Genomic DNA, 72,089 nt, shown 5'->3' with positions numbered 1-72,089 from the left:
GCCACGCCGCAGCGACAACTCGCATTGCCAACCCAGGTGGGAGACGACAGTACAACAGTGAGACGGATGTTACGCCGAGAAAAGGAGAAGAGATAGAGAAAAGAGAGAGAGATGAAACGACGTCCGCCCTTAGACGACCCGACGCCCTGCGTATCCCCGAACGGCCATTGAAGCCACGATCGGATGCAACGCCCCGAGCAGACAGATGGAAGCGAGGTGCTTTTTCCGCCCATCTTCGTCGCCGCGATGGTAAAAAGGAAGAAAAAAGAATGTTACGTCTAAGTCGAAGAGACAGTTTTCGCCCGCCAGGAGGACAGACTGTCATAGCCACGAGTATCGTCGGGACGCCGCAACGAGGACCGTTGACATCAGCGAGGACCACGCCGCCATTGAGTCGGTATAGTATCCTCCAGTTATTTCTTTATGTGTGAGAGTGAACATTTGTCCACCTACGTCGCCACTGGTTCGTCATAACACAAAGCGAGATGAAATCGAACAATGTTGCCTGCAATTATTAATTATTTTGGCTAATCAAATCGAAAGTACTATAAATCTTCAAAAATTAAGAACCTATTTCGCTCATCCTTCGAAATTCTATAAATGTAAAAGACCTACTATTTGTTATTGTTTTCCTATTCTCGCGCCGAGTATTTATATAATTAATTATTTGACTTTTACCGTGCTCTTTGATATATATAGGTATTAGAAAACTAGGTACTAAATAATATAGAAAACTTAATCATTTTTAATATATCCTAGTTTATATTACAATCGATTGTATTATCAGCGTGTACTTGTAATCAAGTTAATTTCCTCTTGTAATTTATTTAGTGTATACTTATTCTATAGTAGTGCCTCAACAAGTGTAATGTCAATTATTATTTACTTTTGTAACTATGACGCCTAGCTAATCGCGTCTCATACGTGAAAGAGTGCTGGCCGCGCGTATTTACATTGAAAGCAAGCCTAAGGGGCTAATAGAAATCTCAAATATTCGAAGGTACACGGGAAATAAACCAAAGAGGCGGTTAGATATTTTATCATGTAATGCTATATTGTGTTCACCCCTGCAGTGTGTGAGTGTGAGTGCATGATGGAATGAGAGCGAGGGGATATGTACAAGTAATGTGTTATATTATCATTGTTGTGTTTATTTTTGCCGAATACACGTATATATTCGTTATCCTACAGGTGTTCTTGATTCATTTATATATATGTATGGATGTATATCCTCGTATGGTCGATATTTTTGGTTTTAGTCCTGAGTTTGAAGCTGTATAGCTTGTCTCCATTGACCAGAAGGGTTATAGTTTTCTATTATTACAATTATTATTATTATAGCTATAAATGAATAACGGCACCACTTTATGCACGACGTGGCTTACCGCCGGAGGTGTAAATAACCGACCCGGTGACATGAACCTGGAATTAAACCGTTAGCTGGTGGTAGGAATCGTGTTTCCTTAACCGGAGACGCGAACCAAGGACCGACGACCGTCCAATCGGGCGGCCGCGGAACCCTGAACCTACGGACCAGCGGTAGAGTTGTTTGGCACCTCGAACTGGGGACTTCGGTCTCCAGGACGAATGGTCAAACCCGTTACAACCAGGCATGAGTGTCCCTTCATCAATTTCATCAAATCATCATGCATCCTCATTGGCCTAAATAAGACAGATAGAAATATTTATTTAATAAGTAGTCACAATGAAGTTGCACTTCTAGTCATCATGTTCGGTGGCCGAGTACGTAAGTAAACTTTCCGGCCTGGACATAGTCGTTCTTTGTGAGTGCCCCTTCATCAGTTTTGTCTAGGGACGTGAAGATTTCGTTTTATTTTCCCCTAAATTTCGATGTTATTTTTCACTGCAATTCGGTGTTTACTTTTCGCGGTTTAGGACAAATTTCGGTGTTACTAGGGACGTTCAATATATAAGTTTCCCTGTGCTATAAAATATTGTATAAAGCAATGTCATTAAAAGGAAGCACATGGTTAACAAGCGCCATCCTTCGTCTACAAGGAACAACAATAGATTCGTTATCAGACGTGAAGGCGCATGCGCTCAAGGGCGAAAAGTAAATGCTTGTTCGGATAACGCGGCTCGCGTCATAAGGAGTTCAGAAACATGGATGCTAAGTGCGTTCTGCTTATGGACTTTTTTGGAGCGAGGAATAACAATGAATGCTGACCGTTATTGTCAAACATTGGATAAACTGAAAAACGCAATTCGACCTAAGCGACCAGTCTCCTGTCAACTGGTGTCATTCTTCTTGACGATAACGCTCGCCCCCACTCAGCAGTGCAAACAACACAAAATTGAAGAATTGGGGTGGGAACGGCTGCCCCACCGTATTATTTTAAAATCGGTGTTATTTTTGCATGTATTTTTACTGTTCATGCTATGCCTAAGATTTTCATATTGTTTCAATTTTGAAAAATTGAGGCAAATTTTGGTTTTAATGTAAAGAAAATATGACTTGCCTTTGTGAGAAATGACCAAATCTCTTCCATTTGGAAAACTATTTCACATCATCAGCCACTAAATATGAAATGCTTATTGAATGACAACCAAATCTTTGAACACAATCATGCACATTAAATTTCCCTAACAATGCCATAAAATCCATCTGCAACCTCAAAATACCGTTTTTTGTACACAAACTTACACACACACACACCCTCCCCGCCCCCCGATACACATGTGCTTCTCCCCAAAATTTTCCCGTTCCTACGAAATTTCACTTCTGGGAAGATCCACCCCCCCACCCCGAGCGAATTCTATTTCAGGACACTGTCAGTCATGCCTGCGCCAAACTGCAATAAATGATCTTCACATTTTTTTTCTGAATCAAGCTAGACTAAAAATGACAAATCTAATAACGTTTCAAGTTTTTTGAACAGGAGAACTTTATCCCCAGTTTCGTATATTGCTATTTTGCTGCCTTTCCCGCGTTAAAGTGTAAAATTCGGTGTTATTCTGAAAACTGGCATGATTCGCGTTATTTCGTGATTCGAAAACACCGAAAACATGCCTCCTTTACCTATCCAAATACATTTTAAACACTTTAATTTGCTTTCCTCAACTTTTCGGTGTTATCGTTAAAACGAAAACTTCACGTCCCTAGTTTTATCTAATCATTCTCGAAGTCGCGATTAGCCACAAAGCGGCAGAAAATTAGCGACGCTAAATAACAAAAATACAAAAAAAAAAAAGAATAACAATAGGGAGCAGACTATTTCGTCTGTTATTCTTTCAGTAAACTTAATTCTAAATCAAATTTTATATAACTCGTAGCTTATATTAATGTTGCACCCACACCCGCCCTTTCCACCATACACACACAAGGACTGTGGTTCTTGGTACATCTTGCACAATATTATATTTTCCTCTATAGTTGTAGCAGACAACGAGCGTTTGTCGAGGTCCAATTTTACACTAATGTAAACTGCTTGCATACCCAAACAATTATTGTTTAAACAATAATGTTTAAACAACTCCAGACTGTTCTTGTCTAGGGCGCTTGCAGGGTTACAATTGCAAACCACGCTCTCAACTTCGCATCAAGAGTCTTTATGTCACGGTCAAATCAGCCGATGGAGGTCAAGAGAACCGAAAAACAACATCCAGGCAGCCACACAGAAAGCAACAGGTGCACCGTTCCTCTGTGCGCAAGGGTCCGCCCAAATTATCCGCTTTCACATCGTCTCTTGTTTCCAACGGAGGGGTCAGGACGATCTGTGACCCTCCGAAGGGACTTCGGTGACTGGGAAGACCTTGAAGGAGCCAGAGAGACGTGACGTCGTTAACCTTCTTGCGCTAATGGTATGAAAAATGACGAAAGATTATCTGGGACTGCCCAAGGCATAGGCTAACAACACCAACTGTGGATTCTTTTCTTGGATAAACGTCTGCAGGCTTTTCAGTTGCAGATCTGCCTACATTTTTTGATTGAATTTCGTTATTTTACGTCGCTTTTCCGCCACTTTGGGATAATCGCGATGATGATTGATGACATGATGAAATTCATGACTAGACATTCACAAAAAACACCCATGCCCAGGCCGGGATTCGAATCCGAGATCACTGACCTCATAGCGCGCCTACTAGCCACTCCGCCACAGAGGTGGGCTGTCTACTTTGTGTTGACTAAAATGCATTTTGATGAGTCATCAGTTCGGTTATTTGCACCAATCCCATCTCGTATTACCCCATGCGAAATTTACAATGAAGTATTGAAGAGGTTACGTCAGTGACGACACCAGAGGGTGGACACCCTTCGATTGGCCACTGCACCTCCCAATAAAAAAGGGGGGAAACTTAAATAAACGCAATAAAAAAAATACAGTATGACCTCAATGGCAGAATAGTTAACACAACGCACTACGACGACCAGGGTCTAATCCCGGTCTGACTACACGTGTTCTTTGAAAGTATCCCTTCATCAATTTCATGTCATCATTCATCCTCATCTTCAGAATTAGCCTAAAGTGGCAGAAAAGCGAAGTAAAAATAAACCAAACAAATCAAGTATTTTTGTATGGTATTTAGGGGTATTATAAACACAGCTCCCACTTAAAAATACCCCCCTTCTGCCTCCCTACTGTTTTTTTCTGATGTCGTTTCCGACTTCCCTGTTGCATTCTCGGTAAGTGCACCTTTCGGTACTCCGGATCAGAATGGCAACATATTGTCATTAAAATAACAATAGTAATAAACGTGTGCTGTTTTAGATATAGTCCTAAAAAGGGGCAATTTTTTTTTAAAATCGTGCCGGCCTTTGTGGTGGAGCGGTCAACGTAACGTTCAACGAAGTCAGTGGACCAGGTTGAAACCCTGACAATAGATATATCATTGTGTTTGCCATCATCCACTTCATTCATCTTCATCGTTGCGACTGGCCCAAGAGGCAGCAAAACAACGTAACTGAATAGGAAGCACACTTTCAGCAACATTTGACGTGCTGCTGTTACAATTATAACCAGTAACATAGAATTCAGGTATTTTGGAGTTTAGAGTATCGGCAAGGTTGCCATAAATACTATATATACTGTACAGTCATGGACACACATGGGTTATAACAATTTCATTGAAAGTTGATGGGATTGTTATAACCCCAAAGTGTCCGTGACTGTACTTGAGAATTATTTTTAAGGGAGGGGAGCAGAAAGTCCTCCCCCCCCCCAAGAATCAACGCCTATGGTTTTATAGTTATAGCTTACCGTCTTATCTAATTACATTCTAATGTTGCATAACCTTTATATATGAATGGCTTATTGCAGAAAGGGGCCTGAGTCACATTTTTTTAGGTATCGGAGTTATTGGTATTTTTGATTTTCCTAGTTGCAGACACATCTTTTTGTGCAGAAAGGACGTCAGTCACACGAGGCTATAGCCACGAAAATGCACAGTGAATAGTGTACTTTAATGCAGAAAGGTACCTGAGTCACTGACTCGGGTCCTTTTCTGCAATAAACTTAGCCGTATTTATACGTTGTATACGAACTGTGTACGCTAATCTGTAATGCAGCTCGGGGCGGTAAAAATACTGTCAAACGTATTGACACCAGTAACATTATTGGTTTCGCAACGTGGTGGCCTCATGTCTACAAAAAAATGTGGCATCTGTGAAAACTACCATGTGTTCCTACAAGAATAGGCAGTATTTTCAGATTTCCAAGTATCATTACTTCGAATAGTGTGTTGAACATAAGGGTACTGTCTGTCAAGGTCTCCTAATTCATCAAAGGTTTGACGTCTCACACCTTCTATCTGTCCAAAGGTGCAAGAATTGTAATTCCTACGTCACGTACGTTCCCTGTTGCACGTATGCTGATCAAGCTTACTAAATTGAAGGACATACGAACTTCCTTGTCGATGTACCAGACGACGTCAAAGGATTTTATGAAGATATTCTTCAGTGGCCCACTACACGCGCCAATGAAACAGACTCAGATGTAGAGTAACACATGCATGTATGAGCTCGTACATTATTGTACTTCAAACACCGACAATAAAGTCCAGAAAGTGCAGTACACTGTCATTTATTGATGAATCTACAATTTTCTGTGGCATATATAACATAACCTAACCTAGCTTATGTGGCAACGACAAACGGGCGTTTGTAGCATATTTCTTGTCTTATTTCTCACAGTTTCCACTTTTATTGCAGAAAGGTACCGGAGTCACAACTTTTCCATCTCCACTCTCTCTAGCAGCATACTGCAGGGGGGCGCATTGAGGGTTGCAAAATTAACTATTCATTATGCTGAATATTTGAGCCAACAGCGGTACATTTCTTTCTTACACTATCAATATTATACGATTTCTCTTGTTTTTCTTAGAAATGTGCAAAAGTGACCCAGGTCCCTTTCTGCAATAAGCCATTCATATGTGTATATAACGACATTTTCCTGACGGGAAACTAATTTGAATTTAATTTTTTTTGTGTGCGTCAGCACTGAGGCTATTTTGCACCCGTCACACTATCCGGGGTCCAGCCCCTTATCATAACAAAAATAGAAGCGTGTCTGAAAACTAAAATTTCCTTGGTTAAAAACTGAGGATAAAAAGGGCGCTCAGCACAAATAAGGACAATACAAAGGACGACACAGAATGAATGGCCATGGGGCCAGTCGCAATTTAAAGCTGTAGACCTTAGGCAAGAAAGAATAGAAGTGGATAAATTCCCTTCCCCTTGCACTTTACTTTAAACAGCTCATCTGTAGACTCAGTTTCAACTCTGTTTTCTTGGTTTTTCATTAACTCTTGGTAAGTCCAATCGCAAATAAGTGTGGGCAAGGGGGACAGTTGCCCCTCCAAATACTCTCACTAGAAATTTAGTATAGAAAATCGTATTACCGTTATTAAACAATATTATTCTTGTTACAAAATAATGTATTGTCAAGCCGACGAAAGTTCCAAGCAACCACGGCGGGTTTATTTCCTATGTAATTGGACTATCTCACTTCGTTCTCCAGCAAATTACTTCTTATTAAGACTCGCACATTTTATTTGCTAGCATTGTTATGTTACACATATGCGGTCGCAGAATAACTTGGTCACACATCGGAAATGTAGTTGTTTTGAATTACCCTCGCTCCATTAATTATTTTTCTTGGTTATCAACACGCCCATTAGCTTCACTAATCCTCATTCATAATTTAAGGCCGAAATCGCACGTAACTGAATTTCCTTCTGGAATGCTCTTGTTGGCGCTGGACTGGTCTCAGGCTAGAAATGACGGCTGCCGTGTTGGCTGCCAAAATGATTTTGCGATTAGAGTATGTTCCAATTGCAACTTGCTTCTCTGCTCGATGCCGTGCTAACAACCAATCAGAGCGAACGTTTGGTCATGTGAAGATAGTCTGTGAGTTTGGCAAGTGAAATCGGTTGTTGTCTGTGGTTTTGGAGTGTGTTGGTTGTGCGCTTTTTTGGTTTGTTGCTCTATAAAAAAGAAGTAGCAAAAATGAAGTGTATTCGTCATATTTATGGATTTATCCATAGAAATGATATTTGTACCCGACAAATGCAATTAAACCGATAATGAAAGTCTTTATTATTACCAATGTTTTAAATGTTTGACATATTTAGTTTAATCGGGTCTCCCTGATGGCGTAGTGGTAACGTCGTCGCCTTGTAACCAAGGGGCCCCGAGTTCGATACCCGTTAGAGGTCCATCTCCATGGTGGTCGGATCCCATTGTAGATCCAGTCGCGATTAGCTTATCTGTGGATAAAGTGGACTAAAAAACAACAACTCAATTCAACAACATTGAATAACAGTCTTCCTTATGAATGAATACTCCGAATCTTGTTTAAATATATACCCGTGTTCATTAAAAATACACGTTGAGTATACCTTAATTACCATTTAAACTTTCCAGCCAATTTCTAGCCCATACTTTTATTTTTATTCTTAAACCTTTAGTTTTTGCAATTGCAAGGAAAAATATTTCGAGTAGCTGTTCTCCTACAACATTTTCCTTCCTTCCTCAAGTCGCTTGTCCAACTTTTAGCTAGTCTGCTCTGCGCAATGCCTTGTGGGAATAAAAGCCTATCAACAAGTACGGCAACGAGTATAGTTTGAAGCGAAAACACCACTAGTCCGAGTCAAATCAGCAATCTAGGATTAAAATATAGCCTCTTGTGATTCAGCCTTTGCTCTGCCACGATTCATTTGTCTCGTGGTTTCTCCTTCACACGCAAAGCTGCTTAGAGCAGAGACCAAAATGATATCCTTGCTCCATCGGCAACCAGCAAAGCTTGATCGGAGATGGTGCTCAAAGCTCAAGGTCTCGCTTCAATGACCTTATTTCAACTTAACAATCACCTTTCCCTTCTGTCCCGAGCTCCCCCTCGCCCCTCCTCCCCCAAAACAGAGCCTCTTTCCTAATTCCACTTGATCTTGAATTTTTTTCGTGCATGGACATCCCTCTCTCCAGCGTGTCTCTCAATCCCGCTATAAAAGACCGTCCGAGGCGACTCCAGGACAAATCAAGTCAAAGACTCGTGTGGAACAGTTCAGTTCGCCAAGACAATCATCATGTACAAGCTGGTAAGTCCCGTTCTCACTTTCATACGTTACTAAATAAGATCCTTGTAATCAAGGAGCTCCATGTTCTGTTCTGGGTACAGACGCACTGCACAGTGGTTCAGAGTCGTTGTTAATATGGGGTGTAAAGGTTGATCTTTTCTTAAGGCACTCAAAAGTCAACATCACTTCCACGTACACTCTGGTAACTGCAATGCTACTGGCGAAGAGGATCTGGCGCCTGACTCACGACCACTTCGTGTTGTGTCCATATATTTTTGTGATTGTCCCTTCATGGATTTCATCTTATCACCATTCATCCCCATCGTCGCGATTAGCCGATATCGGAAGAAATGCGACGTTAAATAAACCAAATCAATCAGTCATGGAAAATCATGGGAAGTCCATATAAATTTTTGTAAGGGATGTCAGAACGTCCATATAAAATTGAATAATATATTGAATATAATTCAATTATTATTAATGGTAATAATAATAATATGTTGTTCGAGACCCTCTTCCACTCGTTAAGCAAAGGAGTAAATATCTAGAACAACTATTTTGCTCTGTTTTGCCGCCGGCTTCCGTGGCGGAGTGGTTAGCACAGAGAGCTACGACGCCTAGGGGTCCCGGGTTCGAGTACTGGCCTGGACATGGATGTTCTTTTTGAATGTCCCTTCACCATATCATCACTCATCCTCATGTTCGCCTTTCGCCAAAAGTGGAAGAAAAGCTAAGTAAAGTAACCAAATCAAAACAAATCAAATTCTCTGTTTTGCACTTTTGTTTGAAATACATAGCTGTTCTATTACGTTACTAACTTGTACACATCTCATTCAAGAAAATCTTTGAAAGATTACGTAGCGCGATTTCTCAAGCTAAATTCTAGGTTTTTTTTTTTTTTGTAATCTCCTGAAACTGTTCATTTTTTGATTCTGAAATCATGAAGTTGTGACCTATTTCGGGATATTGCACGAAACTTTTCGAGTTTCGTTATTTTATTGCTATGACAATTATCTGAACTGAATTTCTGTTGTCTGCTATCAAAATAATAGATTCTTGGTTTTCCTAATTTGAAAAGCAATGTGCCAATTGTAATAGAGTTGTCTGTCCTGTTACTCCTCTTCCTCCCTCGTTCCATGCCCAGTCTTGATTTTCATAACTGAGCCTAAGGACTTAAAATCAAGCAAACAAACAGTATCTAGGAAAACTAACATTCCTCAACAGACCTCAAACACATTAGGTTACCATTCGGGGATCCTCCAAAACTCATCGATTCAAAGAAATTCATGGGTTGAAGATGAACAGTTTGCTTGGGGGAACCGTTCCAAATACCTGTTCGTAAAGTTCAGTTCCTTGAACATGTACTGAAAGTGTAAATATTGAATGTCAAGCTGATCAACTTTTCTCTGCAATCGTAAATTAATATCAGTGACGCAAAAACCGCCAGCGAAAAATTGTACAAGATTCCAAACTCATCTTAAATCATCCTAAAGGATATGAACATTTCTGCAATCTTGGTTAGAATTCCTCATCGTTGGTCGCCAGCAAAGCCTTAAAACTTCTTTTTGTTGTTGTTGCTGCTGATGTTTTGGTTATGTTACGTACCTTTTAATCTGTTTAGCCTGATCGCGCTGATAAGGAAGAATGGTGAACTGATGGAATTAAGGATCAGACCGACACACACGTGCTTTGCTCAGGAATCGAACCTAGTACCTTTGGTTTTGCTTTGCGTTTGGTTAAACAGCCTGGCATATGCGTGATTTCAGTGTTTGAGAACGGCGAAAATACTAGTGATGATTAAAATAAACAAGTAGTTTTTGTAGTTTTTATTATGTTCGTTCTGGTAAATAAATGACCTTGCCCTGGAATGAACGAAATAATGCCAAAATTAATGGAAATTAGTTTTAAGAGTATGTACAGCTCGACCGGTTCTGTTTCTGAATGCGGTGAGATTGAACTTAACGAAATTGTTATGCATTGCCTGCATTTCAACATTGCATTACCATGCCAGAAGTGTTAAAAAGATATTGAAAAAAAATATTTGTGGGAATTAACAATACACGTTTGATTAAGGTCTTTGGGGGTCTTACTAAATTTTGTAGGTTGACAAAATTAATGCATTGAGATAGATTGTTTTGTTTTATTTTACTTTGCTTTTTTGCCACTTTTTGATAATCACGAAGATGAGGATAAATGGTAATACAGAAATGGATGAAGGGACAAACACGCACAGGCAGAACACATGTCCCACAGAGTGTTATTCTGGTTATGACTCCAGACGTCAGAGCCTCGTTAGTCTGCAGCTATGCAGTTCAGGGTCAATGAAGAGGGTTCTTTTTCTGTTACCAAAAGAGTTTGGTTCTGAATAACAATCATTTGTTTGTTGCCTACTTAAACTGTTACCAGAAACTATTTCTTGGTAGTTCTAAACACATTTTTTTCTCTGTGTAAGTTGGAAACTAAGCTTCATTGTTGCTGTATTGTTACAGATCGTCCTCTCTGCCTTGCTGGCCGTCGCCTCCGCTGGATATCTGGGAGCCCCAGCCGTCGCAACGTACGCCGCCGCCCCAGTCGTCAAGGCCGCCCCCTTGGCCTACGCCGCCCCAGTCGCCTACGCTGCACCGGTCGTCAAGGCCGCCCCAGTCGCCTACGCCGCCGCACCGGTTTTTAAGGCCGCCCCCGTCGCCTACGCCGCACCAGCCTTCGCCGCACCTGCCTTCGCAGCCCCTGTCGTCAAGACCTACGCAGCCGCTCCCATCGTCGCCGCACCGGCATACAAGGCTTTCATCCACTGAGAGACGGACGAATGGAGTCTCCTTTTTATTTAAGCATCGCTCCGAAAAGTACAACAGGCCGAAAGAAGCAATGTAAATTGTAAATTGTAATAAAGCGCTATACAACATAATACGACCTATACGTTATCCCTTTTCTCTTCTGGTAAAATATGTGCAAATGGGACTTCTATCGCCTTCAGAGCAACCACAATTCTTTCAGATCGAAGTGCACGAGATTTCAGAAAGGTTTCTGGTTCAGATTCAGTAGCGGCGTTTAGCAGGGGCAGGGTGGCAGTTGCCCTCCCACTTTTTGCCTCCGCAAATCTTGTCTAACAAGAAAAAATAAACTGTCTTTGCCGCCCTCCCTAGTTTTGACACCCAATCGCCGCCACTGTACAGATGTGCCAGTCCTTTGAAGTCAATGACAATTACCTTGTTCAAAAAGGAAATAAGTTATACAGTAAACCGATTTTTCTGAATTAACAAAAAAAAAGTTTGGTTATGCTTTTAGATAACAGCAAACAAAGGATTTGGTATAGCTTTTACTAAATTTGGTAATTTTGAATAAATGGTTTAGTAACTGTATTTTTGTCGGCTATTTAAACAAGTATTTGGTTCCAAACTAACTTTTCTCTCTGCGTACAGTTACTCTTTCGTAATGTGACCCCAGCCTCCTCGATGACATAGTGGTAACGTCATCGCCATGTAATCAAGGGGTCCCGGGTTCGATACTCGGTGGAGGCACATACTGGTTCGTATCCCACCGTAAACTGTAGGTCCAGTCTCCATTAACATTTCTGTTAATAAAGTCAAATCAAATCAAATTTTAACTCCTCCATAGTCGGGGCTTTATCCAGAATTTTCCAGCTGTGGGGTTTGCAATTAGGGGGTGTAGTGGTACATTTAAAGCTAAAATGTCGATAATTTGGGCCATTGTGAAACATTTTAAGGGGTGTTGAGGCGTGAGGAGAACTCACTGGCTACAGTAAACCGTAACCTAAGAAGTAACTGTGAGTTTCTTTTGTAGTTACGTTATTCGGAATAAATGAACTCGTTGAACATGCATCCATTAAATTGTAAGTGATATTTTTTTTTTTTGCTGATGATATAAAAAAATTAACATTCAACATTTATTAGTTTAGTTTTGAGAATATAGAAGCAAGAATATTTAACGTAATCCCGTACCCTTTAAAAAATTACATTACGCAATAAATTTGCTTGTACACTGTGGCGTCACATACAACATTGTATATTTCTCAAAGTTGAGTGATAAATCACATTGAACAGCCCTATGAAGCTTGTCACTATCCTCACGATTCTGGAACATGTCAATGAAATATTTTATATCACTTGAACTTTAATACTAACACAATATATAAAGTTTATTTTATCATGTTCACATTTTTTCAGTTCTGTGTTATTACGAACAGAACTCAAATATGAACCAAGTTAACCTAAGAGAAATTATTACATTAGATAACGCAGGAAGTAAGTTTCATGTAGTTTTGTATAAATTCTAATTACTGGGTATTTCAATAAATTTGATATAATTTCGAAATCTAATAACGTTATCAGTTCTCGTGCAAACGATATGAGAATTTAACAGTGTGTGTAGACACATCTAGAAAGTCAATGTGTAATGTGGTATGTTTCTGTCTTTACTGGTATAGACATGCCATTCTCTGGAAAATAAAATAAATTTTGTTTGTTAGAGTATGCTCGAACACAGTCGAACAAGACTGTGCACCTAGCATTTGTGAGGGAATTTGCCAAGAAATGCACATGGCACAAAAAGTTCAAGCTGCCTGTGGAGAGGACAAAATGATCTGGACGTCCACCAGTATCGGACGAGATGGCCAGGCGGGGTCGGGACACATTTGGGTCCATAAGAAGAGCAAGGCAGGAAAACTAGATTCCTCCCAGGACAGTTTGGCGTGTTGCAAAGAAACTCTTGCGAATGTACCTGCAGGCTGCAGCTCGTCCAGGCCTAAAAGACAGACAACAGGCGAATGCGCAAGTAATTCTGTGTCGATATGTCGTTCAGCACACCTGACCCCTTGTGATTTTTTTATTCTGGGGCTATGTGAAGGGACTTGTCTGTGTCCCCCTCTCTTCCTAGAAGCCTAAGAGGATCTCCACCAGAGAATCACCGCCGCACGGGAGACTTTTAACGCAGACATGCTGCAGCGTCTTTGGACTATCGACTTGACGTGTGCCGTGCCACAGGCTTATATTGAACACTTGTGAACAATCATTTGTGACATCCGCATACCTTTGAATTTCTTATTCAATTTTTTATTCATAAATCTTATTGAGTTGAGCATTACACCTGTGTAGTTTCCTTTACCGTGGTATGTAGTTACTGAGATATTTGCATCTGTAATGGTATCAATTTTTTTGAAACCCACTGTATTTCTGTTATTTATTTGGGGGATAAACATGAAGGCATAAATATACTCCATTATCTCATTCTCAATAAATACACCTGTTTTTGCTCAGTGATATGATGGCTTCGCGGAGAATACATTTATTTGTAATAGTCAGGAAGAATCACTTAACACGTATTAATAAGTTCCAAAACTATAATTATTATCGATTTTGCGCGTAAAAAGGTTGTTGTAGTTGTGTGGTGTATATGTGTGTGTATAAGTTTAATTGGTAACCCCAAACCAAAAGAATGTAGCCTTTACTAAATTTGGTTATTCTATTTAGTTATTTGGTAATTTGTAATCTTTGTGCAGAGTAACGCTCGCAAATTATCTACACATGAAACTCTGCTTATCCATGTAGGCACTGCATGCCAGAGACAAATGTTCCAGTCCCGGCCGCTTAAAAATCTGAGCAAATCAATGAAAAGCGGGAATATTGATTTTTTCTTAATTAAATAGATTTCTTTAGTTTAACACCTTTTAAAGTTATGAAATTGTATGGATGCAATGAGTTTATTGTTTCACTTTTGATTTTAGCATGTCCGTTTGGTTTTAAACTTGAATTTTGTGGATCATCCGTAACAAGCCCGTGACACAGTATTTCTTGTTTAACATCGAATTTAAGAATATTTTTAAAAATAAAAACGTTAAAGATTTACTTTAGTTCTTTGTGCATAATACAATATACATTTCAATGAATAAGGTTAATTCAGGGAGCAGAGTTTTTTATTTCAAGGTTTCCACCTACAAAGATAGTTCACAAATTTAGAAACACCCTTAAAAGACTATTTCTTTCAATTTATCTAATAAGGTTAATATAATTAAGCCTTGTTTCCAAATTAAAAGCACTAAAGTTGCTGACCAAGGCAGTTTATTAAGATTTAAAAACACTTTACAAGTAAGGTTTCTAACCTCTACCAGGGTCTTCCTCAGACAAAGAACTAGACTAAAATGATGAAATACACAAACATCATTTTAGTTTAGTTGTTAGTCTGAGGAAGACCCTGATAGAGAGTAGAAACCTTACTTGTAAAGTGTTTTTAAATATTAACAAACTGCCTTGGTCAGCAACTTTAGTGTATCTAATAAGATTTTATTTTAGTTCATGTAAGTTTGTCTGCAAGAAGTTATTGATGTACTATTTCTGTTTCTGTTACAACATGCTACACTCTTTTCGTGTCGTGGGTATAAATACTTATATATATATGATCTTTCGTTATATGTACATTAATTCCAATAACGTCATCTGACCTATTTCACGTTATGCCTTATATATCTTTTCTTTCCTTATCTCCTGGGTTTTTGTCATTACTCTTCTTTTGAAATATCATATCGTAAACCCAACGGCTCATTACTTCTAACTGGGGGTTGCATAGTTCCCCCCCCCCACCTTCTTGTCTTCTTCGTTCCAATATATATTCCTTTCCGGCTCGCTTTTCCCGCTCCTTTGGCATTATACAGCACCACAAGCTATACTTATAGAAGGATTAGGGGCGTCTAAACTGACCTTAGCACTACCTCCTATGTAACGACCAAAAGGGGATAGCCCAGGATCGCTAACAGCAAGCGCCTTCCTATGGCCCAGTGCGTCTAATAAATGAGCGCAACCATAAGTGTTTCGGGGCGCCTAATTGGACACAGCGCCACCGAGGGACAGACAACCAAAAAAACTGACGTTCTTCTCGTCAGAGGTATTAAATCAAAATTTTGATAACTAGGATCAAAATGGATACATTTCTGAATTCATTGGCTCACTTATTAACTTTCCTAATTGTTTCATTTTTGAGCATATTCCTAATTTATCTTACTTGGCTATTTACAACATTTTATTCACTCCTTCTATAATTTTTATACTCTTCCTTTATATATTTTGCATTTACTATAATATATATAATCACTCTTCTCCGCTCCAATTTTCTACAATAAACTCTGCTCCTATTTATATTGCACGCTGCCATCTATCGTCGCTCTCGGGAAACATTTCTTCCTTGCATCTCTCATTGTGTCGTCGGAAATGGTACCTGACAAACTGGGAAAGAAAAGTAAGTCACTCTAACTGTACAGTTCAAAAATGAAGGGAAAATGAACAACCGTGACAAATGGATTGACTGTTCTACGTAATATACCTCCTGTGTGTGTGTGTCAAATTATAAGGTAATATACAGCTCCACGCTCAGAGAGTGTAGACAAACGTCGACCTCATCAGTGTTTCAAAGGCAACCTACCCCGTTTTCGGTCTCACTGACAAGAGACAATTTCACACATGTAATCCGAAGTAGATTACTACGCCCGTGGCGTAGTTCTGATCTGTTTCCCGTAAAGGGAGTTTCAATCTGCGGCGCTACAAAGGCTAATGACTTTAAAAAAAAACAACTGCTTCTACGTTTTCGAGAAATCCATTTATTTGATTGAGCCAGTACGTAGTTCGAAATAGAATTCCCCTATAATCGTAATATGATCATAAATTACACATAATTTTTGCTGTTTTGTGTAATACAAAACTCTGATATATGTTAGTGCAATAAATGATTGTGTTAAACCACAGACATATGAATCTGTGGTTGAACAAATAGGGCAATTCAGAAACGGTTAATCTAGATGATTTGAAATGTTTGTTACGTGGACGTAGCATTTGTAACGATCAATATTGCTTTATTTAAAACGAAAAGGAATGTTGCTACTCATTTCGATGTCCGTATTATTGAAATACGTGGGTCGTTCAAGTCAATCGGGGACTTTTTTTTTTTAAGAAATAGAAGAACAAATTTCAAAGTGTGGTAACTGGATTTATTTTTCCACATAACCTCCTGCTACAGTTATACACGTATCCCGGCGTTTAACTAACGCCTGGAATGATTCGGCATAGAGAGATTTATCATTACGGCGGAACCATTGTAGGACAGCATTCTTCACTTCATCATCAGTGTTGAAATGTTTTCCTGCAAGGAATTCCTTCAGGGGTCCAAACAGGTGAAAATCACTTGGCTCTAAGTCAGGACTATAGGGGGTGGGGGTGGTAATATCCACCAGCCGATTTCCTGGAATGTTTGGAATGTGCGTTGAGCGGTATGCGGTCGTGCATTGTCTTGCAAAAAAGAGAACACCCTTTGTGATGATACCCGGACGTTTCTTCCGTAAACTCTTATGCACATCACGCAGAACACGTCAGTAATACTCACTGTTGATAGTGACACCATGGGGTAAAAGATCAACGTGAATAATCCCCTGTTTATCCAAAAAGGCACATTCCACGCGCTACATGTTCCCAGGAATGACTGCCGTGGGCTGTGATCCACCACGACCGGGATCGTCAGTAATAAAGATACGGCCATCTTTGAAGCGCTTACACCATTCAAATGTCTTACTGCGACAGAGTGTCTCATGACCGTACTGAGCCTGAAGTCTTCTGTAAATTTCAGCAGGTTTTCTGTCCTCGTTCACTAAAAACTTCATCACAACACGCTGTTCCATGTAGACGTTCACACTGTTGTCCGCCATCTTGAATAACGGTCTATGCAGAAGCGTGGGACATGAGCGCCGCCTACCAGTAACAGCACACAGTTGCCAGTTCCTACTGCATACAAAACCTCCAGCCTAGGCGTCTATTTAAACCTGGAAGAAATAAAAGTCCCCGATTGACTTGAACGCCCCTCGTATGTAGGAGATTATGAAATCAGGAGTATAAAGATGAAGTATTTACTTTTTAACTAACATCTGCTTCAGTAATATATAGAATTAAGCGTCAGATGTCTAAATGTAGTGAAATAAATATTACGCCGTTTAATGAAGTTTTACGACTTCCTCTCAATTTTGCTATTTCACAAATATGTTGTAGATAAATGCACTAAAATGTAAACAGTAGTATATGTGCTCATTACTGTTGAAATATTTTGGTAGAAAACAGAAAGATCTTTTTGATTACTGTAGTTAATGAACTATAAAACTGGGCGTTTGTCGCACACCAGCAATTAAGAAAGTTTGCCGCAGATTAGACAACAAAGATGAAAGGAACTGGAAATGTAAAAACAAATATGTATGCAAGGTTTTAAAATGAAAGTTTACGATTAAATTAATAACGATTCGTACCCTAGCACAATTCATTTAACCCATTTGCTTTAATTTCCAATTTCTTAGCCAGTAGATTTACAGAAATTGTCTGTTATTTATCTTATCGAAATATTGAATGATTGATTTTGTTTATTTTACTTCACTTGTCTGCCATTTGTGGCTAATCGCGAAGTGGGTGATGATATGATGAAATTATGAATGGACATTTACAAAGAGCCAGCCCAAGGTTCGAACTGGCACTCTGGCATCGTAGTGCGCTGCGCTAACCAATTAGCTACAGAGGTCGGCGGAAGTAATACATTTTTAATGATAGATCTTTTTACATTTAAATTGCTTATTATCACACCTTGTTTTCACAAATTTTAAGCACTCTTTGCCTGCTTGGGAGGTTTTTGTGCCTAGAAATTCGGAATCTAGTGGCAATTTCTAGAGCTTAGTACGCCCCTATTACGTATCGTGAACGCAACTCCGCTTTGTTTTTCATGTAAGTTAATCGCGACGATGATGATGAAACGCCTCGTTTTTCTGCCACTTTTGGCTAATCGCGACGACGAGGATGAGTGATGATATGATGAAAGTGATGAATACCTGCAAAGAACACACAGGCCGGGATTCGAATCAGGGGGCCCTGGCGTCGTAGCGAGCCAGACTTGAAGAACGAATTCGCAGGTCGTATCTGACCACTACACCAAGAAGCCTGGCTAGAAATATTGATGAAAAAGCATCAAGCGCTTTCTACTGGAACATGCTTGATCACTCCTCCAGCCATGGAAGTTGAAGTAAGATGATTTCTTTGTCCGGAAACTCGGCCAAGGCTAAGTGACCGCTGTTAACAAGTGGATGGAAAATCAGAGCACTCGAGACAGTTTTTTGTCCTGGATGCAAGAGCGTCCTTTTTCCTTGCACACTCGCCTCCTTCCCTTGATGCAAGGTCTCCCTGGAGGCCAAGGTCCCTGCTCCACCCGCTACTCAGCCTCTATATGATGACCAGGTGGTCATCGAGACTGGCAACTGAACCGAAGTGTCATTGCTGTGCAGAAACAGTGAGGAGTTTCACTCTTTTTCACAATGTTCAAGTTGGTAAGTGGACTGCTTGATGAAACGTTTCCAGCTGCTTTGAACCGAAATCACAGTCTGCTTCCATTCTACTTGAGTTTCTTCTCTCCCTTATTCTTTCACGTCCTTTTTATATTTGTGAATATATGCATGTATGTTATATTTCTTTTATTCACTCATATTTTCCCTACTTTTCTTGATTTCTCTCTATCTGTCACTTCCTTGATCTCTATGTTCTTGCCTCCCTATTTCTCTTTGTGTCGCTTTCCTTTTCTCTTTTTCTCTCTTCTTTTCCATCTCTTTTCCTATCCTTTTCTTTCTCTTGTTTCCCAATTTCTCTCTTCTCTTTCTTGCACCCTGTTTCTCCCTCTCCTCTCTCTCCATCCATCTTTCTCCCTACCTTTCTCTTATGTTTCTTCTCTCTCTTTTCTCTCTATTCCTCCCACATATATCTCTCTTTCCCTCATTCTCTCTCCCTTGATTTCTATTTTCCTGCCACTCTATTTCTCCACTTTGTACTCTCTTTTTTTCTCTCTTTGTCTTTTCACGGGCTGAACCGATACCGATACCGATGATACCGATACCACCACTTTCACATCTCTACCTTGCATATAGAGGAAATGAATAAAGTTTGTAATCAGGGAAAGATTTCTGGGACACCCGGTATTTTAGATTACTCCACTCTTCCTTTACCCTTTGGTACATTGTAATTGTTTTCTGTTTCATAGTTTTTATCTAAAATTTCTGCTAAACAATAAATATCTATGTCGGTGTGTATAAGAATTCTCACAGCGGAATCTAATATTCGACACTTGGTTCAACAATAAGGAATCGTAGGTTCAAATCTTGCCAAACTGAACTCTACCGATGCTTTTCCTTCTACCCTTATTGACAAATACATGTATAAGCATTAATGAATCGTAAGGACGATTGCATATGTTTCAATGACAATTTCTTATATCTGAACCTTTGCTATTTTATATGTAATATAGCTGTAGGTTGAAATATATGATATTAAAAACATTAATTAAAAAACAAGCTGATGTTACAAAATTTCAAATATAGAATCTTAAAATCATCTCATTTCTAACCGACGGCCAGGATGTTATGTTATAGTGAAGAGGCCTCCAGCTCGATTTCAATTTAATATTCTCTGCTTGTATTCTGCGGATAAACTGTATTTTTGTGAGTAAATTACAAATATAAACATAATATTCGTTTGCCACATTTTAAATTTTGCTTCAATGTATTTGTTGTACCTATGACTGTCTCGTTTTTATTCATGATCGTCAGAATTTATGTATGTATATTCTACATATCATTCTAATATACAGTATATATTCTCTACTATAAATACGGGATTACAGTATAACTTATTATTAGGGCTGAGCCGGTATCGGTAAGTATCGGTTGATATTTTTGCACTGATACTAGCCGACACCATTGTTTTTGAGTCGCCAGAGACCAATTGTCTTTTTCCATTTCAAAGTTTCATTCACCTTTTCCAACTAACCTTTGGTTTTGAAAAATAAAATAATGTGTTAAATGAACCTGAACTCAAGTTTCCGGGAACAGCAAGTGTGTGGCACAAAGATCTGTACGCAGATAAGACTCGCGGTCAAGTATCTTGCAAATCAAGGGTAACGTGAAATTATCCCCATAGTCTACCAGGCTTTGTTCGTACAGATGCGGTCTCATTTAACAATAACCCCAATGAGGTCCCGAAAGCCAACGATGCACCTGTTGGTAATCCTTCCACCAAAGTGTTTGCGGACATCCCTCTCTTTAGTGACCTCCCGCAGTCAGAAAGGTCATTCATCGCCCATGAAAGTGGTGGACGTGTCTCAGACATAGTGTACGGGTTTCCTGGAAATTCAAATACCTGGGCTAATCCCCCTTTTCCTTCCAACTTTAGACTTTTGTTTGTCCCAACTGGGTTTCAGCAGGCGTGTTTCGACACAAGGAATGCGGCAGGGGAATAATTTTCTTTGAACGACAGATGACGGCAGTTAGTTTTCTAGAAACTGTAGTGATGGGTTTGGATTTTCTCCCACGCCAAGCTATAGAACTATGCATTTAATTTTTCTTAGAAATCATTTGCCGAAAGTATATCGAAATATCACTGTACTGAAGTCAATCGCCTAATATAGAAGCAAGAGACTGGTAAGTTTTCATTCTCCCCTTATATTCTCTTTGTTAAAGGACAAAAAAGAGACGAGATTGGTTTCACATTACAGCTTTGCTGTTAGTTTTAGCCGTCGTGTTCGGGGCTGGTAAATCGCCAATGATTAAATCACGAATGATTTAATGTTAGTTTGGGAAGAGTGATCCTTTAGTTTTAGAGGAGGTTGAAGAGGCATGATCTCATTTTTCAACATTGGGGGAGAGGAGGTCGATGACCACACGATTGCCTTGCTCTTAGCTTCACTCAATATTTTTCTAATTTTGAAACATCTGATCGATTGTCGCTTTTAAAAAAATGTGAAGTTGGGATGCATCGTTGCAACAGATCATCGTTTGGTGGGTTAATTTATTCATCGCCCCTCGTCAGAAATGCATACGTATAAAATGTAATTTATTTATTTATTTATTGAAATTTCCAGTACAGCAGAAGCCATTTTAAACCATAAAGAAACAACAGTAAAACAATAGACTAAGATTAAAATCACAAAAGAAAGGAACATAAAATAAACAAAATTAAAACAAGCCAAAAAAGTACCAAGGTAAATAGATCAGTTTCACAAAAGCATTACTTATGTACAATTTTTTCTATGTTGCTGATAAAAAAATTAATATGAAGTGAATATATCTATTTGGTTTGAGATTATATTGAACTGATTCGGTAGCCTAACGATAATAATAATTACACAGACACACACATATAATTTATATATATATATATATATATATATATATATATATATATATATATATATATATCCTTTGTTATTTTAAATGTGGAATTATACAAGTATCGGTATCGGTTCAAAGTGGTATCGGCTCAGTCCTACTTATTATGCGTTGTTAAATGATTACTGTTCTTGTATAAACCTTCTCTCTTAATATTATTTCAACTTACAAACAGATACAATTCCATTATACTTCTATAGCTGACACATGACATTCGAAAACAACTGACACGATCACTCGATCATAATACATGGATCGAGATGCGTGATTGGTCGATAAACTGCACTCTTGCTTTCTATGTTTTTTCGTAAGAATTAATTAAAAATGTGAGAATTTGTACTCAAATATATAAGATTGTAGTAATTTAAATGAACAAATGTAGGTTGCGCGCAGGTACGTACAATGTACAAAGATATCAAAACAGAAAGAACAAAATTTGGTTTCAATCTCAAATTTGTTTACAGTGCAATGTAAGAAAGAAGTTCCAAGTTTTATTTTTTCATAACTTCTATTAAGATCGGTTGTTGTTGCTTGTCTTTTTGGTAGGCATTCACACTGTGTCTTTAGATAGCGTAGATCATGAAGATTGTGGACGTTTTTAAGCTAAAGGATATACTGTATTTATGGCTGTTCCTTTATTGGCACAGGTACTTGATTCGTTTTTTGTTCTTCTTTTTTATCTTTTCAGGCTGTGTTCCTCGCTCTTGTAGCCGTGGCTGCCGCCGCCCAAGGCTACCTTGGCGCCCCCGCAGTGGCTACGTACGCCGCCGCTCCAGTAGTTAAGGCAGGCTCTGTCCTGGCAGCTCCAGTTGTCAAGGCGGCACCTCTGCTGGCCCCTGCTCCTGTTGTCGCTGCCTACCATGCTCCGGTTGTCAAGTCTGTTGTTGCTGCCTACCATGCTCCAGTTGTCAAGCCTGTTGTTGCTGCCTACCATGTTCCGGTTGTTAAGTCTGTTGTTGCTGCCCCAGCTGTTGCCACCTATGCAGCCGCTCCCGTTTTTAAGGCCGCCATTTTGTAAAATATTTAGTTGGCAACACTGGGACTTCGTGACTAAGTTATTCTACATCAATATGTTGATTAAAATACCATACCAAATGTTAAATAACTGAGCGTATACAATAAAAGCTTCCTCTTTGTAATGTGTGATTTTATTCTTTTAGTATATACAACCAAAACACCCGCATTATCATTTTTGAAACAAAAATTAAGTTTTTGTGGAGTGAAAATTAAATTTGAGCACTTCTGTTTCCTACCGGCAATATAATATAGGTACTGAATCTTGTTCCTTACACGAATTCTTCGAATTCAGGGTTGTGGGATCGATTCACGACAGAGGGTGCATTTGGCTGGTTCTGCTATTGTGTTAATGGTGTGTGGGTTCAATGTCGATCTGTACATTAGGACTTGAGAACAGTTTTTATTGAATTCCACGTAAGCCACAGCTGTCAGATGACTCTCCGAGATGAGTCTACAGAGGAAGTATGGAGTTTGCAGACCGACGCGACACACGACAGGCCACAAGTGACACATATCTCGCTTGGAAGCTTACGTTCAGTAGCACATGAAACCTTTCGAACTGCACGTGCAGTTTGTCAAGTCACTTTCGGTATGAACGTTTGCATTTATTTCCGAAAGGTCGGTTTTAAGTGACTGATGCTACAGCCCGTCTATTTCACTGCGCTTTTTGACTCACTCTGCAGTCACACGTCTGTCTATTTAGTTACACGGTGCAACACCAACTCGTCTACTTCGTTGACTTGGTGTCGGCTACTCGCTTTCTCCCCTTCTCTAGCGTTATGCGCTCCCTTGCTCCAGATATTCCAGGGATAGATAGAGTATACTCCTAGTGTCAAGAAGTGCAGCGTTGCAGAAGCAATTAGGAGAACTATGAGGGATTTCCTAGCAGCTTAAAGTTTAATTGCCCCACTGCTTAACACTCTGTTGAAGCAGTGCATATACACTCTGAAGGTAAAAACAAGCCACATACAGAGTCTAATAGATTCTCGTTTCCCAGAAACTGTTGACAATTGAAGAATCGTGAGCCGACTCAGCTGACGCACCGTTTAAAGGGCGTTCCATTTAACACAACAATAATCAGCGTCCTCATCAGAATCCGACGGGAGGAGCAGCTCGTCAATAAGGTCAAGCGAACAGCAAGGACGAGCACGAACCAAGGATGAAAGGGAAAGTGGAGGAAGAGATCAGAAGGAATCGATGGATTGGGTCGAGGGTCACGGCTGGTGGGGAAGACGTTTGGCAACAATTCCCACTTTGTTGAGCAGATGTCCCGAGGAGGTTTCGGGTTTGTTTGCCGAAGGTGAGGATGTTTGTACTTTCATGTTTTTGGGCGCCCCGTCGGCGGAAAGGCCGTGGAGTGGCTGGTACCAGGAGGTCTTCCTCAAGGAACGTTAACAGCATATTTGCTTCTGCCTTAAAGATGTTTGCTGATTTACACATGGTGGAAATTGTGATGACGATCCTTACAAGAATAGATGTGTCTAATCTAAATCCTTCTTCTTCTTGTTGCCTTCCCGATGGTGTAGAGGTAACGTCGTCTCCTTGTAATCAATGTTTTCCGGGTTCGATGCTTGGGGAAGGCAAGGTGGAGTCTTAAAAACAAATCTTAAAACGAAAATTAAAGTGCAGGAAAAAAGACTATAAATATGAGAACAAATAGAAAGAAAAAATGGATATGAACATTAAAGCACGTTTAGACAAAAAGAATTCTCGTGCCTGAATAGTTGTATCCTTCACCATCACGGACCTCCTCTATGATTAGTGGCAACTGTGTCGTCTTGTAATCAAGGAATCTGGGTTCGATCCAGATAGAGGCACAGTGGTTCGGATGTCTCTGAAGAGACTGTAACTCCAGTCTCGATTAGCCTATGTGTGCATAAAGTGGACCTAAAACAAACATTTAAAAATCTTCAGCATCACACTCCGTACATAGCTGTGATTTCTTCAATAGCCTCCCACAGCGGACCTAGCTCGATCCACACTCAGTAGGTCTTAACATTTCTTTGTTTCCTTAGTATCATATTTCAGTGTCAGTTTGGAAATTTCGAGTTGAATTTATGTGTTTGATTTGGTTCGGTTATTCTTCACTAGGTCTGCCAATTTATTTATGGTTTCGAGATGGGATCATATGAGTTCATATATGTTATTGTTTGGTAGTTTGTTTTTATTGTCCACCATCTCAGGATTTTCACTTGGACACTAATACCACAGACAAGGTAATAATATTTCCTTGCCTGTGGTAATACTTTGTGTTCAGAGGTATACGAGGTTATATATATGATATGTTTAGTTTTTAAGAGATGTGTTCCATACTGGCCATGCTCCGTTAAGAAATGCATAAGGCCTCTCGTTGGTTGGAAATTGGTCAGTTGCAGCCTCTGTTTAATATTTGGGAGGAAGCTGAAGAGTCTTCCTTGTGGGACAGTACTCTATTCCTCCTGACATTCGTCTATTAATTATGTGTTTATGACTGTCTTGGTTGGAGGGATATCTCTAAGAATGCTATTTACTCGTAATTCATCTTCGTCACCTTTCCAAAAATAGTAATTTGTTGCTCTCTTCTTCTTACCCCATTTTTTTTGGTTTTCTTTGAATTAGTATCCTCAGTGTCCTCCAATATCTTAAGGTGTATTTAGGTACATTTTATTCATGTTAAACCATGCCTTTTGGTGTAAAGACGTTTCGATGCAGTGATCCAATACGGAAGTACAGAATTTTTTACAGTGTGTCTAAGATAATGTTTGAACGATTAAGTAGCAAATATATACACACTCAATTACAGTTCTTTTCAGGGTGTAAGTCAAGGGTCTTCAACTCGTCAGGCAGCGCGGGCCACATTAACAATTTCAATGACGCTCGCGGGCCACGAAGCTACACTACGGTATTGAGAACTGTAAGATGTTGCCATCTATCAATTACTTAATCCGGTTTTTATGTTAAGTACTTAATTTTTCACACAGCCACGGTACACGGCAGAGGGGTCTGCGGGCCATCTTTCGTTTCCGGAGAAACCCCAAATGTCACCCTCCCTTCCAAGTAGTACACCCTTGACTGCATTTCTTGCGGATCAACCTGTCTTGAATGGAAAATTGACTGCTGTCACTCTGGCATCCTTAGGCAACAGCTGCAATTTGAGTACAAATTTGGCAGCCATCAAACTACACAAGCTACCACCTTATATCTTTTGTGCCTAACATTCACCGCACATATGCACAATATTGAGAATACGACCCAATCCGGGCAACATGCAAGCGACATGCAGTTTGTGGTATTGCTTCAGTTCAAAAGGTTGCTTTGATTACACTGGTCAACAATGAAAATGCTTCGGAGATAAAAGTAACCAATTCTTACTAATTTGAGGGTGCTGATAACGAATATGATATTAGTTTTTGAAGATTGGTTCGAGTTTCGAAGAAATACATTATCGCCGGATGTGCTCCGGCGTGCAAAATAAGGGTTCGTGACAACAGCGGCTATGTGCGTATTTTAATAAACATCCTTTGTTTGACGGTTAGCTATATCACTAGCCTCATTGCTAGCACGTGATCGCTGACCAAGAATCATCAACCACATCACACTTCAGTTTGTATTGAAGATTTTGCCAGGGGAAACATGTTGTTACATGTTCCTGCATAATTCCAATTTGAACTCCCGGACATGATCGTGGCGAAATTTTGTGTATGTTTGTGGTGTATTTTTTTTTAATTGTTTTATGACTGTACTGACCAGAAACTTGTCGCGTAAGTGTGTTGTTGTGGTGAGATATTGGATGAGTGTGTGGTCTTAATTCTTTTTATCCTTATATGACTGTACTGACCAGAAACATGTCACGTAAATGTGTTAACAGTGTAGACAATGCGATCAAAAATGAAAATTCACGCCAATCATAAAGAAATCCTACCACTTGTACTTTGGTTGTAAAGTGGGAGATATGGACAAGAAGTGGGCACCACACATTTGATGTAATACGTGTTCGACAAACTTGCGGGACTGGCTACATGGAAAAAGACCATGTATGCCGTTTGCAGTTCCAATGATATGGAGAGAACCAACAGATCATACTTCAAACTGCTATTTTTGCATGGTTCCTCCAATTAAAGGCCTATCCGAAAGAAAAAAATGGATTATCACTTATCCCAATATTCCTTCAGCTATTCGTTCTGTGCCACATTCTGAAGAACTACCTGTTCCACAACCTCCTGTATCGTACTCCAGTGATTCATCCGACGAAGAGCAAGAGGTGGCCAAACTTGACGCCGGAATGCCAAATCTCGTTGCAAATTCCTAGTCATCCATCGATCCTGACTTCACAGCCAACATATCATCATCTAATCGCCATCTGATCACTCAACATGAATTAAATGACCTTGTGAGGGGTCTGGGGTTGTCAAAAAGTGGCACAGAACTACTGGCATCCAGACAAGCAGTGGGGAGCTCTTGCTGAAGATGTTAAAGTATCCGTGTTTAGGACATGTCAGAAACCCCTCGAAGAGTATTTTTCAGTGGAAGGTGACATAGTGTGTTGTAAAAATGTGACTGGTCTTATGAGTAAACTTAACATAGGACATAATCCTGATGAATGGCGGCTGTTCAAGATGCATCAAAACTAAGTCTGAAAGCTGTTAGTAAACAATGGAAATGTGTTGCCATCAATCCCAATCGGTTATGCAGTGCACTTGACGGAGACATATGCCAACATGGAAAAACTGCTGAAAGCCATAAATTATAACAAAAACAATTGGAATATTTGTGGTGACTTCAAAGTTCTAGCCATACTTCTTGGCCTGCAGCTCGGCTACACAAAATACTGCTACTTAAGGAAAGACTGGCCACTTCGTAAATCTTTGGAGCCAGGAACAAACAACATTGAACATGTTCCTTTGATAGCTCCCCGCAGGTTTTTCTTCTCCTTTACATATTAAACTAGGTTTAATCAAGTACTTCGTTAAAGGTATGAACCAAGCCAGTGATGCATTCAAGTATATTCTGCGTAAATTTCCATGAATTACTGAAACTAAAATCCGGGAGGGAATATTTATTGGCCCTCAGACTCGAGAACTCCTCAATGATCCTGAATTTGATGCACTGTTAGAAGATAAGGAGAAGATTGCATGGGACTCTTTCCGAAACGTGGTGACAAACTTTTTGGGAAACGTGCGGGCTCAGAATTATAAGGAACTAGTGGAGCACCAAATATCTTCATACCAAGCATTAAAAATACATATGTTACACTCCCACATACACATCTTCCCAGGAAATTGCAGAGCAATCAGCGATGAACATGGGGAACATTTCCACCAAGTTATATCCACAATGGAGAAACGATATCAGGGCCACTGCAGCAAGTCTATGCTTGCAGATTATTGTTGGACAATCACCAGAGATGTTCCAGTACCACAATACAACCGACAGGCAAGGAGACGCCGTTTGTAATATCCATGTAAGTAATGTTTTTATAACTTCCATTTTGTACACGTGTTAATTTCCTACTACCTCCACATAACACATATTTCTTTCGATTACACTTAAACTCTAACCAATTCAGCCTTATTATTATTATTATTTGTATTCAGCACCCTCAATTACATAAGGAAATGTACTTTTCATTTCCGAAGCATGGAAGAAGTTAAAATTTGTTGTCCAGTGTTATTGAAGGTTTGCTTTCAGTGTCGCTTGGATCTGAAGCTTTCTGCTGAAGATTTCACACCAAAGTATCACGTGCCACTTGAGGATTTCACCAATCAAACTCAGACTTGTGCGCAAGATGAAATTTTCTCAAAACGAACACTTTACTTTCATTCACATGAGATTAATGACTAGTGAAATAACACACCTTATTAATAAAATGTTTACCGAAGCATTTTGCAGACTGGAGAGGCTCTGCCCCCTGGACTCATATCCAGTATAATCCTCTTTGAGGGTCGTCTATTTATGTTTGTGATTGTCTCTTCGTCCATCTGATCACAATTCATCCTCATCTTCGCGATTAGCCAAAAGTAGCAGAAAAGCGAAGTAAAATCAATCAATTGCAGTTCTTTTCTACCTTTTGTCCACGTGTCGACAATTGTTTCTAGCGCTTGGATCCTTTAATAGAAGCTGGAAAGGTCAAGATTCACCTCCCCGCCCCCTTTCTTCCCCCCCCCCCCCCCACGTCTAAGATAATCGGCATGAGGGACTTCGTGGCGAAATAAAGTGCTTCTGCCACATGCAAGCACGGGACACGTGTGCTACCCACCAGAGCGCTGAAAAAGACTGTCTCTGGAACTTCTTTATTCCCAAGATGTCTTTCTCTTCTTCGCCATTGAGACCCCCCGAGGATGGCTCCTTTTGAGATGCTGGGCTGGAGAAAGATGAATAATCAACAAAAGATGCGAAGGGACAGGAGAAGGGGAGAAGGTTAGCAAGATGCAACGCGCACATGTTATTTCTATATTGATACAAGGTCGTTGTTATATCTTTGGTCCCTGGAGACTTGTTTTCTTCTGCACTCTGTCTATGCTGGCACGTGTTATCCTTGCTTGGGCTTTTCCAAACACGGAAGTTTTCCAACTTCGGTTTCAGGTACCAATTAGAGAAGTGAACAAAAAAAAAGTGTCTTTAAGTGTATGTTCATGCTCTTAGATGCCTTTTCTTCTTCCTCTGTAACTCTCTGTCATTTCCTTACCTTGCTGTCTATCAGTGCATTCCCGTTCGTAACAGCAACATTTCTCGGAATGGTGGATATAGTAGTCACGATTATAAGAAGAACCAGTGAATTGACCTTTTTCCTATTTTCGCATTAGCATTAATAGAGGATTGTCTCGCTAACCATTGTGTGAAATTTCCATTATTATTTCCTTCCTGTTATGAGAGAAAGACTTTGAAAGTTGACCGGCTTTTAATCATTTGGGTCCCAGGTTCGATACCCGGTGGAGTGGTTCGGCTTCCAATTTAAACTGTAGGTCAAGTCCCGATTAGCTTATTTGTGCAAAAAGTGGACTTAAAAGCTAAAACTCAAACTTGGCAGTTGATTGGTCCCAGGAAGTTTTCCGAACATATCCATGCACGAACGATTCTTGGGCCCACTAAGCACTGCGAGAAAGCCTTGGAGAGGAGGAAGACTTGGTTACGATCCCATCATGTCCACTATGACTCCTCCCCTTTTATATGCCTTCCTGAAAATAATTAATTTAATTGTCACTTTTTCTATGCATTCACAACGCTTTTATTTTTAACCATCGTGTTTCCGGGGGCTGTGAGGGGGGAAGGAGAGAACTCATTGAAAATTGTCACGTACCAGCGTCCGGCTCCTTGGACACCTCAGGTATCGTTCGTTACCTTCTATATCGTTCTCTTTAGAAAGGCTGAGGTAATACCTAGTCCGTTGCCAGCGATACAGGTCGGAATTTATCTCTTCTGCCTCGAACAGATTGTTTTTATATTATCTGATTATTTACGATGATAATTTTGCTGTCTTTTCTAGTCTGATCTGGATATCATCAGCTTATGTAATACCGCTATTCCAAGAATGAGGTTTGTGTAGATCTTGACGTTGCTTGATCCTGTGGAAATACTAAAAATCTCCTTAGCAGTGAGAATTAGGTACCCCTGGGTCGCCATATTGCTGACTCTACTGATGATTATCAAACGAAAGGTCCTGGTCGGGTTTAGGTGAAGACCTCGTCCCCCTTCCAGATTTCCAAAGTGATCCTCAGACAGCTAAGTCTTCGTCTCGAGGGTGAAGACCCTGTTGACGGGACTGTTGGGCAGAGAGAAGATCCCATATGTCTCTGGCTAGCTGTCGAAATTTTCTCGCTTTTATACCCGAGCTTGTTGATATGGTAACTAAGTAATCTTCACTGTCTGAGGGTTGCTAAGCTGATAATTTAGTCTTCTGCCTTTCTGGCTTTTTATAATTTGTAAGTAATAGATAATTATCATTCTTAAATTTCTAGCAATCTTCTGAAATCATAATTTTCTTTAACATTTGCAGCTTTATTAAATTAACAAAATATAATTTGTCTGAGTTTCCAACGAAATCCACAAAATGTTCGTTTGGGAAAAAGGCCGTTGTACAGGAGCGTCCTGATTCTTAGAAAACGATAAAGTAACGTTCCTATAGGGGAATCCTTGTTTTACCTATGACAGGAAAGTCGTACTTATAGAGAGGTACCTGTCAAACTTGGCGAAAATATAAGCCTCACCAACACTCGAACTCGGCTCTCTAACATAACGATTCGGCCTCACTTCCACGTAGTACACCCTGGACTGTAGACTAACGAGGCTCTGGCGACTGGCCCCATGGCCAGTATAATTCTGTTTCGTCTTGTGTTTTGTCCTTATTTGTGCTGAGCGCCCTTTTTAGCCTCAGCTTTTAAACAAGGTAAGGGCATTTTAGTTTTCAGACATGCTTTTATTTTTGTTATGATAAGGGGCTGGACCCCGTATAGTGTGACTGGTACAAAATAGCCTCACCCAAAATATTTTAATTCAAATTCATAACGCGTTGGGAGTCCTGGATAAACTGGCATTTTCACTGAGTTTCTACAACAGAGCATCCTTATATATCTGTTAAATCGCTCAACCTTGCCCTTAGTTTTTGCTCGATAAGGCTTACACACTTTTAATAGAAAACTGCCAAATTTAACATAAATAATAATGTTTGTAATGATTTACTCTTTATTATAATCTTTATACCTGCATATTACACCTCGTATATCCCGTTTAAAATGGTTCGTGCTTTTGTTCGTAGTTATGAAGCAATCACTTGAACAACCCTTTTTGAAAGACAGGAGAATATGATACAACTAATGAGTTGTACATTTTGCAGACAGATGGCAGCCTTTTATAACACCATGTTCTACACCGTGAAACGTCTGTTTAAAAGTAAGTGAAAACAATATGGCTTGCTGTTTTGCTATTTCTGTGAAATTTGATATTTGTTGGCTACAAATGTTATTCATATGACGGCTTCAGTTATAATTTTACGCCTTACTTGCTGAAAAACAAATGAGGGAGACAGACATTTTATGGCAATATTTTTATTTGTTCACATCAAAGCCATGCCCAGATATGTTGACGTGTAAAATCTTGCTGTAATTCACATGATGACGTCACCAAGTTTCAACCAACGGGGACGAAGCTTACTTTTTGAGTAGGATAGTCCCAGCAGGCGAGGCGTAAGCGGCGAGGCCCGGGCCGGCTACCAAAGGAGCCGCTAGCGTGTTGTAGTTGCGCGCAATCACCTGCGCACTGTGAGCAGTGACGACTGGATGCGCGTAGGCAACCGGCGCAGCTACGTGCGCAGCGAAGGGGTGCGCATAAGCGACCGGCGCAGAAACATGCGCAGCTACCGGTGCGGCGTATGCAGCTGCAAACGGAGCGACGACGTGTCCCGGAGCAGCGGACACTGCGGCCAGAAGGCATGAGAGTAGCAGCTGTGGAAGAGTAGAGAAGGATACTGTATTAGCAACACTGAGTACAGGCTGTGTATAAAGTTGTTGATCATATTGCTAATTAAATAAAAGGCATTAAAGTAACAGGGTGAAAATTTTCACGGTGAGATTCATATTTTTTGCCATCTAATGTTGACACGTATAGTGGAATTCATGGGTATTACAGTGCAAATTGTACATGACTATTTTCATTAATTTTTCTTGATGTATGCTGGTGCAGAAGTTGTCAACAGCTTGTTTTGAGTTTTATTTTAATTCTTGAAGCTCTTATTGGGTCAAATAATTGCACGAACATGGTGATGTACAATTTCCACGTTAATGCTCATGGATCCCACTGTACACAAAGGCAGACATGCATTTGTCTTTCCGCCAGTCAAAGTTCTGAGAAAATCGAAAGAACCTGATACCTACCTAATTATTTCTGTAATGCTATTTCTTTGTAAGGAAATGTTCTATTGTTTACTCGGAAAACAGATACTACTGGGTCGATTAAGAAATATTAAGTCACATGAAATTAATATTCGGTAGTTCCTTTAGTCAATGCCATATTTACTACAACAAGTATACTGTATTGCAATCGAGATTTGGCTGTAATTTTTCACTGCATAAAATTTACCTTTTGTTCCCATTCAGTTTCAGAGTGGGCGATAGATTTCTATTCTTGTCAGCAGGTGAATGAACACGCTTTTACAGATAAGTTGTGTAAAAACGCTGTTTTGATTGATCATTCAGTTCGAAAAATTTAATGTTTGCACATTTATTAGTTTATGAAGTAATCTCAGTTCCCATTGTTGACATTCAATTGTTTGCTTCCATGAACGCCTGAACGAAGCAGTTGATATGATGGTTGGCGTTAATCTAATATTTACTAAAGTTCAAATCACCAACCCTGAGACCTTCTGTAAACAAAATCACGTGCATGCAGAAAACATTACAAACTCATAGAAGTAAAATAATCCACACGAAAATCCAGCGTTGTTACAGGATTCATTACGTAAGGTAAAACAACGGCCAATTTGTAGTATGGGATACGCTGCTGCAAATGACGTCTCACTTTAAACCCAATGCTCTTTCTTTTGTAGTTATTGCTTCACTTTATGGTTAACTCTTTGCACAGTAATCATTTCCCATATTTGGCTTCTTTCTTGCATGCGAATTGAATATATTTTATTTGCATTTTTTTTTAGACAAAATGATATAACATGGTAATGTATATTTCTAAGGATGATATAGATAGGAGTGTATTTGAAATTTGTTTGTAGATTTTATGTAAATTGTATCTTATGTAAATAAAATATATAATGGGCATGAACAGCCATATGCAATGCTGTAAGTCCAATAAATATATTGATGATGATCAAAACAAGACAAAGAAAGTTCGTAAATTTATTGCGGTTGGAAACTTTGACAAGCATCCTAATAACGATTTTTGTTCCGCCAAATATAGTGCACTTTATAAAATAACTTGGTGACATGGCAAGGCAAGATAAGTGTGAACATTTTGTAGGAATATGCATTGTAACTTTCAATGAGCTTAGAGATTTGTGTACATAATTATTTTATAACATTGGTTATTTTCTAAAAATAATCATGTGAACAGCAAAGAAGTAGTGCCACTTAGTAATATTGCCTGACTTGTCCTTAGTAAATAACATGGCGATTTCTATGTGTGCGGGAAGGTCTCGGTCTTCTCCGAGCAAGGACAGCCTTTGAAACGGGGCGAGAAACAGATTCTACTCAATATTTATGTAACGTTCTGTCAGTGGTATCCTGAGAAACCAGTAAAAGAAGTGGTATCCCAGTGCAGTGGTGTGTCAGTGTCTGCAGTTTTAAGGGTTATGAAAGAGAGAATGACCGGGAAAGTAACAATGAATGCGGCTGCATATTCGTCTGATGTTTTGAGAGCGGGTTCTCACATTCAGAGGCTCTTTGTATAAAATGAATAGGTGCGGCGAACTATGAGTGTAACAGCAGATGATTGCGGTCATGAATCAACTGACGCGGAGTGATACATCGAATCGGTGGGACGGTGTGTTTACAGAAGGTCCCAGGCTTGGTGATTTACACTTTGTCAGAAGTTAATACATTAGTTGTGTGTTATACAATTACAGATATAATGATGCAATATTTTATGTAAACGCATCACTTTCTTACATCGTGAATGATTTCATAAGTAGCTATATCATCTTTGCTCACTTCTAAGAAGGGTGTCTGGAAGGGCGGGTAAGGCGAGGGCCACTGCTCACCTGGAAAATGAACGTGTGCCTAAAAATTATACATTTCACACATAATTTCATTTGTCACTGCAATTTATGTTAATTATTCTCAATTCGTTGAAGAAACATGATAATTTCAGACTAAAATAATGTTTTTTGAGTGGGCCTCACTATTTTGGAGGAAAATATGCGTCCCTTGCCCCCATACTGGAAAAAATTACCTTACTTGCCCCTCCCTGGAAAAAAATCCTGCGGACGTCCATGATACCTTGGTTCTCTGGTGATAATTATTGGGCAATCTTGCAAAGTTTACATGCACAAATGCGCATTGAGACAAACCAAAGGAGATTTGTTTTCTCTGACGTCGTACTTGGAGCTTAGAGACTTATTGTAACGTGCAAAGCCCATCATCTCTGTCCTTCCTTCTCTCTCCCTCCTTTTCTTTCTTTTTTCCTTTGTCCCTTTCCCTTTATATTCTCTCTCTCTCTCTCTCTCTCTCTCGCTCTCTCTCTCTTTCTTTCTTTTACTCCCTCTACCTCCTTTTCTCTTTTTTCCATCTTTATATATTCTCTTTGCTCTTTCCTTTTATATATTTTCTCTTCTCTTTTACTTTTTCTCTCCCCCTTTTAATGTTTTCCTTTATATTTTTCTTTTACTCACGCACACATCATATGAATTTGTCCATTCATTTGTATGGTCAAAAGATCAAACTCACAAATGCGCTAAGCTAAGTCGCTATACTGGTGTGTACTTTAATGGTGCTTCAACTTAGCGCATGCGCAGTGATGGTTGTTGTTTCTGTGCGAGAATCAAAGAGCCATACAACGTACAGTTCGAAGAAAAAGTGCGTTGCAGCTTTAATGGTTTATAGAATAATCGTTATCAGAGTGTGGCGAATTCAAGGCCAAATGATTGTTGATTATCCGCCTCCACCCACACACACACTGAACAATATCTGACTACCAAATAAATGTATTTATCGTCATCCTTTAATATCACACCGTTAGATCTTTACATTACATGTCTCATTTGGACTTTTAACCGTTAAACCCTTGCAGCAAGAATAGTGTATGATGTGCTTGGTTAACAAAGGTTGTATACAAAGTTAATTTAGTTGTATAAGGATAATATGTAGGACTGTATATCTTGAAGTAGCAATGGTCGAAAATTAAAATATAGTAGTGAACATTGCTATGTAAGGGGCAGGGGGACGCCAACCCACTCAAGAATCCAAGAATATATTTGGGTATGATTTGAATGTATGATTGTAATTATCATTAGCTGTGTATACCACTAATATTGCAAAGATAATGACACCCAGGGACGTCGCCAAGATATGGTCAGATTGGGTCACGGCCCATCCAAAATTATCCTTATCCACCCTGTTAAAATTTAATGAGCAAATTTCGGGATATAAATACAATGCAAGTATATATTGTAAGGATTCGAACCCAGTGGTTTCGGAACCCGCACTGGATCATGGAAGTCTGTAATAGTACTTGTATTTTTCAGTATTTCCACACAATATACTATTATTTAGTTTATATTTTTTGATTACTTGTATATCATATCGTGATGTAATCTAACCTAAAATTCAATACACTTTAGAGCAACTTTTGAATTTGTGCGATTTCTTTTTCCTCCAGAATTTAAACTTCCTATTATTGGTTGGATCATGTAATAACAAGATCAATATATATGGTAAATCTGTTGACAGCCATTTTGGCTCACACACCGTTAAGTCTGACGGAGTCACTCATGACACCTACTGTATTGAAAGTTCTGTATTCAACGTTACGATTGTGGTTCCTTTGAAATTCTTATGTATTTACATATTATTGTTGGTGAATTTTTCTACTCCATTAAAACTAGTTTTTGGGGTGTAAGGGGTGATCTTCTCGCAAGACACACAATGTCAATCTCTCTCTTTCCGTACACTGTGGACTGTATTTTACAGACCAACGAATGTCCGGCGTCTGTGGGGCTAGTATATTGTCCATGTGTGTTTGTGATGAACATGCATCAATTTCAGCTTATCAGCAATCATACTCATCTTTGCCATTAGCCAAAAATGGCTGATGAACGAAATCAAGTCAAACAGTAGTTACTTTTTGTAAAAATGTGCATTTTGCAGTTAATTAAAATAACAGATTGCAGGCCGTTCACTCTAAAACCCAGAGGCGTCTCGTGAACGCATGTAGTGCATGCTCAAGGTAACTTAATATACTATAAGGTAGCGCCATCCGAAAATTGCCGATCATGCACGAGCGCGTGACGTCATGTGGGAGGATCGGTTATGCTCGGTGCCCCTTCGGTTATGTTCGTTCGGGCCATTGGCCGAAGCAAACGGCCGCTATCATTTCTATGCGAGTTTCAGAGAGGGAAAGTGTTTCATTACTTTGAGGGGTAAATATTAATTATCATACTTCGGGATGGTATTGAAGTATTCCTTTAATGATTAGTAACATAATTAAAACATGCTACTTTTAAAAGAGGGAAAATTGCACATGCAAACGTATTGTAAAAATTCATGTTTCTGAAACCTGACCGATATATTACAAAGAAGGTTGTCCGTGTTCTCATTAGAATTTCAGATTTCATCATTTCATAAATCGTATTATGATTTTAATAAGAAACGTTGCATGCTAAAGAAGAAGTGCATAGTGAAAGAGTTTCAAAGAAAGAATTGATTGACAGATTTGGTATATTTTTGCTTTTCTGTCTTTTTTTAAATATGAAAGGAAAACCCATAAGAGGATCTCTTTCTTTGTTTCCACAAGCCGGCCTCCTTGGCGTAGTGGTTAGCACATCGAACTTCAACGCCAGAGGTTTGGGTTCGAATCCTGGCTTGGACATGGATATATGTGATTGTTCATTCATAATTTCATCACTCATCCCTGTCTTCGCAAATTAGCCAAAAGTGGCACAAGAAGCGAAGTAAATTAAGCAAATCCATCAATCAATATTTGTATTCACATATACTATCACATTTACTAAATTCTCAATTTTCTCATTAAGGAAAAATCAATGTCTTACCCGATTGGATTCGAATCCGGGACCCCTGGCGTCGAAGCGCGATGTGCTAAGCACTACGCCAAGGAGATCGACAGAGGCCTCCGAGGTACTACGGGCCTCACAGAACGTCACAGGGGTACTATCGGATTATAAATTATGGATATTAGAGATTGGATAATAAATAAATACATTATATAATATATAATTTATATATTTAATTTGCCAAATTAAAAAATAATCCTATTTTGTTCTCACGATGATAAAAATAGAACGCATAATCAAAAATAAATTGGTAACTATAGATTGGCACAGAATTAAATAAGCCGAATTTTGATGTAACTCGTTTTTATGTGGTTCTACTGATTAACTTTTAATTGGAGTCCAAACTTGAATATCCGTAATTTTTAATCCGATTGTAGTCCGGTATAATCTAGTTACAACATTTAACACAACGCAGTACAAAAGCCTAATATTTAGTTTTCTGACTGAATAGTTCCTTCTTATTCATTCAGAACGTTGCAATCATTTCCAGGAACATTTCAAATTTTACATAACATCAGAAAGTATTAAAATTATACTGCTATACTTAAAATCTAATCTTTACCATTCTCCATAATGTAACTTTATTTTTGAAATTATCAAGTGAAAGAAGCAATATACGCGTACAGTGGGATCCATGAGTATTACCGTGCAAATTGTCCATCACCATGTTCGTGCACTTTATTTGACCCAATAAGAGCTTCAAGAATGAAGAGAAAACTCACAACAAGCTGTTGACAAATTCTCCACCAGCATACATAAAAATCCATCGCTTAAAAACACACAGGATGTAAGAGAAAAATTAATGTAAATAGTCATGGACAATTTGCACGGTAATACTCATAGATCCCACTGTACAATCTAGATAAAATTTTACTCTGCATTTGAAACTTACTCTAAATTCGAAAGAATTCCCAACCTTCTTCATATATTTATTTACTGTACAATAATTTACGTACGGATCAAAGTTCCACATGCAAACATTTTTTGGAAAGTTTTATGTGGAGGAAGAATGATGAAATAGTTTGTAAGATAGTAGTTTCAGACTTTGAAAACGCAATTCCAGTTTGTAATTTGCAGATATTTTATTATTTCTCTGGTTCAAATTTGGCTGCAAGTTATCGTTGTCATAGTTCTAAAAAGTCTTTTTTCGTATTAAGAACTTTACATACAAACGCGTGCAGAAGACGAGCCAAAGTGTACAGTGGGATCCACTAGTATTGCTCTGCAAATTGTCCATGACTATTTTCATTAATTTTTCTCTTACATCCTACGTGCTTTTAAGCGATGGAGTTTTATGTATGCTTGTGCAGAAGTTGTCAACAGCTTGTTTTGAGTTTTCTTTTAATTCTTGAAGCTCTTATTGGATCAAATAAAGTGCACGAACATGGTGATGGACAATTTGCACGGCAATACTCATGGATCCCACTGTACAAGTACTAATTTAACTAAGTTAACCTACTCGAAATACTTGATGAGTACCAGGAACATCAAACTTAAATGTCTTAACCTACTAATTCAAGCCTATAGAAATAGATTTATGATCACACGGTAAATGAAACGCTTTGAGAATATCAATGAAAATATCTTATTTAATTAAACAATAAAGGAGAAAAGTTACATGAACTCACAATGATTGACCGTGCAACTGTACGAATCATTATTCGTTAAAGGACTTTGTCCGCAGATTTTCCATTTCCATGTGTGTCTGAGTTGTATAACCGGAAAATATACTCCAAGGCTGATATGTGACACACATTTGTACATTAACGAAGTAACTTGCATTACACTAATCTTAGATCTTGCTCTTTTGACAGAAATGTACTACAAAGAAATAATGTAACATCCATTGGTTTATATTGAGTACAAGGGTACAAAATTATTCACAATATATTTGTGAAATACCAAAATTGAACGAAGTTGCAAAAATTTCAATGATGGGTGTAATATTCACTTATGCAATATTTACCATCGTGCATACAACGCTATGTAACTCGAATTGAAGATGTACTAGGTAAATTTCATTTCGAATAGCGTGAAAGTTAGTACACGATCTTCGAAATGCTCATTTCCGACAACGTTTTTCACAATAATGTGAACATACAAATCACAATTCAACATCGGTCTGTGTTAAAGTGTTAAATGAAATTGTTAATAATTATAAATCCGACTTACATAAAATGTACATAACAAATCAGTTAGGCTCACTACGTACTTCGCACTAGTTGAACACATTTTCAAGATATTGATGACTTTTCTTGTGGTACTGTCGGTTAGGTTACGTTGTAGATTTTGAACTTCTTTATTCAGTTAAATCAGGTTGATAGAGGTTGTTTGTAATCTTTAATTTATTTGCTTCATTATGCAGACGTGTGTTTCTCCTTTGTAAACGATTGAATATGTTTTCCAACAACGAACCATTGCTTGCAGTTTGTGCATATACCTTCGTCTATATATTTTCTGCCAGCATAGTCTTAAGCTTGTTTAGGGTACGTCTCCTTATTGCATATCTTTCGTAGCGTACATCTCTGCAAACCTTAGCAACACGTCCTACAAGCGAATCATATTGTGAAGATAAGTGTTTAGGAGAACTACACCATTTCCTCGATTATTTGGTACTAAAGTAATTGGGTGTAATTTTAGCGATGGCACTGCAGTTGGCTTCTTCATGTTCTTTGGTGGAAAATACAGAAATTCTGCTTTCAGATCTCGCACATAGTCTTCTTCACAATAATTGGCACTGCACACTTGCGTTTTTTTACATTTCGTCTACAAGCATGAATCCACTGTTTATTTACGCAATTATCGACTGGAAATCTATGATATTTTATGTCAGTTCCTTTAGTTTTCATAGCTTGCTACAGCACAATTAGATATGACTGCAGTCTACAAGTACAAAAATACAATAAAAATGAATCGAACGCTACAAAATCAACAACCTGCTTGTTCCGATTTTTGCGACGTGTTAGTAGCTAAATGCCCCGCACTAAACTTACTGCACATAGCAACGAGCACCGTCAAACCCGATCCTCCCAGATGACGTAATGCATACGTACTTCACATAGCAACGAGCACCCCCTGGTGCATGCTGCGCATGCGTCAATTGTGTGAAAAAGGACAGCTTGCTCTGTGACGACATTCAGAACATTTCTACATTCTAATTTCTTCATATAGGAGAAGTATATATTTTACACGTGAGCGCTCAACTAAGCTTATATTACATTTCTTGGAACTGAAGTGAAAGAAAGTAATAATTCTTTTCCCACAATTGACGCATGCGTCACTTCAGATCCAAGAAATGTAATATAAGCTTAGTTCAGCGCTCTCGTGTAAAATAAATACTTCTCATATATGAAGAAATTAGAATGTAGAAATGCTCATGAATGTCGTCGCAGAGCAAGCTGTCCTTTTCCCCACAATTGACGCATGCGCAGCCGAACACCTCTGCTAAAAGCTACTAAAGGTTTCGGCTTCATGTCCAAGTCTGACCGATATATTTGTGTCTGCACAGTGACTCCACTGCACTAGAGGGAGACAAGGAGGGTGAACGCCATCTGGTTGATCGGTTCTCCTCCTTGCAAAGACTATAAACTAGGTACAGTATGTAACATTGATATTCGTACACTCAGAATTTCCGAGGAAAAATGTCATATCTACTAGTAAATATAATCATTTTCATATGTACCTGGAAATTAATGTTAATGAAGGTTTCACCAACAAATGTCAATAAAAATGTATGTTCAAAGTGTATAAATAGAGCATATAATTTGTGTGAAAAGAGAAAAACACGCTGTTTCATGCAACATTGTTATTCGTACAGGCAACAGTTGCAATCTTCCTTGCATACAGCGCCACCGCTATTCGGGCGATTTCGTGCAGTTTGCAACTTCGTAACAAGTTTGAACATGCAGGCGCGCTCCCCGTCAAGCGAAATGCTGGCGTAGGTATTGTTGTAGGCCTATCGTCTATCTATCAGCGTGTTCGAAATGTGCAAGGTGAAGGAACTTAGTTCCGATCTGAAGGATGTTATTATAAATTTGGCCCTTAGGTGTTATTCGTTAAGAAAAAATGGACACACAATCATAAATCACACTCCACAGTTCAATAAATAGTAAACAAATTTAGAGAGGAAGGTTCAACATAGAAAGTGCCGAGAAATCCAAAAGAGAGACGGTTGAATAAACGTGATGAACACTTTATTTTAAAAAGAGTGCGAGAAAACCCCCGACTAAGTGTTCCTCAGTTACGACCGTTAGTAGAAAATGTTGCTGGCAAGATGATCTCCGATAAAACTGTCCGACGTACCTTCTGGAAGCATGGATATCATGGCAGAATACCACAAAAGAGGTCGTATGTAAATAAGGTGAATCGCAGGAATAGACTTTCATTCGCGAAAGAACACATCCACAAGGACCAGGAATTTTGGGATAGTGTCATATGGTCAGACGAGTCCAAGATTAATTTATACGGGTGAGATGGGATAAATAGGGTCTGGAGAAAATCAAATGAAGGCAATGATCACATTAACACAGTTCCAACAGTTAAACACGGTGGTGGGTCATTAATGATATCATGGATGCATATGTCTATTTGGACATATTGAAGAACAATGTAAAGCAGAGTGCCCAAAAAATGGACATGTCGCCTATCCACAGATTCCAACAAGACAATGACAGTAAGCATAAGTTAACATGAATTGGCTAATATGGAATGTGCCCAAACTACTACAAACACCAGCTCAAAGTCCAGACTTAAATCCCATTGAGCATTTATGGGCAATTTTGAAGATGCGAGTCCATAAAGCAGGCGTCAAGTCCAAACAAGAGTTGAAAACTGTTGTGCAAGCCGAGTGGAATAAAATAAGCTCTGAAACATGTCGGAAACTGATTTATTCTATGAAGAACAGGTGTCAAGCAGTAATTAAAGCCAAAGGATACGCATCAAAGTATTAGAACTGTCAGTCAATTTGCTCTACATATACTTTTTTCTATTATATTATTAAGTGTACGAATAGAAAAGTTGTACAAAAAATGGCATGTTTCTCTTTCAGTTTCATTTAATTTATTATTGTGATTGGTTATACAGAATTTGGGTAAGATTTTATTTTCCTAATGATATTAGTTATTGAATTGTAAAGAAACAATTTCCAAAGAGTGTATTTCCTTTCAGATATTAAAGCATTTTCTTTGAAAATCCGTGTGTACGAATAAGAATGTTACATACTGTACATAAATGCTCTCATATATTAAGTATGCATTCTTATGGGTTATGTAGATGAATACTTAGTATGGCACGTATGAGTTTGAAGTAAACATCATCCTAATCACGACAATAAACCTTGAACATATGAAACGAGCAAAATGCAAATAACAAAAAAGAATTTATGCTCAAAACAGAGTTAAGTTTTGATGATGCTTACATTTAGAAAATATATAAATATTTCCAGGAAAGAATCACAAAAACGCCGAGAAGAGTGGAAACCTCAATGCTAGAAAAGTAAACCCCCTAAACTTTTAATGGAACTTGAAGGACAGCACCACCTAGCGACAGAATTGAATACTAAAAAGAGACACCTACTGCGAGAAACGAGATATGAAATCACCAGCGATTGTTCGCTTGCAAAATAGGCCTATTCAAACGAGCCCACTCGCCAAGGGTCACTTCAAAACAACGATAAATGCAGGCGTATAATCTTCCGAGATATCACGAGGCTTAAAGATGAAGCAATGGGACAAAACTACTCTTGAATTTGAATTTGTAGAAACCTGGTTCCGCTGTACTCTTTCTCGGTCTCGTCTCAAGCGAAGGGACATTTATCCACTTCCGGTTTCTGTCTCGTTTCCTGCCTCTATAATTTACACGCACGCGCGATACCAGGTGTCCCTGGTTCGAATCTCGGCCTGGGCATGGTTGTTCCTTGTGCATTCATCAATTTCATCATATTATTACTCATCTTCATCTTCGCGATGAACCAAAAGTGGCAAAAAAGCGAAGTAAAATGAACAAAAACAAACAATCAAACACACACACTTGAGAACTCTTAAAAATCAGGTTCATTGTTGCACGATTTAAAAAAAAAACTGCAACTAAGTAAATGAGTGAAACGTGTTTTCATTCCTGTTCTTTCGAAACTATGTAGTCAGGATTTTTTTTATTATAATTATTTTATTTTAAAATTAAAGATTAAAATTATTCGGTGAATTAATTTTATTGTAGGAATGCTATAACGTTCTTCTTTCCGTCTCTGTCTCTCCTTCTATATTATTTTCTCTTTCTTTTTATTGCCACTTGTTTCTCACTTTCCGCACACATATTTTGCCTCTTTCTTTCTTTTCAACTCATTTTTCTTTGTCTTTCTCTCTCTCTCTCTGTCTCATCCTCTCAGCCTCAGCACTGCCGTTTAACGTCGCCGCCTTTTAATTGAGGGACACTCACTTAAAACTATAGGTCCAGTCCCAAATAGTCTATCTGTACATATAGCGGTCTTAAAAGACAAACTGAAACCAAATATTTCTCCTTTCTCTCTGTGACGAGCACAAGAGTTACAATGTTGTGTTGTGTTGAGGTATGATGACTTTACAATTTGAATTTATGAACGTACATGTCTTCTAATGTGAATTTATGAACGTACATGTCTTCTAATGTGAATTTATAAACGTGCATGTCTAAAAAAAGTGACAATCGTAAAAAAATAAACCGTTAGTACAAACGTTGTGTGCTGAATGTATATAAGTGATGAATACAGTAATATTAACATTGAAATCTAGCTTTACTATACTTTCAATTGCAGTTTAGATTTCATCTTCCATGCTTATATTTCAATCCATTTTCTGTTCCTTTTCTCTCCCATGGTCTCTATATAAGTTGTTGTGACTTCTCTCGTATATTTATGCATGTGTGTGTGCTAGAGAGAGAAAGTTCCAGGGAAAATGATTTTAATTTATGGCCAAGATTTGAAAAACATCCCAAGGAAATTAAATTTTGGTGTATATGTTGAGAGATAAATTTGAAACAACATTAAAAGTTCCGAAAATCCAACTAAAGCTTCATCCACCATGTCGGAAAATGGCCATCTGTTGTAAAACCTGCTCATATTTGAAACGAAATTGGCAAGAAACGTGCAAAGATATGAAATTTGGTGGATATTTCCAGAAATGGATGAGGAACAACAATGTTGATGGTTCCAGAAAATCCGACTAGAGATTCACCGGCCATATTGGAAAATGGCCGCCAAGAAGGACAGTTCTGTTTGCCTTCATTTGATCTCATATCGTGGTATCAGATTGTCTCTGCAAGCTAATGTTGCAATTTCGATCATTTCACTGGACAAATCAATTCAGCAACTGCCACCCGAGGGTCGGAGAAACTTATCCAAGCGATTAAAGAAAGGGAGGATCGCATATGGACTCAACTTAATAACATTTCTGTTCGATCGACATCAAGTGGAGGAAAAGTTACACTAGATGGCAGCATCATCTGTACTTCAGTCACTGCTTCCCCCCCATTAAGAGACCCACAGGGTAGTTTTAATTTTATTTCCTTGCATGATATAAAAAAAAAAGCATCAGCAACAGTTAATGTCATGATTTAGCTCAGCACTACGAAATCTATTTGTAATTTGGTTAAATATTTGGGAGGGTCCGTGCCCCGTAAGCACATGTCTAGCTACGCCAGTGCGTTGAGCTGTCGTTTGGTAGGTCTGTCGGCGCACAAAGTTTCTACTTTAAAGCTCAGGTTGTTTCCAATATAGTTGGCTTCTTGCGATCCGTCTGTTTGTGCCTGACTGTCATGTTTTTTTTCTTCTTATCTTTCTGTTTTTACTGGTTAATACAGTCAACGTATTGAGTAGAAATGTGTAATTTATACATCGCAATTGTAATGCACTCCTTTTAACATGTTACAGGATTGTAGAATTCTTATACTCGATAAGTGACTCGTTACGAGGTTCTTTCAATTTCTTTAAAGAAAATTCTACTTAAAGACATTCGAATAATATAGTCAAACATACCTTTAACAAAATGTGCTGTATAAAATAAGAAATTATATCATTACTAAACGAGACGAGTCTTTTTCAGACAATGGTTAGTATGGACAACAGTCCGCTTCAATGTTGAGAAAATTATATCAACACATTCCGAAGCTGCTGTACTGTCCTGCCATCTGTTGTAGACTTGATGTACTAAAACACCTTGTGTTCTATGCAGTGAACCGTCGAACGTTACCTCACCATTCTGGGGGGAATGGTGTAGGCAGTGCTTGCAGCAGGGCTGGAATGTTTAAAACAGCTTGTTCTAAACGTTTAAAACACATCCCTACGATTTTTTTTACAAATGTTGAAAACACTTCTATAATGAATTAATGGTAGATGTATGGATGAAAGGGCTTGTTAAAGCGAATGTACGTACGTATATTGTTAAATTCATAATAAAATGTTATGTTTCTAAAAACAGAGTAGCTACAACGGGAACAGACTAGGGTCTGGCAACTGTGGAATATTCGAACCTTCTTGAACAGCCTACATGCAAGATTTACAAGTATTTAAGATAAATAGATTTACTTACTTTGTAATGTATCTAGAAAGAACAGTCATTCCTTCGATGATATACAGAACCAACAAGAACTGTTTTATTTATTTCTTTAAAAAAAAACACAGATTTTACCAACCCTAGCTAGCAGACATAGCATGGCTAAAACTGAGTTATATCCACGGAAACCGGCCAAGAATTGTACTTCCAATTTACCCAATTAACAATACAAATTAATATTTCCTTCAGCGGAGTAAGTCAGATTATGCTAATAAACATCGTACAGGGACGAGTGCTGTTTCAGTTGACAGAACTAATTTTGGAAATTGGTTTGGAAAGAAATAGGCACTAGATTGTCTACGTATATTTTGTCTAAAGTTACAAAATTGGATGAACATTGAAATTCCGAGAGTTACAACCGATGGTGGCGATTTAGGGGCGTGGGGGCTGTTGCCCTCCCCTACTTATAGTCATTTCCCTTACTATTGTATCTTAATGCGAAGCCTGTCTACCAAGAAAACGTTAACTGTCATTGCCCCCCCCCCAGTTTTGTCACCCAATCTCCGCTACTGGTTAAAAATACTATTTTAGATGGAATGTTTAGAAGTAAAGGTGTTTAGAGAATAGATGAACTCAAAATTCAACAATTGACACACACGTGCAAATTTGTTTCTTCGAAATGACATGTCTTCTCTTCTCAATCGAGGCCATTTTAATGCATCACCCGGAACAGCTGATAAAAGTACCGTTTCATGCATTTCTCTGTGTACTTTCATTCACCGCCATAAGCAGTTTATGCACTGTTACTGGAGTCAACACGGATGTGTCAACTGACACATTTTGGGTTCTTTGTGTAGGCTATAAAGTCGATTTAAAAGGGTGATAAAAGATTAGAAGATAATGACGTATTTCTTTAGGTGATATCATCTCACACTATTGGCTCAAATGTTCTTTATTTTTTTTATATAAGTGAGAAGGTTGAAGGTAGAGGGAGTTAATAGCAGTAAACACCAGAATCCATATCCCTCTCCTATAATATATTTTAGGAGCACTTGCTACAACTACCTTTACGAAATAATTGTTGGTCTATATTCTCTGCCTTGGTTAAGGATTTGATGGTTTGATTCGGAGTCAGGATGCCACTTTGAGCCAGCTTTCATAATAGAAAGAGTTCCTTACGCAAAAATATAGGTACCGATTGCAGAAAGAAGCATGAATATAATATAAAATAGTGGCTGGAAATCCTACGGATTAACTGATGGTATTCTTTCTTTTAAAAAAAATGTTGTAAGCTCTCCATCACATACAATATTCTTTAAACGAATACTCTAGAACATTGATTGTATTGTAAGTCCCACTAAGTATTTTCTACGTCTTGAAGGCGTGATAAAAAATCTCACAACTGTAGCACCAAATTTAAATAAATTTAGAGGGGGGTGTAATTTGATTTGATTTCTGTTATAATAGCTTCGCTTTTCTTTCACTTTTGGCTAATCGCGACGATGAGGATGAGTGATGATAAGATGAAATTGATGAAGGTACACTCACAAAGGACACCCATGCCCAGGCCGGGATTCGAACCCCGGACACCTGGCGTCGTAGTGCGTTGTGCTCTGTCACGGAAGTCGGCTGGAGGGGTGTAAGATTGGCATTAAACATTACTTTATATAATGTATGTGAGGTAGGGCGTCCTACTGCAACGCGGGAGACCCGGTTCGATTCCCGAGGTGGCTGGTTTCAGGTGGAAATTTTCCCAGCAGTGTCACTACATGAAAAGGCTCTGGGGTTCAAACAGCCTCTTATAAATCGATACCTGGGGTAAACCCTGGGGCCTAAAGGTGACTGGAGCGTGGTGTTGATTGCATCACCTTCACAAAAGGCAAACATTGTGGTGTATGTATGGGGGCACTATCCTTACATCGCACCCCCCCCCCTTTCCCTCCACCCTATGCCTTCACGGCATGTTGCGATGTGCAGCGTGTAGCTTTGCCTTTCTTACTATGAATATAGATTAGTTACGACAATGGGAATGAACAATGCAAGGAAATGCCCATTCTGAGACCGGTACTCGAACCCAGAACCTTTGCTAGTGGTCTAAGGCTGGTGCTAGACCACCAGAGTAAGCTTTAAGTCTACTTAACTTCAATTAGTGTAATACTTACAAGCTTAAGCATCTTGGTGTTGATGTCGGCGATGTATTGTTTGACACTGGCGTATGCTTCGAAACTTTCCCTTATATATGTTCCCGATTCGTCCGCAAGATCCCCCGAGTACGTGACTTCGAACTTCGAACACCAGCCAATGCTTCCGTCTTGTGTAAGAAGCTCTGTTGCAACAGGGGGACATCCCAGCGGCACATTGTTCTATCAGTGGATGAATTCGATATCTTTTGTTACTCTTCACAATTTTCCTTTATCCAATTCCTGGCCTGCCACTTGGCGGAATCGTTAGCACAGAGCTACGATGCCAGGGGTTCCGGGTTCGAATCCCGGCCTGGCATGGGTGTTACTTGTGAGTGTCCCTTCATCAATTTCATCATTATCGTCGCGATTAGCTAAAAGTGGCAGAAAGCGATGCTAAATAACAAAACTTAAATCAAAATACCAGCCCCGTAGCTAGCTATTTTGGCGCCCTAGACAGGATTGTGGTTTGCCCTCCCCCCCTATCCTCTTCGAAATTTTCTACTTATACCATTGTTTGTGATATTTATATCCTACGAATTTAAAGAAAATGAAACAAAGAAAGACTCATTTGAAAACGTGGGTAATACTTAAAGATTCGTAGATTGTATTGATTGATTGATTGAATTGGTGTTTTAAGTCCACTTTATGCACAGTAAGGCTAATCGGGACTGGCCCTACAGTTTAAAGTGGGATCCGAACCACTATGTGCCTCCACCGGTATCGAACCCGAGACCCCTAAACACAGAAAACTAAATTCATCCTATCGATTGATGCAGCAGAATGCATCAATTGATGCACTAAAGTGTGTTTTATGGCTTCTTCAAAGAATCAGATTCACATTTGATGCATTTGGATGCATTTTTGTATGTCGTAAAAGTAACACGAAAGTGCATCATTTGATTCGTGAGGATTCCTTTCGGTCGATATGCACTTCAATGCATCAGTTGATGCGTTTTGATGTACCAGAATGCATATTTTTTTATGATTCACTTAAACGTTTCGTCTGAGCTACATACACTCTGTAGCTCAGACCAAACGTTTAAGTGCATCATCCAAAAAGATGCAGGAAGGTGCATCAAGGAACATCAACTGATGCATTGAAGTGCATATCAACTGAAAGGAATCCTAACTTGAATCAAATGATGCACTTTCGTGTTTCTTTTACGACATATAAAAATGCATCCAAATGCATCAAATGTGAATCTGATTCTTTGAAGAAGCCATAAAACACACTTTAGTGCATCAATTGATGCATTCTGCTGCATCAATCGATAGGATGAATTTAGTTCCCTGAGTGCAGATTACAGGGCGACGACGCTACCACTGCGCCATCGGGTAGGCCCCTCGTAGTTTTAAAAAATATTTAAGAAATGTAATTTTAGTTGTGTCTTTATTACTACTACTTTGGAAAACAGAATTCCAAGTATAAATTTCTCCTTCGCATATTATGACTCCTCCTAACGGACGGCTCTAAATAGGAGGTAATTTTTAATTTTCAGGCAGAAATATGTAACGGTATGTGGAGAAATTACTTACAACAATGGACATTGTAACGGACGCAGACAATGAAAAATTCCGATGTAAAACTTCCTAATAGAGGCAACGACAAAAGACCTTCTAAGTTTCTGTAATTCCGACGTAGCAGTGCTGCAATAATGTGCAAAATTTATATTATCGTGCTTCAAGAGTAGGCTACCTATTCTCCATTCACTGTAAGATCGAATATACGAGGTGTGGCTAGAAAAAAACCGGATTGATGTTGCTGTCGACAAATGGCAAGCGCGTCAAGCGGTGCATGAGTCTATAACGTGATATCCTGCCTATGGACTGTGTGATTTCCCAGGGTGCGCGGCGATCAGTTCCGCTGTAGCTTGTGGACGAAGTGAACCGTACATCTGTGGTCCGTCAGAAAAATGTGTGAAAGTGGAACAGCATATTAATTTGATGTATCTTATGAAACTCGGAAAATCCGCCACAGAAACTTATGGTTTGTTGAAGGAAGTATACGGAGATGAGTGTTTATCACATGCAAGTGTTTCAGTGGTTTCAAAGGTTTAAAGAGGGACGAGAAGTGATCGCGGAGGACTCGCGTCCTGGACGGCATTGCACGTCAAAAACGGAATCAAACATTGCAAATGTCGGTGAATTGATTCAAAAAGATCGCGACTAAGAAGACGACGACCTGATTTGTGGAAAAGCAAGTCATGGATTCTTCATCAGGACAATGCTCCTGTCCACACGGCATTGTCAGTCAAGGTTCTTTTTGGCCAAGCATGGGATCCCATTGTTAGAACATCCACCCTATTCGCCGGATCTCGCTCTGTGCGACTTAATTTTTTTCCCAATGGTCAAATCAGCACTAAAAGGAACCAGATTTACGACCGTAGAATCTGTGAAAACAAAAGCGACGGAGGTCATGAACATGGTTTCAGAAAATGATTTCCAGCGCCGCTTCCAGCAATGGAAGATTCGTATGGAGCGGTGTATCGATAGTTCAGGGAAGTACTTTGAAGAGGATAATGTTCGTATTGTACAAAATTTTGTAGCAACAGTCCTGTTTTTTTCTAGTCACAAAGCCACGTGACTTGTGAGAAATAGTTCTGGTGTTATTTTGCTCATGAATATATTGATCTTATCTGTGCAGCTCTTAATATAAGGTCCTACAATTCAAATAAAGCAACTACGTTGAATGGTATGGCTTTAACACATGCACTATATACCTATGCGCAAGATTCTTGCACATTTGTCAATGGAATAACCAATGGGATTTCTCAGGAGCGCATGTATATGTTTACACTTACTACATTCTTACAGCCAATGTAGAATAACTACGTAGGCATTTTCAGCAAGAAATGCAGGCTCGATCAGGACTCGAACCCGAGTCTCTAGCATACCGTGCCATTGCTCTAACCACTGAGCTACCGAGCCGGCCTGGCCTTGCCTGATTTTCGCTGTCTCTGTTTTACCTGCGTGCAATCGTCTCTGCCGGTGCAAAGGGATCTGCTGCCTTTGAAACACAGTAGACTTCGACGTTGCCTGGTTCCTCCCAGCGTAGAGATGTTAATTATTGAAGATTAGGCACACACAGGAGATGTACTACGTAGGCCAGGCCGGCTCGGTAGCTCAGTGGTTAGAGAAATGGCACGGTATGCCGGAGACCCTGGTTCGAATCCTGGTCGAGATTGCATTTTTCGCTGAAAATTTCTACGTTCGTAGTACATCTCCTGTGTGTGCCTAATCTTCAATAATGTAGATTAAGTATTACAATTCGTTGTTTTAAAAGTACACACTGTTTTTATCTTAAGACGTGCGTAAGACTTATATTACAATGGCATAAAAACAAATCGATATCATCAATGTCTCCCAGAAAGAGAAACTTAAAGTTCGAGATATGCAGTGTGGTTAGCTGTTGAAGAAAAGCATATGGGTTGTAAAAAGCAAAGACGTTATTCTTAAATCGTTGACTAAAAGAAAGAAATTTTTACTGGTTATTATCTCCCCCCCCCCCCCTCCGCCACTTCTGGCTTGAAAGTTAACAATTCAACATTCGAATCGTGTTCGTCTTCTTTTTCCTCTCAGAAAGAAATGCAATTATTTCAAACCACCTGGATCCATCCAAAAATACGTAGTTCAATGAGGGAACATTTTGTAAAATTGATCGTAACTTCGATTAAAATGTGTTAAATTTACATGGAAGCCTTTATGTTTTAGTGCGTATCCGTTTAATGTGTTATGTGTAAGTGTAAGGTTCATTAATCAAATATTTCAACACAAAAGAACATTTAATGCTATTAAGATTGTAAGCTTCTTTCCCGAATAGCAGATATTTTACGTCTCAGCATAGAAGTTCCACTGCATTTGTGTGTGCACCTTTCTGCTGGCCTCTGTATTTCTAGATGTTCTCATATTCACACATAGATGGAGCAAATATATGGTATGATCAGTTTATTTCATATTTTTGTAGTATTCTAAAATGGGTGATCTGTCTAGTTACATTTTCGCTTCTGTAATGCACTCATATAAATTTATGTTACTAAAATATAAATAATTCATCTAAAATATATTAAAAACCAACTAATTGAACTTCTACTTGGCAATTATATCAATAATAATCTGTTATTAATATTCCTGTTTTAAAAACAGCCTACATCTCATGTTAATGTACCTTATTCACAGTTATTACTGAAGATTATTTTAACCAAGGATTTTTTAGCATATAATCTGTTAAGGATCACATTTCTGAACTACTTCATGGAGCTCTTAAAGTATAGAAATGTGATACTTGGTACATTGTATGCTAAAAGTTCTATCAAATAAATATAATTTCATAAGTACTAACCTAGTACAGTTTCAAAGGGTATCGATATGTTTTCCATGTTCAGGAAGCGATTCTCTTCAAGGATGCGTCATTTATACGTAACTTCGAATAGTCAATGAATTTGTCTCAATTCAGATACAAGAGAGAGTTAAATAGCTGTTTAAACCACTTTTTTGGTTCAATGCTATACTTGGTTACTAAGATAGTAGTGTCATACATTTCATATTTAATGCGTTTTAATTGCTGTTCATCGCCTGTCAGATTAACATTATAAAACAAATTAATTTCGTTCAACAGTTACTCATCAAGGCAGATTCTAAATAGTAAAATAACATATCTGCTAAATTGGTATCGATGTTCCCACAAAAGGATCTGTAAAAGACGTTTAGTATCATTGCTCATTGGTAATGTGTTTTAACACAACTTTCCAGATATTTGAATGACTTCATTGCCCCTTAAGATATACCAACCCAATCACGCGAAATCAATTGTCTTGTTCTAGACGCAACGCGATGAATATTGACTCTTGGTGTGTTTATTTTTAAGCTGAACTCCTTGATATCTACGTATATGAAGATCACGTAATACAGGACAGACTCACCAAGTGGACTAGTTTATACCATAATGAGCAAATCTCGAGACCTGTACTCTGTCCGTTGCAAGAATGAAGGAAATACAAACAAATACACATGACTTGCGAGAAAACTCATTGGTTATTCTGATGAAAGCTGTGCAGAAAAATTTGGGTAGGAATACTGTATAGTGCATATGATAAAAACTTGAAGATGCGGAACCTTAAATTATGAGATTTACAGCAACGACAAACATACATATGGGCCAGAAAATAGCGGTTAACAAATAAGAAGGGAATTATTTCTTACAAATCACATGGTATTGTTTACAGTAGCTTCGTACTTACTGTGGATGGGAAATAGTTTAAGTATCTGAGAGTCTTGTCAAATTTGAGACTTTAGTGTATTAGAATTAAATTAGAGTAATATTAAATGTTTACCCATATTTAAAATTAAAATTGCTTTATTATTTAAGGGTAACTGAGTGACTTGGTGTTTTAAATTTGTTTTAATGTTATTTTTTTACATTTTGGTATCAATAATTTCGAGACACGACACGACAATATTGAGCTGTTTTTTTTTTAACATTGAGACGAGAATTAGTAGGGATCATATGCCCTTTTATTTTGACTCGGTCTTCCTTAAAAAAAAATTATAATAAAATAAAAAAATTGCAGGAAAATATAAGGCTGACTGAAGAATAGAGGTATAACTCCCCCCTTAGGAAAATCCTGCTCACGCCACTGAATAGACTGAAGTTAGCATATCAGTACGAAACCGAGACTGAGACCAACTCCAGACGATATCGAAAACGATAAAACACCAATTTTTATCTTTCTAGCTCTACAAGTTCCTGAAAAACACTTTACAAGGACAGAGTCATTACTATCTAAAATGGAACATATCATAAAATTACCAGACGTTTTTGAATGAATGTTTTTTGTTCAAATCAAATTATAATTTCAACTAATTCGTGCAGGAAAAACAGATTTTTTTGCATAAGAAATCTGATGCACGGAGACAAAGTGTTCTTATGAAATAGCCCCCCCCCCCACCTTCCCTTTCTGCTTCTATTGTTGACTATTGCAGAGTGCGTAAAAACAATGAAAACAAAGAATATAGGTCAAATGAAAAGTTTATTATTGTTGTACAGATGCCAGCTTTCATCCGCAGCCTGAATGGAGTTCTAATCTAATAGCGAGACAAGATGGCGAATAGGACAGAAACAAAGAAGCAACGAATGCGTCGTACGTTGTAAATTTTCTCTTGTCTGCGTGCGTCATGCTCTTTCCGGGCTTCCCGTCTTCTGTTTGTTGCCATGGCAGACATTTCGAGCAGTGTGTCCAGTGGCGTTCTTTCGTCCGAACGCAACGTTCTCGTGCACACCCTTGGAGATATATCGAGGAATGTTTTCTTCGAGAGTGGGAAATTTTGAAGGCAACTTACGGCTATTACTTACTCCTTGGTTGCTACAGCCCTTGAAGGGTTTTTGTCCCTCAAAAATGTTATCCATTCTCTTCTATCTTCTACTCTGCCTCTCTATCTTCTCACAGTCATACTCCTGAGATCGTCAACATCCTTCAAGCATCTTTTCCTCGGCCTTCCTCTTAATCTTATCTCTCCTAGCCTTCCTTTATAGTATGGCTAAGCCGATACCAGTTTATACCGATGCCAATACTCTTACCGACATCCACCGATATCTATGCTGAAAGTCAAAGGCGTAGCCAAAAGAGGGGCAAGAGTAGGCACTAACCCATCGTGAAATGATTTTCTTATCCCTCTGAGTAGCATATTTGATAGGTTTTTAAAGAAGGCAAATGAATTAGTGTTTGCAGTAAAAGTCATATGTCAAATTGGCAGCTATTATCATGGAAGCAGAGTCATCCTACAATATTTTATCCACTCTTGCACTACTAGCATACGCAGGATTTTTCTTCGGAGAGGCTCGAATTGTAAAGTTGGATATTACATTTTTAACTTTCGTTTCAAAACTTATTCAAAGACAAAAATTGTATTCGAGCTCATTTTAAGGCCCCATAACTTCACCCCTACGTACGCCAGTGCATGCACCAATACAAACCAAACAGTCCCGTAGCGCTACTGATTAAAAGAGAGAGAGAGAGAAGGGTGCAAATTAACTTGTGACCAGATTAGCATGCAAATGTGCATCCTGAATCATACGCAACTGATGAAAACTGTTCGGAAATAAAATCCATTTACAACAATTAGAATTAAATACTTAAATTATATTTGGAGAAATAATATTTTGACACGTGTTCTTTAAAATGTTCATGGCTCGGTTACTGTACTGAAATAGATAATAAAATGGTGATGAACTCTTTAGTTTTTGAGTATTTTTGCGAGAAAAATAATATAATCCTATCCTGACATCTATGAACGCATCTGTGGTTCTTTAGAGAGTAAACGCATTGTTCAATAAGGACTCCGCCATAGACCTTTAAAGTTTACAATAAATCTTTGATTGGCTTAGAAAAAGTTATTAATTAGGGACAATAGTACTAATTGGTTGATATTGCAAATGTACCTTTAAGAGAGATATGGCGTAGGATTCAGGGATGTACTGTGATTTCCTGGCAATCCCTGTAAACTATGTAAATATGAGATTGAGGGAATATTACTCCCGTCCAGTGGCGGCGATTGGGTTCCAAAACCGGGTTGTGGCAAGATGCCAAAACTGTGGTGCGGAGGGGGGAGACAGTATATTTCCTTTTGACGATAAGGTTTAGCATAGTGCGGGGACACAAATGGCAAGAAGTGGGGAACAACTGCTCCTCTAATCACTGCCACTGCCCCCGTCATTCAATTCATTTAACTTTAGAGGATGGGATTAATGTGTATATGTGCGTATCCAGTACGAGACTAAATATCCAGTATTCTTTACTACTCCCAGATCTTCCTAAAAATCTTATCAGTTTCCCATACGTGGAGCATTATAACTAATGAAAGGTCATAAACTGTACCATTGTCTGGAGTAGGAGATAACAGAGCTCCAATAAGCGTTAAATGGCTTTACAATGTAATCATCAATTTTTATTTGACTGTTTTGGTGCTAATAACAATTAGAAAATATGTTTATACGAAAGAAAATATTGTATCACAAAAGTTGGCATGAATATGTAAAAGTGCATAAAATTGTACTTAATATTATTCCTTAAGATAATATATTAAGATTAGGCTCATTCCAGGTGAGATACCCCACTAGGAGTGATACCCCATGCACTGTAATTTCTGCGAGAATTTGTTATTCGTTGTTCTCAATGTTATCGTGTGTGATATCTCAGTTGACGTGTCTTTTCATCTTTTTAGACAATCGAGGCAAAAGGCAAGTTCCATCACCTTTCTACCTCAATAGTAAAATATCAACTTATTTTTACTGTTGTGCTTCTACAATAATGATTAATTTGGCCCCGTTTGTGCTAAATGGTGAAAGAAGCGTACAAAGAAATGGTTTTCTACGATTTCTCTGCCATGTCGTTTTCTCAGAGTTCGACATAGCGGGGCAACTCTCCTTCGACAAAAAGTAAAAATTCCCCGTTTCAGAGAAAGGAGATGTGAAAAGAGATGTCCCATTCTTTTATTCCTAATATTCCTAATTTGCTTTTAAGAAATAATTGTAATATTTTTTTTAAATAAATATATTTCGTAAAGTCTTGAGTAGAATCTAAGAAATTTCAGGCGAGGAATAAGAAATCATCAATTAAGGGGAACGTGCACGGTGAAGAATATAAGTTGAGCCAATAAATGATGACGATAAACTAAGAACCAATTCTCTGGAATCCTCATCTGACGAAGAAAACGTGAATTCACAATTAGGAAAGGAATTCAAGTGTTTAGAATGCTTGAAAAACTGAGAAAAGGCAACATCCAGAGTACACTGTTAGAAGTGCATGCACGAAACATGCATGTTGTATGGTGATAGGTGTAACATTTGTGAAAGTGGAAAATAAAGAACTACGAATAAGCCTGGGAATAATAATACGGATAATACAAATTTTCAATTTCTCTCATTATTTAATGATTTTGAAATATTTTGTTTTTCATTCAACAAAACGATTGCTTTTGGTAACGTACGGTACATGTTTTTCACAGAGACTCTTATTTCTGTTTGATTTATACAATATTTATGATGTGGGGCATCTCACCTTTAATTCTTAGTGGAGATGACCAAACGCATCGTTTTTAGACAGGCTCAAATTTCAGGTCGCATTTCATTTCCAGAAATTGTAACATGGTCAATGGAGACATATTTGTTGTTGTAATCCGGTTAACAAATTGCAGTAAATACTTGAACTTGTATTAACAATAACATAAATTTCTATTAGTTCTCTCAAAATCATAATCTTCATAAAGAGGTTACTAATATGTACATAAATGCTTAATTCAGTAAATAAAATACATCTTAAAAAAGTCGACTTGTGCTGTTATTATGATAACGAATCGTTCTGACATCTATCAACCATTACCTAGAGCAGGGGGTCTTCAACTCGTCAGACAGTGCGGGCCGCATTAACAATTTCAATGACGCTCGCGGGCCATGAAGCTAGACTACAAGTATAGTATTGAGAACTGTAAGGTGCTGCTATCTATCATTTACTTAATCCGGTTTTTATTGTTAGGTAGTGACTGCTGCTACAACTATTTTAAGCATTGCCATTGGCTGGTAGCTTTTTGGGGGTGTGGTAATAATCTGTGGTGGTTAGGTTATGCTAGTTGGGTTTTTCTCTTAGAAGAAGACGACGAAAATGGTTGTAGCAACAATACCGACCTTTATGTTAAGTACTTAATTTTTCGAACTGGCACCGGTCACGGCAAAGGGCTCTGCCGGCCAGAGTGTATTTAGGTGTTACTAGCGAACTCTACAGTTAGATGTAAGAGAATATATATGACGTCAGACGTGCTCTGATTGGTGCTACCGGATACGAACTCGAGTGTTCATAAGGGACCTAGAAATCTCGTTCACTCGAGTTCTGGTTAGCACGCCGTATACATTACACAGCTCGAACACTTCAGGTAATGGGTGGGTCTTTTGGTAAATAAGAGCCAAAATTTATGTTAGTGACAAACACATTTCATTGTAGTTATTGCACGCTCACACACGCCTTAAATTTATTGTTATTGGGTTCGTTAGGTAAAATTGGTAAGACTGTTGAAAGTGAAGATGATGTAGGTTCTGTTTGTGTATTTAGGTTAAAGCATGTAAATGTATCATTGAACTGTATAAAAAGGATTTAAAAGGACTTTGTTATATTTAATGGAATTTGCAAAGTTTGTCAACACCAGAAAATGAATAATCTTCAGGTGAAAATATTTATCTATTCAATTGAAAGAAATGCTGCTGGTAATTATATATATATATATATATATATATATATATATATATATATATATATATATATATATATATATATATATAATAAACGTCCTCAAGGCGCATAGAGCACTCTCTCTGGGACATTTCCACTGCTTGGTCACACCAGCCTCGATTCCGCGCAGGAGTGTTTCCTTAAAGAAATCGAGGGTGGTGATACATCATACACTGAAATTATATGGGGCATTACATTGCCACGGGTGGGCTGATGAAAAATAAATTTCTTATGACGAAGAGAGAAGGCAATTGGCCTTTGAATACTATAATGGAGTTGAGGGTGAAATGTAACAGTAAAAGGAGAAATTAATTGCTTTTGGTGTCACGGGTGGGACACAATACAAAACAAAATTAAATAAAAAAGTTAAAATAAACGAACAATACGTAAAATACCTACTAACTTCTAAGTTAATTATGTATAATACTTGAATTTTTATGCAAATGACAATTTTAGATTGCTCACTCAAAAGATAGGATAAGCTTACAGCTTACAGATTTGCCTTCAATTATAAAAGTAAATTCACATTGAATGCCCCATATTTATCAATAGTGCTTCCTTCATCCATGGTGTCTTTGGAACGACTGAAGAAAAAACTGACAGAAAGCAATAATAGTGTTTTGCGTGTCTTATCTGTCAAACTTATCTTATCATGCAATTCGCCGCATCGATTGCCCTCGCCTTCTAATCAAAGGGTCCCGGGTTCGATACCCGGTGGAGGCACCTGGTGGTTCGGATCCTACTTCAAACTGTAGGCCCCGTCCATATTAGCCTTTGTGTCCATAGTTTGGACTTAACAACAACTCAATTGACGTGGTCCTCTGCAAATTTTGAAGGATGAAGAGATGAAATTGATGACTGGAGATATAAGAACACACATAGAGAGAGAGGCAGAGGGGAAGAGAGAAAATAAAAATGAGAACCAAAGAAGGAGAGAGGGAGAGAGACAGGAAAAAGACAAACGGAAATAAAGGAAAAGAAAGGGAGATGAGAAAAAGCAAAAGAGAGAGAGAGAAAGAAAGAAGAAGCAAGAAACAGAGTGAGAGTAAGATAAAGGCAGAGAGAAAACATGAGAAGGAAACAGAGAAAATAGGGAGGACGAAAGAGAGAGAGACAAAAAGTAAAAAATAGGAGGAAATGAAATTGTAGAGTAAGAGAGACAGTGTGCGTGAGAGAAAGAGAATGGAAGAAGAAAAAGAGAAAGGAAGAGAAAGAGAGAGAAAATCAAATGATAGAGAGAGAAAAAAAGAAAGAAGATAAGGAAGAGAAAGAAAATCAGAAATAGAGAATGAGAGACATAGGGAATGAGAAAAGGGGGAAGGAGAGGAAGAAAGAGACAAAGAGAAAGAGATGGAAAATGAAAAGGATAAAAAGGGAAGAAAAAGAGAGAGGAAATGCTCTAATATGTTACGTAGTCATCACAATGAGACAATGCTCTCAGCAGAAAATGTTGAACACGGAATTTGCGGTCCACCAACCTTTTCCATAGCACTGTAAGATACTTATTGCTTGTTCTGCATGGAAATTGGTATCGCTTTGCACCCTGATTAATATCATCTGGCGCTAGAGATTTCGACAGGTGTCTGCCAGCGTGTTGATGGATGCCCTTGAGTCCCGGTGGATGAAAATTAGTTCCAGCTAACTGAAGGGGGATTACAATTCAGAAGCTATTAAACTATACTCAACTCTATTTCCTGTTTACTGACTAAGGTCGTTAACCTCAACTTAAGTTATAACACCATTAAGCCTTGTTTCCATGATTATGAAAAACTAAAATATGCTGACCAAGGCAGTAATTTATTTTATAAAAAACATAAACTAACGTAACGTTTCAACCTTCTAGCAAGGTCTTCTTCAGACTCTGTATCAAGTACAAAAGTCAAAATCAAGACTTTTGTACTTGATACAGAGTCTGAAGAAGACCTTGCTAGAAGGTTGAAACGTTACGTTAGTTTATGTTTTTTATAAAATAAATTACTGCCTTGGTCAGCATATTTTAGTTTCTCAACTTAAGATCCATGATGGCTGGAAAAGACACCGAGACAAATCGAGATTTGATGAAGTATCATCTTGTTCTTGTTCAAAGATATTGTGAATGGGAAGTTGATCAATAGATGGCAGTAATTGCACTAATACATTAAATTCTGAGAGATGGGTTAGGGCCAAAGGTTTAAGAATAAAGAAACTAGAAACAATTCGAATAATATTCTTTCCATATTTGGGAAAAATAACATAGTCACTTAGAATAGAAGAAGATTGAAAGGAAATTATAACCAAACACTATTGTAAAATATATATTGAGCTTAGAATATATAAAAATACAATTTTGTAAATGGATTATCAGGTATTTTGTTATTTTTTTTTGGCCAGGACTTGTATACTGATAAATTATAAGGTGGGGAGATATACAGAAGTATGAGTTTCAAGAACACGATCTCTCTATTTTACCCATCACCGATTATTTTCGTATTTCTTTCCTTTTTCCGTCCTGTCTTATTTAGTTATGTCTTTTCTCCCCATGTTACTTCCAAACTTTCTCTCGTTCAATTCTTCACATTTTCAGAACCACATTATCTTTATTTCTCTAATCTCCAAATTTGTATCACGAGTCTCCCAGTCTCCTTCGACTATTCAGTGTGCACCCAACTCTCTACTTGTTCTTGCCATGTAACATCAGCATATTAGGTTTCGATAAATTGGTCCTTCATCTTTAAACAATGAAAAATGTCCTCTATATTTTATTAGGTTAAAGTAACAGTTTTCAAGTGTTACAACTTTTTTATTATTTTGCGACGTTTTTGGTTTATTAGTCACTTTTGGCTAATCGCGACTATGAGGATCAGCGATTCACGAAGAGAAACTCACAAAGAACGAATCTGGAAATTCGCTGGAGAGATCGGTCGACCTGGCTGAAGCAGTTTTCAGTATTCATGTATCTTATATTGCATTGCATTATATATTAATTAAAAGTACTTGAAAATTGCTAGTTTGAAAGACACATACGACATCGCAAAATAAACGTAAACTTTACTTAAGTTTATGTATGTAAATGTTTGCGAAATTTGTATTTTTTTTTTGTCTCGAGACCAAGAATCGGATTACGGAGTTGAGATCTGCCATATTAATTTATTACTATTAATGTTCCAATGCAGGGTACATTTGACAATGGCAATTTGTACAAAATGGGGAAAAAATATTCTTAAGCCTATAATTCAAAGCTATTCAATTGTATTATAAGTTTTAATCGCAGAAATTGCTGCTACTTCGTTGATGGTTAATGATCCGTTTTCTTTGCCCAAAAGGATATTTTTCCAGTTGACAAATAAATGTATTAATCTTAATTTGTATTGAAAATTTCTTATGAGGAATGTTTGAAAACGTATTGTCTTCAATTTTTTGTTCGAGAAGAATTTTGGTAAAAGTATAAGAATTGATATACGTAATCGATTTAGTGAAGGGGTGGGGATAGCCCCTAGATATGGGGTACAGGAGTGATCTTGATTTCTCGAATTAGTATCAACCTGTTTCATATGGGAGAAGGAATCGGTTCAAAGGAATCATGTATCACTGATGTAACATATAGCCTATAGTTTTGTAGGGATGAGCCGAAACCACTTTGAACCGATCCTCATACCGATTCTCAACGATACGGATGCCAATAGTTGAAAATTGCAATAATTAAAATTTCTTCAAAATATATTCATCAATATTGGTGTGTAAATATTCTTCTCCAATTATATGCATCAATTTATCAAGAAATTTGCTCTAAAATATTTCAAGAATTATATCAGAATATTAAAATAGATATTATGTAATCACAAAATACAGTTTTCCGTACAAAATTGTTAGAAAATAAAAAGAAAGTTGAATTTTGCATAATTTTCAGGATAATTCGATTCCACGAGAGCCGTGCAGTATTTTTGCCGACCCCGTGAAAGACCGATATTCAGGAAAAGTATCGGCTGGTATCGGTAGATGAATTGCAACCGATACTTTCAGATATCGATGTATCGGTATCGGCTCAGCCCAAGTTTCGAGTCTAGGAATATTTACACAAAAAAATTATCAAAAATTTATCATGGAATCTGCCCAGTGAACGTTATCAATTTCATGATTCTGCACGATTTTTCCAAATGAACGAAAAAATGTGGACCCAAGATAGAAAGCAACTGTTAACTTGATGTATAATCGTCTAAGATTAAACATAGAAACAAATATGGTAGTTTTCGAGGGTTTGTATATTTAATCTTGAACTACCCAACAGTACTAGCAATTAGCGCACTATAGTGCAGTGATAGGAAACGTTATGCTACAGAAAACATGTTGCTGATCGAAGTTTCCTATAAGCAACCATTCGTCGTTCACACCCTAACAACAGACCGAGGCAACACGATGCACGAGAACAGCCCAATCCGAGCGACACGCAAGCTACAAGCGAATCGTGTCGCGTCTGTTCGAAAGGTTGCCTTTATTATCGAGGTTTCTTTTCCAAGCAACACTTGTCACTCCATAGGACCTACAGTCAGTACCCAGCAAGAAAGATGAGTTCTAAAGACGAAATAAACGGGAGTTAAATAATAGTAACTTTATTTTTGTTCTTAACTCTTCGTTCATTTAGTGAGAGTTGATAACCCAGAGGTGAATTTCAATGGAAGCTAGTTCTTTAATCAACAATGGATAAAAGGGTGTCATTTGATTCTTTCACAAAACAAAAGAAGATAGGTTTCTTCTTTCTGTATGTTTCAGTTTGACTGTATGCGTCTTTAGCACTTTAATGCTCTTGAACGCTATCTTTTTTTGTAAGTTAGGTGAGTTGGGTTTGGTTCTCTTAGAAGAACCTAACTGGTTGTAGCAGCAATACCAACCTTTATGTTAAGTACTTAATTTTTCAAACTGGCACGAGCCACGGCAAAGGGCTCTGCGGGCCACCTCTGGCTCGGGGGCCATGGGTTGAAGACCACTGACCTAGAGCTAATCGGGTCATTATGACGCGCCATGGGAAAACCTTAAAATTTAGTTCTATTACGAAAATGGTTTCAATGTTTGGATATTAACAACTTTGCCAAGACAGTGTTTTGTTGTTTCAACATTGACCATTCGTTACCTAAGAGCTACTACTTGGCGATGCGATGCGAGTTGTCTCCGCATCGCGTCCTTGGAGGCTTATTGCATACTGATATCCCATTTTGCGTTCCCAAGAATGCCCGTTATGACAGGTTTGCAATGCAGAATAACGCGCTTATATAAAGCTGGAATCCATGACATATGGCAGTATTGTCAATCACTCGATACTTGTTCAACATGCTGAAGCTTGTGAGTATTGCCTCTGATGGTGACAATTTTGAGTTCTTCATGGTATTGAGTTCCAGTCGTATTCAAACTGTAAAGCGCGCCTCCCTGGTAAAGCGCCAAAGTTTTGCAGGGGAGGAACGAGAATTCCGAAAGAAATATTTATTTTTTCCTGAAAGTTTAAAATGTGATTAAAATATACAAATTTATTTTCCTCTATTACGGCAGTTCGCGTTGGTTGTCCATCTGTAATGTCATCTACCTTGTAGAAGAAAACTATGCAAATGCTGAAAACGCATCATTGAAAGTGCCTTTCTACAGAAATTGACATAACTTTCTCATGTTTTCACAAACTGATTGTTGTCAATGTATATCTACAATGTGCAAGGGTATCCTGCAACTATCAGGCAAGATGTCAGCCTTCAAAAGGAAGTTGCTGCTTTGTAAGAGAAGGATTAAAGACGAAAGCATTGTTCTTGTGCATTGAGCATGTTAGAAGAAACAGGCCTACAATTTAATGAAGAAATCTAAACATTGATGTATGCCGGTTTTTAACAATATTATTCAGCTTATCTTACTGTCTGTATCTGTACTTATTATCTAGTGAATATCGTATTGTTGATTGAAATGACACCAGCTTATAAAAGAAAATATACACGGCCTGTAAATTCACACACATTATACTTTCACTACTTGTATATGTACCAGCAGTAAATACACACATGAAGAGATTTTATGTTGATCTTTCATGGTCACATCATATGCATTTTATCTCTTATTATTGAGGGGAGGCGCGTGGCAGTGCAGGGGAGGCACGACAGCTAAAGGTTTGAAAACCCCTGACTTATTCCTTTCCACGTTTCTTCATTAAGTTTCCATTCTCTAAATATTCCTTCTATATTTGTTTTCCTTTCGCTTTGTTATGTCTCAGCTTGTGTTACATTTCACTTTTCTTATTGTGTTGATTTCCATTTTCCTTCCTAATCGGGTTTTACCACTTTCCCCTTTTATATTTTCATTCACTGTCCACATTTCTTTCTACCTTTTCTCCATCCAATTTTCCTGCTTTCATTCTTAGTTCTCAGTTTATATTTGTTTATACACTCCTGTTCACATAAAGTGGCATACTTCATAAGGTTTAACAGGTGAAATATGTGCCGCTTCATTTGAACAGGGGTGGACACCTATTCTCAATTTATTTTCTTAGTGTTTCTACTTGATATCCCAATTACATTTGCTATTCTTCTATTTTATTTCTTACGTAATATCTTGATTTATTTGTTTTATTTTTTTAACCTTTCTTCTATACCATGTCTAGAATTTCTGTACTTCCTAAATCTACATCCAATTGTGCTCCTTTTATTTCTCTGTTCACTTAATTAATCCGTCCGCGTTCTTCTCTCTTCCTTTTCAATCTACTATTGCTCTTCTTTTATTCTTACACTTTCTACTTTCATAGTCTGTTTTCCTCTTGAAAGATAATGTCATTTACTGGTCTCTCTTTTCCTATAGTTAGTTTTAACTTGTGCGTTTTGTTTTTAGAAATCTTCATTTCTTGTCGTGAATATGAACAGTGAGGGGAAAGTAGAGGAAGAATATTTCGTTGGTTGTGGCTTTTTAGCTTACATTATCTACTGTAGCAGTCCTGTAGGACTGAGCTGAAATTGCTTATTTGCGAGGAGTGGAATGAAAATAAAGCTCCGCTTTGAGAATTTCTGTAAAACTTCTTTCATGCCACTAACCACTTCAAGTCCTTAGTTTCAACATAGTTAGAGGCAATGTAATTGAAGCCATAAGTTCAGAAGAGTAGTAATTAATAGAAGATGAACGGGATAGGAACGAGACTTTCGACGGCTAATATGGGGGTGGAACAAGACTTTCGACGGAGAATGTGAGGGTGGAACGGAATTTTCAACGGAGAATATGAGGGTGGAACTAGACTTGCGACGGAGAATATGAGGGTGGAATGGGACTTTCGACAGAACGAACTGAGCAAGCTAGAAATAATTATTTTTTATCTTCCAGGTGCTGGTATCTCTTCTGTTCGCAGCAGCCTCGGCTGCCCCGGGAGCTGTCGTCCAGCCGGTGGTAGCGGAAGCGGTTGTAGCCACTCCGGTGGCCAGATCTGCCCACTTCCTTCCCGGAACACCTGTCGTGACCGGATTCAGCTCTCAGGCGATCCGGCACCTCTCATACTCCTCTCCTGTCGTCGCCGCTGCACCCGTGGTTGCCGCTCCGGCGAGGTACGTGGCTACTGCCCACCTTCCCTTCGCAGCCCCCGTGAGGTACGTCGACGCCGCCCATGTTCCAGTGGCTGCCCAAGCGTACGTCGGCGCTCCCGCGTACACAGCTAGATACGTCGGCGCTCCGGCGTATACAGCTAGATACGTGGCCGCTCCTGCTCTTCTACGATGAGGCATTGTCCCACACACATTGACTATGATAGCTCCACGAGCTAACTTTTTCATTCTTGCGTCATTTTAGCGATTCTAGTTTGAGGAAACAAAAAAGAAACTCAGAAAATATGTTCATGTTAAAGTGTTGCTGTATCTTTTGAATAATAAATAATTTATGACTAAACTAAAGCATTGTTTCAGCGTTACGGATGTCAATCACATGAAGTGAAATATGTTATTGTGTTCGTGTTTATTATCAAGTACAGACGCGCCAACTTAAGATAAATTTTGGGGCTGCAAGGTTGGAATAAACAATATTTTATAAGTTTAAATATATATAAAATCTGTCCCTCGTAAATTTGATGGGGCAGAAAGGGCAGAAAGTGCCCCCCCCAAAGTCTGCGCCTATTATCAAGTATCAGGTTTGATTTGATTTGTTAGCGTCGCTTTTCTGTCACTTCTGGCCAATCGCGACGATTAAGATGAATGATGATGTAACGAACTTCATTATTGACACTCACAAAGAACACCCATGTCCTATAGAACCTGGGATCCCCTGGCGTCGTAACACGCTGTACTGACTATATATAATATATATTATACAATATTTTCTCTTCGGCCAATAGCTTGGGAGATAAGTGGACACATGTTAAGCTCTTAGGATATATTTAGCTCAAGTTTGTAGTATAGGGTAATTTCGGGGGATGGCATCCAAGTTCATTTGAAATATTTCATTTAGACAATATACTGTGGAATACACATCAATGCACCTGATCTGTAATTAGTTAAACCTGAGTCCAGGAATTGTAAACAAATTCAATTCCGGTCCGGAAGAGAGAAACAGAATGCGTAAATGGGTTCTGGACTGTAAAGAACATTTTTATCTTTAAAGTAATTCAATTCGGCCTCAGATCGATACTGAAATGAAACAATATCCAACTTGGACCGAATTTAATTTGTGCAAGAAGAAAGTTTCCGGTCACGGAACCCAATAGAGCCCATCAGAATTTATGGGTTGTTGGGCCTATAACAACAATGACTATAACCTACTTAGTATGCTATTGCTTCGTCCAGATATTGAGAAGCCAAATCGTAATATTTACATCAAAATGACCATTTTAATTTTTAATATATATATTTTTTTGTTAAATATGTAACTCTTTACGATTTTGAGTGTCATCCTTCCGCAGGGGAATACGCAACGAGATTTATAAATGAATATACTAATTTATTAATCTTACTATTTATTAACCTAACCTTCTTCTTCTTTCCTGTAGTACGACTCTGCATTATTTGAAAGAATCTTAAGACAGAACTGCATATTTGTTTAAAATGAATTTGAATATGGACATGTAGTAAATAAATTAATGTAACAGGAACTGTCGAAAAGTATACGTATCGGGAAGACTTGAAACTGAAAATAAATGCTTGTTTCTTACAAGGAGCGTCATCTCCTGTGCTTTAAATCTAATTTATATCAATATTTATTACAATTGCAAGAAAACAGATTTATCACTTCTGAGTAAATGTGGAATATTTTAATAACATTATTTCCTGTCGAATTAATGGTGCTGCGATATGAATGATAATGAAGTAGAAAGAAAAACATTTATGGTAAATCCAACACCTCTGATTTCCGGAAGACTTGTTGATTCCCCCTTAGAATCAGTGATTCTTAAATTATATGAACATTGTTTATCAACTTACGGCACCGCATAACAGATTTCTATATTTACGACTTCAGTAACATTTAAAAAAAAAAGAGGAGAATATTTAATAGTTTTGGGTTTTAAAATTGCAGTGTTTATTGGGGGTGGCAAATGCTTGTATTTGAGTAGAATATTTTGTGGGTTGAACGCACATTTATAGACGTTTAGTTGGCAAAATCAATAATAACGAGCCAAGAATCGCAATTTTTCTTTAATTTATCATGGAGTAGGCTATTATTCCATTGTTGAGTGTAAAGCTTCTCTTTTGACCAATAAAATACTCAATACTAAAATACATACAATGTTTCGCAAAATGATTGTTATCCAAAAACTGCACTATTTCACAGTGTTGAAAATTTAATTTTTATAGTGCTCATTACGGTGTACGTAAGATGTGACTATGTAAATATTATTATTTCCTTCATTTATGAGCAAATCCATGAAAAGTAGGAATATTGGGGAAAAAATTCTTAATTAATCAGATTTCTTCAGTTTAACATCTTTAAAAGATACCAGATTGTATGAATCCAAAGAGTTTGTTGTTTCAATTTTGTTTTTAGAATGTGTATCTGATATTGAATTTTGTTTTGTGGATCATTCGTAACATACGTAGCACCCTTGGCACAGTATTTCTCGTTTATTTTTCAATATTTAATTTGAAAATAATTTGAAAATGAGAAATGTTGATTTACTTTGATCTTTATATACAAGACTCGCGCACTTTCGGCGTGGCCATTGGCCACGTCTTGTACGCTCGCATGCTTGACCTTCGGCCACGTTGTGGGCGCAATCATGTTATAGTTGGGGTTCCTCAATGATCTTAATGATTTTGAAGATGCGTGCATGTTGTATTGGATGAAGGGAAACAAGTGTATAAGTTCGCTTTTGTGTGTATGTGCTCTAATATTTTACAAATATTTAACACATATTATTGTCTAGTTTCATAATAATAAACTGGGTACATATGGTCCGTTTAAAAATATTTAGATATTTCATATAAACGAATTAAAAGCGACATGTCTCGTGCGCTCGCCGACGTGGTTCGCTTATTTGAAAAGTTTTGAACATAACGTTATGTGTGTTCGGCCTCTTGTTTGCTTTCTTAATAATAAGCTGGATAAGTAAAAACCGTTTCAAGTTACTTAGTTGGATGTTTTCTGTAAACGGATTCAATAGGGACACTAAATTGGAAAAACAATATTTACGTATTGTGTCATTTTCACAAGTTAAAACGTAATTGAAAAATAATTGTTTTCCGTCATTCCCCTCGAATTCCACCTCTCCTCTGTAATAAATTATGAGGCTCATATTTTGAAATTCGAACAGTCTAGCATAATTCACTTAGTAGTTTCTTGGGTGAAAATAAAGTTCCCTAGCAACGTCTGTTGCCATGGTCAACAACAAGCAAGTTAAGCTCTGAAGAATTGTTCGTCATTATAGTTAAAGCAAACACGATGTAGATATTATCGCATTGAGTATACCAATATTTAATTGTATCTCGACTGAAACATCTTCTTATGTAGATGTCAACCTTGTTTGAAGCACCTTCTCAAAACCAAGAGTGTGTGATCTGTGAGAAATTGATTGATTGATTGATTTAGTTTATTTTACTTCGAGTTTTGTGCCTCTTGGCTAATTTGCGAAGATGGGGATGAATGGATGAATGGACATTCACAAACAACCAAGCCCGACCGGGATTCGAACCCGGGACCCTTGGCGTCGCAGCGCGACCACTCGGCCACAGGGTCGGGCGATCTGTGAGAATTAATGTAGCTTCACAATAAATCAAACAAGATAGTTAGTTGGATGTTTTGTATAAACGAATTCAATAGCGAAACTAAATCGGAAAAGCAATATTTTACGTATCTTGTAATTTTCACATTTTTGAACGTAAATGAAAAATAATTGTTTTCCGTCATTCCCTTCGAATTCCTACCTCTGTAATAAATTCTGACGCTCATATTTTGATATTCGAAAATTTGGCATAATTCACTTACAGTAGTTTCCGGGGTGTAAATAAACTTTCTTAAAGTTCCCTAGTATCCATTTTTAAGATAACATATACTGCACAAACCTTGAAACCTAACTTACGGTGAAGGTAATTCTAGTAGATATCTAACATACTATCCATCTATATACTTCTAATAAACTTGCTATCCATTAATGTTCATTTGTTTTCTCAACAATAAAATTAATGAAACATATATTATATTCTTTTGACAGATACAGCCCATAATGTTCTATGGTATATTGTTAGAATCTCTTATTGTGCACAAGAATCATTTTTTAACAACATGGGCCACAATCTTAGTTTTCATCTGGTAGTCAATTCCCCTCACAAAATTTATTTTCCGTAAGGTATGGACAGTTGATACGAGTCATATTTTACGTGAAGCCACTACTGAAAAATATGACATTAAGGTAACATTTTCAACGTCTGCTTCCAAGTTTAATTACAGGCATGGCTAACACAACAGTATTACATGTCTAAACAATTCATTAAAATAACCATGATTTATCGAATTTTGAGTACTAATTAAGTAAGTTATTCATGACTGTTTATATTATCTCTGGACTAAATCTTCTTATGTCCCTTTTGTCTGATGCATGTTTTCTAACTAGGAATTTAATCATATGTGATGATCATTATCTCGAGGATAATAAAAAAGTTTTGGAAGGCACTAAAAACTCAACTAAGCACCGAAAGATACAAAGTGCAAGTCATTTTAATTGTTATTATTTTCTTGGGCACCATGTGTCGCCTCAGCCGAATATGACCGTGTACATTTTTAATCTAGCATTGCAACTCTGAGCTTGCATTAACCAGTGCGATTTATAAAAAATCGAAACATATGCAGGAGATTTGTTGTTATTTTAGATATCAAGATTAACTATTTTCAAATTTAGTTTGCAATTAGAAAAATATTTAAAGAAGGTATGTGAATTTCAAATTTAATTATTGTACGTAGAAGTCGTTAAAGCCATGAGAGAAAATAGACGGATTTCTAGCTCTTGGACGAAAAACAGAATTTGCTAGGGAGTATGAAACTGGCATTTTCACCATTTGAAAAAGGCTAAGTGAGCGTCTCGTGCTCTCGCCGACGTGGATCGCTTATTTGAAAAGTTTTCAACGTAATGTTATGTGTGTTTGGGCTCTAATATGGTACACATATTGTCTATTTTCTTAATAATGAACTAAGTAAGTAATAACCGTTTCAATCTTAGTTAGTTGGATGTTTCGTATAGCGACACTAAATCGGAATAGCAATATTTTACGTCTCTTGTCATTTTCGCATTTTTAAACGTAATCGAATTCCTACCTCTCCTTAGTAATAAATTCTGACGCTCATATTTTGAAATTCGAAAAGTCTAGCATAATTAACTTACACTAGTTTTCGAGGTTAAAATAAACTTTCATTAAGTTCCCTAGCAACGTCCGTTTCTATAGTCAACAACAAGCACGGCAAGCTCTAAAGAATTGCTTGTCATTATACCTCTAAACATTTAGTTGAAACGAGCACGATGTAGATATTCTCTCATTGAGTATACCAATGTACATATACGTAATTGTATCTGGACTGAATCTTCTTCTTATGTAGATGTCATCCTTGTTTGAGGCACCTTTTCAAAACCAGGAGTTCATTCATCTGTGTGTGATCTGTGAGAAATATAATGTTAAGAATTAAATGAAACAATGTGAGCAAAATGAAAAGCCATGGGAACGGTTGCTAAGGACGTGAAAGAAGGGCATTTTCACCCTTAAGAAAGGGCCAATTGAACGATTTTTTAATTTTCTCGGCTTTTTGGGACAATTTCATGGGGGGTCGTAATCGGGCATTTTTTGCCTCCGAGGCTTCCTTCATGGAGAACATTTATGTCAGTGAGTGGTGGGATTGGGGCTATATATATATTGGACAATATACATTTCATGCCAGAGGTTTTTTTTCTTTTTTTTTCTACCTACATAGACAGTTCACAAATTTGGAACATCCTTCAATTTCTTTAACGTGTCATGTGAATTTGACTACAGGAAGTTATTGATGTACTTACAAGGGAGGTTATCTAAGTGTCCCCATCCGATTTCCATGAAACTTGGCAGGTGTATAGAGGGGCCCAAAGGAAGAAATACGTGTTTTTGTGTTTCAGATAAAAAAAACTGTTTTAGGGGACCCCCCCCTCAAATGTCAAGATGAGGACAAATTGAAGTAGGGATCTGACCCCTG

At 38.1% G+C, this 72,089-nt stretch overlaps 4 protein-coding genes across 4 annotated transcripts; 3 read left to right on the top strand and 1 right to left on the bottom strand.

The window, feature by feature from the left end:
* Positions 1–8,470: 8,470 nt before the first annotated feature.
* On the top strand, positions 8,471–11,427 carry LOC145998530 (uncharacterized). Its single transcript, XM_083134956.1, has 2 exons — positions 8,471–8,553; positions 11,022–11,427. The coding sequence occupies exons 1-2, from the start codon at positions 8,542–8,544 to the stop codon at positions 11,325–11,327; spliced, it is 318 nt and encodes a 105-aa protein (XP_082991082.1). The 5' UTR covers positions 8,471–8,541; the 3' UTR covers positions 11,328–11,427.
* Positions 11,428–18,871: 7,444 nt separating this feature from the next.
* On the top strand, positions 18,872–22,787 carry LOC145998351 (uncharacterized). Its single transcript, XM_083134758.1, has 3 exons — positions 18,872–18,883; positions 22,458–22,547; positions 22,647–22,787. The coding sequence occupies exons 1-3, from the start codon at positions 18,872–18,874 to the stop codon at positions 22,785–22,787; spliced, it is 243 nt and encodes an 80-aa protein (XP_082990884.1).
* A 9,013-nt stretch (positions 22,788–31,800) lies between these two features.
* On the bottom strand, positions 31,801–48,212 carry LOC145998529 (uncharacterized). Its single transcript, XM_083134955.1, has 2 exons — positions 48,178–48,212; positions 31,801–32,202 (listed from the first exon to the last, which is right to left on the bottom strand). The coding sequence occupies exons 1-2, from the start codon at positions 48,187–48,189 to the stop codon at positions 31,909–31,911; spliced, it is 306 nt and encodes a 101-aa protein (XP_082991081.1). The 5' UTR covers positions 48,190–48,212; the 3' UTR covers positions 31,801–31,908.
* Positions 48,213–63,758: 15,546 nt separating this feature from the next.
* On the top strand, positions 63,759–66,363 carry LOC145998528 (uncharacterized). The gene is made up of 2 exons (XM_083134954.1): positions 63,759–63,785; positions 65,787–66,363. The coding sequence occupies exons 1-2, from the start codon at positions 63,774–63,776 to the stop codon at positions 66,174–66,176; spliced, it is 402 nt and encodes a 133-aa protein (XP_082991080.1). The 5' UTR covers positions 63,759–63,773; the 3' UTR covers positions 66,177–66,363.
* The last annotated feature ends 5,726 nt before the right edge of the window (positions 66,364–72,089 follow it).

Source organism: Lepisma saccharinum, chromosome 14, assembly GCF_977018435.1.
Source record: "Lepisma saccharinum chromosome 14, izLepSacc3.1, whole genome shotgun sequence".
In the NCBI taxonomy this organism is placed as follows: Eukaryota; Metazoa; Arthropoda; class Insecta; order Zygentoma; family Lepismatidae; genus Lepisma; species Lepisma saccharinum.
Note: the sequence above shows the minus strand (reverse complement) of the source record. Positions and strands in the feature narration are given on the sequence as shown.

Coding starts and splice junctions, on each gene's coding strand:
- LOC145998351 (XM_083134758.1), top strand. Junction 22,548..22,646: donor CGTACGCCGCCGCTCCAGTA/GTTAAGGCAGGC, acceptor CCGGTTGTCAAG/TCTGTTGTTGCTGCCTACCA.